The sequence below is a fragment of the Sciurus vulgaris genome, assembly GCF_902686455.1.
Source record: "Sciurus vulgaris genome assembly, chromosome: 1".
Taxonomy (NCBI): Eukaryota; Metazoa; Chordata; class Mammalia; order Rodentia; family Sciuridae; genus Sciurus; species Sciurus vulgaris.
This window is the reverse complement of record NC_136461.1, coordinates 161,544,712-161,616,488: the sequence shown is the minus strand read 5'-3', so window position 1 is coordinate 161,616,488 and position 71,777 is coordinate 161,544,712. Positions and strand designations below refer to the sequence as shown.

Sequence of the window (71,777 nt, the reverse complement as noted above, 5' to 3'; positions counted from 1 at the left end):
GAGTCCTGGCTACCTACCTCCATCTTTTACTTGGAAGTAAAAGATGGAGGCCACCATGTCTCCGTTACTGGGAGCAAGTCCTCTTCTTTTTCTCCTCGGAGTCATGGGACTACTTTCTTATCTGTTATTTCACAAGCTGGTTTCATTTACTCTTTATATTACAGTGACACATCTTGTCCTGAGATATTTTCTGTGGGGGTTAGAGAGCTCCATGAACGAATTGATGTGAGAAATGCATTTGACTGTATATTCCATCTTGGACTGTTAATGTGCATGTTTATATAATAAAGTCTCTGAGAAATCCTTCAGTAATTTAACTCTAACCCAGCATTTCCAAGTAATTGATTGGGCCATAGGTCTTTTCGTTTAGGTAATTAGCACCTTTAAAATATGAAGAAGTAGTATTCTTTGGAACATTATTTAGGAATTCTGATTTATAACACTGATTGTTTAAAAAGTGCCATAAAAGTCTTACTACTTTATAAATATTCAATTAATTTTTCAGTTGGATAAATTATATTTTTAAAGTTCCCAAGTATTTTAAAATTTAATAGTTAAAAAAAAATGTTCTCTTCTTCCCTCCAAATAGTTTCCATTAAAAAAATTTTTTTTCCCCCAATTTCAATGGCAGTGATCCCAAGACCTGTCTTGCTACAGTAGTATCTTGTATGGTAATTACATGAACTAATAATGGAAAATTCACCTGTGGGAATAATAAACAGCATTATTATGCTGAGAATGTTATTTCTAGGAGAAAATATGTACTAAGCAAAATCAAGTATTATAGGTACAGAGATCATTATTTTTTATTATAAGACTAGAAAAGTGTCACAGATGAAAGATTTGTAACCAGAATAGGTTTTATACTAATAAGTCTTAAAATCTCAGTATAGGAAAGAACCTCAGAGGTCATTTATGTCACATTAATGTCACACCAACTGTGCAAACAGGAAGGAATGCTTGACTTTTTGAGTCAGATCATTAAATTTTCAGCTTTTTCCAAGTATTAGAAATATCTATTTCTTTCTTTTTTTCAGGGCCAAGTACTGATCTCAGGGTCTTGCACGTGCTAGGCAAGCGCTCTGCCACTGAGCTGAATCTCCAACCCCAGAAATATCTGTTTCTTAGCAAAGTATAACATTTCCCTGGAACTCTAATTTACTAGTTCTATTCCTACAAGATATAGGTTGTTTTGGTTTGTTTTTAAAGATCTGGTTGGTCAAAGTCTCTTTAAAATTACTACAAAATGGCTTTAAAGTTTAACCTTACATTCGAGACTCTTCTTAATGATTTACATATCTGTTTCTCCATGTCAAAGAAGCTAGTTAAAATTAAGATTACTAAAAAGTGTTGTTTTGTCAACTATGAGTAAAAATTGATTGATAAATCTGGCTATATAAACTACTGAAAATTAAAATGAAAAGAATAATTTTGATGAAGTCAATCACAAATTTACAGAAGTAAATTCATAACCAGGTTATAATGTTAATATTTATTTGTATTATAACAGAATGACATACGGAAATAATTTCCCCCTTATTATCCCAAAACATATAACTGTAACTTAAAAGTATGGATCCATTACTTTTCCATTTTTTGTATTATTATCTTTTTATATTAGCAAAATCCCACAAATTTCTTTTTTTGTTGTCTGTGTGTCTTTTCTAGTTATTATTATTTGTGTTTTATTTCATGATTATAAGGAAACTATATATATATGGTCAAGAGGGAAAAAGGTAATAAAACAATGATCATTTCAGGGGTACAAAACTGATGCACCCCTGATGAAGTTTGTACTTCCAGAGGCAGGGAAAAAGTATTTTAGTCCTGATAGGGAGGGTAGTGGTACATTCCATTGATCACCAAACAGTGGAACTAAATATTCAGTGAGAAACGAAAATTTTTTTCAACTTTTTTTAAATTGGTGCATTATAGTTGTGCATAAGGATGGGATTTGTTGTTACATTTTCATACATACACACAATATGACAATATAATTTGGCCAATGTCATTCCCTAGTACTTCCCCCTTTCCTTCCCCTTCTCCCACCCCGTGATCCCTTTCCTCTACTGATCTCCCTTTGATTTTCATGAGACCCCCCAAACACTCTTCTTTTTTCCTCTCTAGCTTCCGTATATGAGAGAAAACACGACCCTTGACCTTCTGAGATTGACTTATTTTGCTTAACATAATGGTCTCAAGTTCCATACATGTTGCAAATGACATAATTTCATTATTCTTTATGGCTGAATAAAACTCATATATGTGTGTATATATGTGTGTGTGTGTGTGTGTGTGTGTGTTTAAATATCACATTTTCTTTATCCACACATTTGTTGATGGACACCTACTTTGGTTCCATAGTTTGGCTAATGTCAATTTTGCTGCTATGAATGAATGTTTAATTAAGTATAGAATATTTACACGATGGAATGTTGGTTAGTCATTTAAAATCATCTTAGATAAATTTTTGTCTTGGTAAAATAATGTTAGGCAAAATGCAATTTTGTATTATATGTACACAATAATGTCTTCAGTAAATAATACATAAATATGGAAAAGAATGGCATTCACATGTTTATAAAGTTATTTTTGTTAATGATTAGTTTTCCTTTTGCATGTTTTATAATATTATACTGAACATGTATTAATACTAAAATTTGAAAAACACCAGGCAGGTGTGGTATCAAGCATTTGTAATTCTAATGACTTGGGAGACTGAGATAAGTTTGAGGCCAGCCTTAGCAACTCAGTGAAACTGTCTCAAAATAAAATTTTTAAAAGACTGGGGATATAGCTCAGTGATAGAATGTTTCTGGATTCAATCCTCAGTACCAATACAATAAAATAAAAATAAAACAAAATTGGAAAAAACACATGTAAACTAAACATAACAAAAGAGTTGGTAAAACAATTTCTCTGCAGTAATAAGTCTACAATGCTTTCCTGCCTAAGCCTTTTCAAGCCAGGCAGATGTAAACGGACCTCCCTCTACTCCCCCCACCCCCTCTCTTTCTGTTTCTCTTCTTATTTTTGCTCTAGCTCTTGCTCTCACTCTTCCCTCTTTAACCTGGCGGTTGCATCATATCCCAGTTTTCCTGAAGGTAAAGGACTTGGTGGCCTATGAGTTTACCGTTTAAGTAGCCAATTTTGGCACTTTCTAAGTAATATCAGTGAATATGGCTATGAATCTCTACATACATTTTGGTTTAAATTTTAAATTTAAGTGTTTAAAGCTATGTTTTCAAATTGTGGTTTGTAGACAGTCCCAATGGATCTTAATTTGGGGAATGACATTCTAGAATTTGCATTTTAAACTAGCTCCCTGGGTTACTTTATACATGTTAAAATGTGAGAACTATTGATAATGGCTGAGATCAAGGGTAAGAAAAATAATAACACATATCTCCTGCTTCATGCTTTTAAACTCTGGATTTTAATTTTTTGACTCCTTGTTTGAGCTAGTTTCCTGGCAGGTGATTAGTCAACATTTTTAAGGCAAAAAAAAAAAAAAAAAAAAAGGCATAAATAAATGATGAAATTTTAATAACCTGAGTTTATTTTTCCCCCAGAAATTTACTACTTCATTAAAGTACTCCACATGTATTTCAGAACTGAAGTAAATAAACCAAGAAGCAATATCTTTAAAAATATATATAGCATTCCAGAAAGAGCACTTTAAATAATGGAAGGATAAAAATTTGGATTTAAACATTTTCTGGTATTCCCGAAGTCAAATGACACTTGACAATTTTGAACACCAGAGGAGCTGATAAAACAGTGAAGAGAATTAGGTCTTGAAGTCTTTCACAGTGGGCTTCGGCTGGGCCATGGTCCTCTCTTGGGGAGAAGGGCTGTGTCTTACATTCCGAAACTAATGTTAGAAAGAAACTGTGACCCCAATTTCAACCTACAGGAGATTTCTTCAAAATGCTGCACAGATAAAAATTGGTCATAGAATAACAGCAGGAAAGAAAAGAATCGGCAAGGGTGCAATTGATGGTGTTCTAAGAAGAGAAAGCAATTTCCCTGGAGAAAAAGATTTGTATGGGAATTAAAGATATCTGAGAAGTATCTTGTATAGTTTGTACAAATGCATAGAAACAAGTCTAACAAGATCCAAGGGTCTTCTTTTTCCTGTTAAGTTTTAAAAGTGTTGTTTGTGTTAAATATTTCAGTAGGGAAATAAAGGGCATGTTTCAGTAAATAGTTATGAAATGTTGATTTATTTCAAGTTAGAAATCAGTTCTGAAATGTTTATGAAAATTATGCAAAAATTCCTTGAATGAAAGTGAAGAGTTGGTTTTTGTTAAAATGCTCACTTGAAAATAGTTTGTTTAGATATCCAGATGTTGCTCTTTTGTTATAATAATGATATTGGACACTTGATATGTATGGCAGCCAAGAAAATTTTGTCATGCAAATATCCCGTGGTGAAAATAATTGATTGGAGGCCTCAGTGCCTGAGTTTTGAAATTTGTCCTTGAGTTAGTACCAAAGCCACCTGAACAGCTCTTCACCAGATGAATGAATGTGGTGGGGATGCTAAAGCAGAAATGCTCCTGAGAAACAGGGGGCTCTTATCTCACCTGACTTTGGCCCAAAGACTTTCTGCAACCTTATGGATGGTGCTCCAGGACACTCGGTCCCAGCGCTCTTCAAAGGTTCTCCTAGTCTTTTCCTATCTTTCTCCCTATTATCAGTGACATGGCATTTTTAACTAACAGAATTTGTGCACATTAGTCCTGTCTAGGTATTTGCATCTTGGAGGACCTGAGATAACACGACTTCTCTTTGTTAACTTCTTCCCTCAGAATTGTATTCTGATGGGAGGTTACACAGTTGAATTTGAAGTGCAGGAATAGAAATGTACTCTTTTTTTCCTCATAAAAGAAGGATATTGTTATGGTTTGGATATGTGGTGACCCACAAAAGCTCATGTGTGAGACAATGCAAGAACATTTAGAGGTGAAATGATCGGGTTATGAAAGCCTTAATTCAATCAGTGAATTCAACCCTGACAAGGATTGACAGAGTGGTAATTGAAAGCATATAGGGTGTGGCTGGAGGAGGTGGGTTATTGAGGGCATGGCTTTGGGGTGTATATTTTGTCGTGGTGAGGAGAACACTTTATCTCTGCTTCCTGATGGGATGTTCTGAGCTGCTTTTCTCCACCACATCCTTCCATTGCAATATTCTGCCTCACCTTGAACCCCAGACTTGTTTTGGACTGAGGCTCTGAAACCATGAGACCCCAAATAAACTTTTCCTTCTCTAATTGTTCTTGTCAGTTCTGTTGGTGGCAGCAGTTAAAAAGCCGACTAAAACAAATATGGAGCTAGAGTCTAGGCTGCAGTGATGGACAGTTTTAAAAAGTCCAACCATACTGAGACACTGGTATTTATTTATTTTTGTATTTGCAATCTCCCCTCATATCTTAGATGATTTGACCCTCTGTTCATTTTCATTTCTTAATCTCCTAGCAACTGCACACTTTTCTTGCATGGTATTTACTTGAAATCACATGGGTTAGTAGTAATCATAATCTTTTAAATGATTTATAAAAGAATGCAAGACAAGGACTATAAGGGCAACATCAAAGAATCTGATCACAAAGGTATAGATATAATGGAATTACATATAAATTCTTATTGATCATCTGATGATATTTTTAATCTCGTAAAGTTACAGCCTGGATCAATAAAGTTTAGAGTGATCTTCCATTGTTTTCAACACTTGGCTGGACTCAAAGGCCAGGTTCTCAAGAGCTCGCTTCCTTGTGGTGATTAGAGTTGTCCACATGAAAGAAAAAGTCAGGGAAGCCCAGCTTGAAAGAGATCTGAAAATCATTTACCCTAAATATCTTCTTCCTCAGCCAGGGCTGACATGACTCTGCTTGAACAGCTCTAGAAATAGAGAGCCTGAAACATTTTAGGTGTGTGTCCCTCCCTAGATCTATCTTTGACTTTCAGAATTCCTCTTATAATGGAATTTCACTCTTCAGTCCTAGTCCTAGTCTGGGGGAAGCCAACCTCCAAGATGGCTCCCCCAAACTCTCACCTCCTTGCGGTCACACCCCTGTGTAGTTCCTTCCCACACTGTGCCAGAATTGCTCCATGAGGCCAGTTTACAGGGCAAAAGTGATGGTATGCCATTTCTGAGGCAAAGGTAGAAAAGATGGAAGTGCCAATGTTGGATGCTCTCCTACTTGTTCTGCCTTGCATGAGGCTCCTGTGCCTTATGAGCTGTGGGGAGCCAGCTGACATGCAGCAAGAACACTAAGGCTGCCTGTGGAGAAGCCTACATGGTGAGGCATGGAGGCCATCTGCCAAGAGCCAGCAGAAAGCTGAGGCTTGCTAACACTTCATGCGTGAGTCTAGAAGGGGATTCCATTTCAATCCAGCCTGTGGTGAATGCAGCCTCCTCAGCTTGGCTTCAACCTTACTCCTGAGACCCTGATGCACACTCTTATATCCTTGATCTTTAGAAAATGAGAAAAAGTAAATATTTGGTGTTTTAAAGCTTTTAAATTTGGGGGAAATTTGTTATGCAGCAGTAGATAACTAATACAACACTGTAAAACAACCCATTTATATAAGGTAATACTTATTGAGCACTTATAATATTCCAGGTGCTATTTTAGGTGTTTCACATGAGTCAAGTTATTCATAAGAACACTATGACATTTGGGTTATTATAATTTTGGTTTTACAGATAACAAAATTAGTGTTATCTTAGCCAGAGAGGCTAAGAAAGATTCATAATATTAGAACACTGTTAAGTGTTGTTACTAGTACTTGAACCTAGGAAGTCTGCCTTCAAACCCAAGTTCCTGGGACAGGGCTGCAGTCATCTCAGTCCTCTACTAGGGTTGAGAATCTATTCTATGACTCACATAGTGGTCAGCATGCCTTAGTTCCTACTGTTTGTGGGCTGGAGGTCTCCATTCCTCACTGTAGGAATTTTTTTCATTAGTGGTTTTAAAAATGAGATCATGCTATCTAGATTTTTCTTTTTCAACCTGCAACATATTGCGAATATTTTTCTATGTAACTAAACATATTTCTAACTATCATATTTTTAAAGGTTTTAGATGCACATTGCCAACTTGAAAAGGCAAAGATCCTTAAGCAAATCAAGTAAAATACAGTAAAATGCTCTCTCACTTTATCTTTCTAAATTTATGCCCTAAAACTGGGAAACTTCATTTATCTCCATGACTGGTAGTGTCTTTTAAGTCAGTTTTATATGAAGCAATATATGTGTTTTTACTTAATAGTAGAGTTTTTTTTTTTTTTACTTGTAATTCATTACTATTTACTAATGTTTATCTTTTTTTGTAGTTATAAGATAAATAACTTGTAGAAGTTGAAATTGTTCAAAAGCTAATTTTCTTTTTTCTCTCCTTCCCTACTGCTCTTCCTCCTCTTCCTTCTTCTTTTTCTTCTCTCTCTCTCTTTTTTTTTTAATTGCAGTGTTGCAGTTTGATCAAACCCAGGCCGGGGGCCTCATGCATGCTAGGCAAATGCTCTACCACAAAGTGGCGCCTCCCAGCCCCAAATTCTCTTTCTTTCGTGCTAAATGTAAATATATGCAAATTAGCATGAGTTAATCACTATTGTAGTGAAGGAATGATATTTTCAGGAATTGAAAAACATTACTGACTTGACTAAATTACTAGGGCCATATTTTTGTGAAGTGTTGTGATAGTGAGTAACAGGCAGGCAAGGGTAGCAAGACAGCTCCTATCTCTGGGGGTCCCACAAAGACATCCTACTTGGAGGCTCATTATTATTTGTTTATGGGAAGGAAGTTCTGAGAGTGCTTTGCATTATGGGTTCCACACATCATGGGGTATGTGAAACGGGCTTACAAGAGCCCCATGCTAGTTGTCATTACAAACACAAATCCCACACCTTGGGGAAAGGAAGTCAATAAGCCGAACACCTTCAAACTGATGTTTAAAGGCAAGAGATCACTTTAGAGAAAATTAATTCCAGCAGGGGGGCTCTAAAGAGAGCTAAAACTTGAAAAACAACAAAATTGCAGCTATTCAAAAAAGAACTCATTCTAAATGAAGTGAATTTCTCATGTTGCCTGTTAAAACTGTCTTTCGGTTAAATCTTTTTAGTTTTAGGACATAAGAGAATATTGCATTGTAGATCTTTCGAATATATTGCTCCCTGGGATACTCCCTAATTACTTGTTTTGCTCTCTTTATTTTACTAAAGTATACTAAAGACTGAGAATAGAATATGATATATTTACATATTTTTTTCATGTTTTCCACCAATATTATTCATGAAAAAGAAAAATGAGTTTTCCCTGAATGATAGACTGACTTTAATGAGGTTTTGATTTGGCATAATTCCTTATTTCCTTATAGTGGAATATTCTTTCAGGGCTGGTTTATAACTTGTGGAGCCCATCTTTCACAAATCAAATTACGTAATTAAATAAGTTTGTGAAATGCAAGCCAGAGAGTTGTTCTACAAAGTTTTTACCATTCAGAATCTCCATTGTTCAAGACATAGTCTAGGGTCTAACTCTACATGCTTTCTAACTCTACTTTTTTTTCTGGTAGCACTGGGGATTGAAACCAGGGCCTTGTGTTTGTGAGGCAAGCACTCTATCAACTGAGTTGTATCCTCGGCCCTAACTCTGCTTTTTAAAACAGGGTATAGGATGGAAGGAACTGGGCACTGAATGGAACATATGTCCCATACGTGAGTGTCACACTTGACTCTCTTATAAGAATTCGACTTTTGGGCAATAAATAGCAGTTGAGAAAGATTTTTTTTTTTTTTTTTTTTTTTTTTTTTAGAAGCTGGAAGGTCAATCTGTTTAATTATTCTTTAATAAAACAACACTGGAACAGAGTTCATGAACCAAGGATTAAATACTATTTCCATTTATTTGGCTGTGATGTTTACACACTAAACAAACTGATGTAAAAATAAAAGGTCATTTAAAACTGACATAGCTAAAGCTCATTTTAACAACTTTATTACTTTAATTAAGTTAAAATACTTAATTTAAATAACTTGAATGCTATTATGAATAAATAGCATTTGGTTGCAAATCATGTTTACGCTGTCTGCCATATAACGAAACAATTATGCACAAGAAAGAAATGTAGGCAGGGGACACCATGTATTAGGATAGCATTCTACACACTACAAATTATTCTTTCTTAGAAGTTTGTTGATTTAAGTGAGTATACTTATGATTAGTTTGACATTTTAAATTGGTGGGGTCTGAGAATGTAGCTCATGGCAGAGTGCTTGTCTAGCTGCAGGAGGCCCTGGGTTAGATCCCTAACACTTAACTAAAATAAAACAAACAAAGCTTGGTGAAAGTCCTTGAAAGTACAAGTTTCAAATGCATAGGAAGTTAAGTTTTGTCTCTAGACCAGAATTATTTTATCAATAACACTTTCAGTTCCTGGTGCTTCACAAAAGAGAACTACTTAGTGGTTCCATCAATGTTTTCATTTTTAAATGTTTGGAATCAGTGACTGTACTAGCCAATTTTCAAGAAACATGGTTCAGGATTAGGGGGAGATTCTTCACAAAGTTTCCTTGCTATGTGGCTAGAACATGAGAGGATTTGTAGCTGATGACGCAGAAACATGTAGCTGGGAGAAACCAGACACATGGAAGGAATATCTGCCTCATGAAATTAGATTTCAAATTAACAGTGGATATTTCCTATTTGTTAGACCATACTTACCAAACAATCCTTATTCCCAGGGTCCCTGAGGCATGGCTACTGTTTTTTGAATGGCATTTTGATATTTAACCTCTTTCCTTTTCCTTCTTTTTTCCATTCTGCTTGTATAGCCTGTTTGCAAATTAGTTCAAAAGCTTGAGATCAAAAGCATAGTTGTTCACCTTCTTTTTCTTCTGTTTCCTCTTCTTATTTCTGTTGCAGCCCCAGGGATTGAACCCAGGGCCCGGTGTGTGCAGGCAAGCACTCTTTCCAATGAGCTAGCTACACTTTGAGTCCTAGTTACTTGCCATCTTGAAACCAACCTTCTCTTGTCTTCTGGCAGCTGGAAAATTCTGAGGGTTATTTGCTAAGAAAAGTCTTTTATTTGGTTCATTTGCAGGATGGGCTTATATTCTCTCAGCTATATCCAAGTCATCTTCAAAATACGATTCTTCCAGGAACTTGTGACTAATTGACCCATAATAGACATGACCTATTAAGCCAAACTAAAAATTAAGTCAACTAGAAAAGAAATAACACAATTGAAAGTGCAATGGACCAGAAATTGGGAGATTTGACCTTCGTCTTGGGTTCTTCAACTTGCCAGGAAAGTGATCTTGACTTGCTTGACCTCAACTGAATTCCACTGCCACATCTTTTATATATATATATATATATTTTTTTTTTACATGTATACAATATCTTTTATATATAACTATGAATGAACATATTGTATATATTACGTATATGCACATTCACATAGTACATGTATAGATATATAAGTGAATGAATGAAATGTATTAAAATGTGATTATAATATTTACACATAATTTAAAAAACATTTTATTTTTGCATTTGCCCTAGAATATCCATCCGGGTTCTAGATATCTATTGTTCTTCTGTCTCAGAAGGATTACCAAGAGGGTGAAGGTCATGTCTCTTCCAGCGGTAAGAGGGCTAGTGCAATGCCAGACACAGACCAGCCTCCACTGTCTGATTAATGTAATAGAGTATTGTGATTTTTTTTTTTTTTTTTTTTTGAGGGTGAGTGATATTGAGGATTGAATCTCAGGTCCACTCTACTACAGAGCAACATCTCCAGCGAATTTATTTATTTATTTAAAAAATATTTTTTTTAGTTGTAGATGGACATAATTCCTTTGTTTTATTTATTCATTTTTATGTGGTGCTGAGGATCGAACCCAGTGCCTCGCAGGCGCTAGGCAAGCTCATTACCACTGAGTCACAATCCCAGCCCCTATTTATTATTTTTTGAGACAGGGTTTCAAAAGTTTAGTTGCTGATGCTGGCCTTGAACCTGCGATCCTCCTACCTCAGCCAGCCGACTTGCTGGGACTCCAGGCATGCACCACCACGCCTGGAACGCCTGGCTGTGATAATGGGCATAGCGTCTGAATATGCGCTCAGCCACAGAAACATAAAAGTTCTTCAGAAGGACTGCATACTCCATGGAATTATATGATTTTATATGTTCACTTTCTTCACAATTTGGAGACCAGAAAATGGTGGCCCAGAGGGTTAAGCCCAGGCTCCTGCCTTCTAGACCACCTTGTTTTTACCTTGTTAAATTTTATTTGTAAGCAGTTGGTCAATGTTGATCAAGGCGCTGAGACCATCCGCGGGACATTTGAAGGGTATCCTCTTAACTGGGATCCCGCTGGGGGTCTCTTTTGCAGTCGCCCTGGGAGCTGGGGAGGGGTCCCGCCCCCTTCCAGCTGTCCTGAGGATAAGTGCGCAAGGCTGGGGCCGCTCCTTACTGAGCCCCCACCTTCCCCGGAGCGCTGTGGGACGCTTGTGGCCCGGGATGGGTTGCGGTGCCAGCAAGAAGGTGATCCCGGAGCCGCCCGCGCTGGCCGGGGTCAAGCCGGAGGGTCAAAACCGAGGCAGCGCGGGAGGTGTCGGGCCCAGGCTGGAGGGGGTGGCGCAGGCGGCTCAGAGCATGCAGGTGGCCCGCTTCCGAGCCAAGTTCGACTCCCGGGTCCTCGCCAGGTAAAACGCCCTGTGAAGCAGCAGGAGGGACTGGCCTGGGGCTGGGTTGAGAAAGATAAAGTATTGACTGAACTGCCTTAACTTTAGACAGGTTTATTCCAGATTGTAGGTCTTAAGTCTCCCTAAGTTCTTTCTCCTTTGAGAAAGGAACGTCTTTTTCAAGGGCCTCCAAACCATCCTTTGAATTGTCTTCCTCAAGGAAGATAGGGCCACTATCTCCCAGACTCTGTGGGAGGGTGGGAGCAACTTCAGCAAAAATCAGTTAGCAAGCACTGATGGCCATCATGCCCACAGCGACCCCCAGTATTTCTGCACCGGCTCATTGAAGCGCCTGAAACTTCTCTTGCTTTTTAAAAAAGAGCTTTGAGTTCACTCTCTCCTCTATTGCAGTCTTGATTCCTACTGAGATGGTCTGGAATAGAGGCTTCCCTGCTGTTTTTAGTAAGTGTCCAATACAAGTTCTTCTTGACATCTCTGAGCAAGGAGTGCAAAGAAGAGGAAAAAGATGGCAAGAGCAGACTCAAGAAGGGGGAGGGAATTCCTGTCCTTGAGGCTGGAAGGAGGAAGCCTCCCAAGTCCCACAAACTCCAAAGGGGAGAGTGCTGCCACTTGTATCCTGGGGCTGGGCCAGCAGGCTTGGTTTGCAAGTATCTTCTACTAATTCTATAAATAGGATTGTAGTTAGTGGAATAGGATGGGCCTTTGAGTCAGTCACACTTGAGATCCACTCCCATCTCTTCTATCATGTGCCATTTTAGATTGTTCCTTTGTCTTTCTTCTTTTTCCATTTCCTCCTCTGTAAAATGGGAATAATAATATCTATTGCATTGTTGTGAGGATAACTCAAATAATATGTATAAATCATGCTGCACAGTGCATGGCACAAGGCTTCATTTAGGTATTAGTGCAATGCTTATTTTATTTCTTTTTTAATTCTTGAGTTTAGGTATTCAACTCAGGACCTCCTACATGCTAAGGGATCACTCTACCTTTGAGCCAATGCTTATTTTTGTCTTCATGAAATACAATTAAGACCTAGCTGGTCCTATGCAGGAAATGAGCAGACTGCAGGTTGATTGGCCTCAAAACTAATTTCCTCAGAATGTTATGTTGGACATGTCAATCAAGGGAGTCACCGAATCCCCTTTTGCTCTGCAGTGTTTGGTGGGACACAGTAATGGGTAGACCAGTTGTCTTCTCCACACTTGTAGTCCTAGAATTTATGTGCTCAATTCATTAAGGTGGTCCACTCAGAATCCATGTAGAGCCATTCCCAGCTTCCCAGAGAGCTTTACAATGATGATTGGAGGATCAGTCCAGTAGCTGCTAAGAGAAGAGCCAAACTGGTAATGTGACTGAACTTGAATCTGAGTGGACATAGGCTCTTTTCAAGACTGAAATGGATAAATGACATCTTTGGTCATCTACTCTGCTGGGTCTACTCTTTATTTATTTCACTAATTCCCACCCTTTTGAGTGTAAAGGAGGTGTAACATTTTAAAGACTTCCAAGACTACCTGAGAGATCATCTTTAACTGATGAAGAGTTGAACCCCAGAAGATTAAGAAGCTTGTCCAAGATCGTGGCTGAATTGGGAACACAGTTCTCTTTCCTTCCCATTTTGATTCCATTTATCACTCTAGCAGAAAAGAGATGGTAGAATTTAAATCTGACTATATTTACTTTCTTTTAGGGAGTTCATTGTAATTGCTTCCACCAAACAGGCAGTGATATTATAGTATTATTATTTCCATGTTTTTGGAGTTTTTTTTTTTTTTTTTTTTTTTTTTTTTGAGTTGCTGGGGATTGAACCCAGGTCCTTGTGCATGTCAGGAAAGCCCTCTACCACTGAGCTGCATCCTTAACTCCTCCGTTTCATTTTTTAAAACCCATGTTCAAAAATTCTCTGCTGTAGCAGCTGAGGTTAAAGTAATATTTTCAACTTACACAATCTGGTTTGATGTGAAGTTGCACCATCTTACAAAAGTGATTTTGAAGCTGCTTTGTGGGAAATGGGAGTGGATGAGTGGAAGTGGAGGAAATGGAAAGACCTCATAAACGCATTTACCTTGCTCTATTCCATCCCCACTTAAAGTTCAAAATATATATAATGATTCAGGAAAAATATGTATTCTGGGAATGAGTCTCTCATTTGACATTTTGCTGCCCTTCTGTGTTATGCACTATACAAGGTCACAGTCCAAGGTGGTCAACATCTATGGCCAGCAGGGACTCCCAGGCAAGACTGAGGTTACAGGAATTTGTTATGGAACATGGCACAGGTTGTTAATCAATGTAAGAACATTTATTTCCACTGCTTTAAATCTTGGCTTGAAGCCTCCTGTTCCCTTCACTGCCAAATCACTAGCATTTTTCCCCCAAAATATTTTGTATTTAACAGTATTGAACAAAGCTCTTTTTATTTGAGCAAAATATTATAGTTCCTGAAAAATAGTATTTTGTTTGATAACTGATGATGAATTCTGTGAGCAAATAGTTTGCTTGCAATTTTGAGGGTATAGCGATAAATTAGTATTTGCAAAGTGCCTTCATCCATGTTAGAGGTAATGTAAAACTTGATTTGAAAAGCAATAGGATTTGAAATGCCTGTGATTATCTTCAAAATCACACAGAGAATACATGTGAATAAAAGAGCAGACTTGGACAGGGGAGAGGGGAAAATCTATTTAAGATTACTAAATTGCTATGTTTTGATAAGGTAATTGGCCAGAAAATTAAATGCACTATGTAGAACAAAAACTGCTTTCTGTAAGCTGGTACAGCCAAATGTCATTTTTATTCAGAAAGGAAAAAATAAATAGGCAAAAATAAAAATATAAGAATAAGCTCAGAAAAAGAAATAAGGTCACTTAAAGTACACTGATATTTGCATTTGAAATTTTGATATTGCGAATGTGATAAAAGAATTGCCTTCTTCCTGGGTACATTCCATCCTCTGACATCCTTCCTTGGGAGAGATTTTCAAAAAAGAGAATACTAAATTATGGTGCAAGAACATCTGGGTTCTAGTCCTAATTTAAGCAAAAAATTGACTAACTTGTTTTTCAGATTCCCTCATCTGTACAATGGGGAACTGGGTTAAATATGGTTTCTGCTGAAAAAATAAAGGATTTTAAGTCTAGCACTTTTTCAACATTTCTTCAGTAAAGGTTGAAGGCTATTGGATAGGATTCTTGAATTTAAGTAGAAGTTTATTCAGAAATATTAAAATGTAAGATCCTTAGTCTGAAATCTGAGCTGACTTCCCGGCCTTTTTGTGAGACAATTAATTGACATGTATCCTGTGTTAAAATTCTCTTTACTGCTGCTTAGAAATTGCAAATGCAGGAGTGTGGGAAAGAGGGTGGAATCTTGGAAAGCTGTGGCTTCAGGATGGGCCTAACACACTCCTACCAGACCTCTGAAACCTGCTGTTACAACAGCTCAGCCAAGTTTACTTTTTCTATATTAAGAACTACTGTGGATGAGGTATGCTTGGGACTGAACCCAAAGTCAGATAACCCAAAGAACATACTGTTTGCCCCCTATTATGGTATCCTCCCTCTTTTCAGAATTTACAAACAGGAGTGAGCTTCTTTTTTATTCCCTCCACCTGATTTGATTGTTAGTGGGGGAGAATGGTAGAAACAAATTTTGGAGGAAGGAAAGAAGAGTAGAGGGAGGCCCTAAAATTCTTTAAGGAAACTGAAGTGAAGACAACATTTGAAGAGGTTGAATTTGAATCCCATCAGTTCCAACTACCATCTGTGAGGCCTTGGAAAGTCCCTTACTCTTTTTTTTTTTTTTTTTTTTTAAAGCTTTAATTTCCTTATCGGAAAAAGGGGGCGATTATTATATCATCTACTAGAGTTGCCCTAGGGATGAAATTTAGAACAAAAATTCCTGACACACAATAAATGCATAATAAATGGTAGCTGTTGTTATTAAGATCTTTGTATCATTTGTTCCATTTCAACAAAGGATCTGGAGTAGCTTTCAAAAATAAATAAGAGCAGTAATAAACAAGGAAATCTGGTAGGGGGAATATAAGGATAGGAAAGATGTTAGCATAAAACCTGGACTTCAATGATTTTGAGACTCGTCACTTCAGAGGACAATGGCTTTGGATCTTCTTCCCAACAGATATGACATCAAGGCCATCATCGGGACAGGCAGTTTCAGCAAGGTTGTCAGGGTGGAGCGGAAGACCACCAAGAAACCTTTTGCCATTAAGGTAATGGAAACCAGAGTGAAAGAAGGTCGGGAAGCGTGTGAGGCTGAGCTCAGCGTCCTGAGGCGGGTTAGCCATCGTTACATTGTCCAGCTGGAGGAGATCTTCGAGACCCAGGATCGAGTTTACCTGGTGATGGAGCTGGCTACCGGAGGGGAGCTCTTTGATCGACTGGTTGCTCAGGGTTCATTTACAGAGCGGGATGCTGTCAGAATCCTCTGCATGCTTGCTGATGGGATTAGGTATTTGCACGCTTTGCGAATAACTCACAGGGACCTAAAGCCTGAAAACCTCTTGTACTATCATCCAGGTGCAGAGTCGAAAATTTTAATCACAGATTTTGGTTTAGCACACTCAGGGAACAAAAGTGGCGACTGGACGATGAGGACGCTCTGCGGGACCCCGGAGTACATGGCCCCGGAGATTTTGTTAAGGAAACCTTATACCAGTGCAGTGGACATGTGGGCTCTGGGCGTAATCACATACGTTTTACTTAGCGGATCCCTGCCTTTTGATGACGAAAGCCACACAAGACTTTACAGGAAGATTCTGAAAGGCAAATATAATTACACAGGAGAGGTAAGAGAGCATTACTGTATGCCTGTCGTGTGAGCCTAGAATAAAGTTTCTCAGACATTTAAGGCAGGATGATTCTCTATTGGAGGGGTGGGGGTGGGCTGGGGGATGGGTTGTCCTGTGCACCCATCTCTGGCCTCTACTCACTAAAACCAATAACTCAGCTTCCCCAGTTGTGACACTCAAGTGTCATTGTTAAACTGTTTCTTGTTTGGGCATAATTTTCCCTGATTGAGAGCCCTTGGTGTCAAGGAACCAAGGACTATGATGACTGAGCTCCGGGAATTGCTGGTATTGCAGACAGTGGAGTTAGTCTGAGGGTTTTTCCTTCCCTCGGTACTGGGGGCCTGATCTGGACAAACAGTATTGTATTACTTAGAAGCTAGGCATGGTGCTCGGATGTTTGGTGATGGATTTTCTGCCTCAACTCTAGATGATCCCAACCCATTTTGTGAAGTAGTGTTTACTCTGTGAAGTATTTATGCTCCCAGCTTTGGTAAAATATTTATCTATTGTTTAAACTCAGAACTCTCATTGCTCCTGAATGCTCACTTTTCGTTGCTCTGGGCAGGGAAGGAAAGTTGCTGAGGATTGTGTGTGGGAAACTAGACAAAATAGTAAATTTATTTTATCTAGGACAAGTGACCCAACTTCTATTACTTTGAATTCTTCATAGAGAAAAATACTGACAGCTTTGTTATACCCGCTTAAAAAATGTAATACCGACCTGTAATGCATTATCTTAAGTAAAATTAAATAATAGATTGAAAAATATTATTTTCATGTTCTAATGGAGCTATTATTATACATGTATGTGTTTTTAAGAACTCATACAAATTAGTGAATAAGAAGTAAAGCTTATGGTATGGAAGTAGTAAAGGACAGGAAGAATTCAAACAGTGAAATACTATTGATTATTAAAAAATCTTAAATGTCCAGCCTCACTAATGACCAAAGAAATGCAACTGAAAACAAAAATATCCTTCTTTTTGCCTTTTAGATTGAGAAAGTTACAAAACCTAATTCAAATTAATTCTGATCATTGCTTGCAATGTATTTAACTCTTTCATTCATTGCTGGTAGAGGGGGAATTGTCAGTTTTCCTGGAAAGTTGGTTGCATCTAGAACTTTAAAAAAAAAAATAGTACATATTTTGATTGGCAATTCCCCTTCTAAGACTCTGAGGAAGTAATCCCAGATGAAACAAAGGTTTCAGAATGCTCATCTGAGTTGTATTTACAAACATTATCCTAGGAGAATGTTTGAATAAATTATGGAATATCTGCATGATACAGTATTCTAGCCCCTGATTTATGCCCATTTAAAAATTTTAAGGACATTGGAAAATGTTCACAATATACTGCCAAATGGAGAAAAAGGAGCTAGTTTGGGGATTATGGATCATTTGTTTTCTTCTTTACATTTTAAATATTTTATATTCCTGTATTTGTTTTGTGTACAAGTAACATATATTTCTGTTTTGGTTATCAATCTTTGCAACAGTTGGTTACTCAATAATAGATAACCACAATGAGGGGCTTAAAGCAACACCCATTTTTTCATGCCTCATGATTCTGTGGTTTGATGGGGCTCATCTTAGGAAGATTTTTCCACCACATGCAATGGGGTAGGGATCAGTCATCCGGGGACTTGACTGGAATGGAACGTCCACTCAAATGTCTGACATCTTGGTGGGGATGGCTGAAAAGCCGGGTTCGTTCTCCTCTCTGGGTCTCTCAGGGTGTCTTTTTCTGCATGCTATTTCTCCAGCAGGGCAGCCAGACTTCTTATAGGGCAGTTTAAAGCTTCTAAAGTGGAGTACTCCAAGAGAGAGAGTGGAAGTTGGCAGTTATCTTTAAGGCTGGATGTGGAAAAGGCTCAGGATCACTTCTACCTCATTCCAAGTGAGAGGGAACCATGTGGAGTATGGTTACTGGATGGTGTCCTCCGTTGAGTGGCCATGTTTGACCAGATATCTGAATACGTTTCTTTTAGTGTGAAAAAATAATCGACAATATTCTGTTAAAAGTCTTTTTGTCAGGCTTAATTCATAAGGGTTTCTAAGTTTGGGTTTCTCAGAAACAATCCTGAGAAGAGGATTCATGTGCAAGTGATTTGCTATGGACAGACTCCCAGAGAGACAGAGCAGGTAGTGGGGGAAGCAGGACAGGGAAGCGCAGAGGCCCAGATCACAGTCATCTCATTCAGCAGAGAAGTTACTTCTCAGTGTTGTCTGGAGGCAGAGAGGTGGGTTTGCACACATACCTTTCTACTGCTCACATGGGGTTGTTGCTGGTGATAATTTCCCAGCTTTCTGGGGTTCAGGCAAAATAAAAGAGTCAAGTGTGCTGGGTATTAGAATCTAAGCACTTCAAAGGAGGGCTATGTGCCTGCATACAGAGAAGAGGGCCCAGAGTCCAGATGGAGCACTGATAACTTCTCCACAGTGGAAACCCCAAACACCTCTGTTTCTCTAGGAGATGCCTGTCTGTAGCCCCAGAGTACTGACAGTGGTGGGAGTGTAGAACTTACAGTAAGTTATTGCTTATATAGTCACTTGACTGTCTTCCTCATGTTGGCCCTGGCAACTCACATCCGTCATATTAACATTTTCTTATAATATTACCATAAATCTTAGTCGACTTAGGCCATCATAACAGAAATCACAGTCTGGGTGACATAAACAACAGACATTTACTTCTTACTGTTTTGGAGGCTGGGAAGTCAGGATCAAGGTGCTAGCAAGGTGGTTTCACTCTGAGGCCTCCTCTCCTAGCTTGTAGATGGCTGCTATCTTGCTGTAGGCTCACGTGGCCTAGTCTGGATGCTCACAGAGAGTAAGAATGAGCCTTTCGGTGTTTCTTCTTATAAACACTAATTCTCTCAGACCAGGGCCTCACCTTTAACCTAAGCTTAGTTACTTTTTTTCAACCTCAATTACTCCCTTAGAGGGAGTGTCTTTGAATATAGCCAAACTGGGGATCAGAGATTCAACACATGAATTTTGTGGGCACAGAAACATTTAGTCCATAACATCTCAGAGTCATGGTGATGGACCCCCAAAACTGTATCATCATAGTTTTTTGTCTGTCATCATATTATTATATACTTAGCACTTATTGACAAGCCTATTAATTCCTAATGCACAAATTTATTTAAGACTACCTAGTCTGAATACCTAGGTGTGGTAGAGACAGTAAAGGCCACCAAATCCTGTCCACATCGTAATACCCAGACTTGAGAATGCTGGCTTACATGACAAAAAGGGAATTTGCAGATGTGATTAAATTAAGGGTCTTGAGATGGGGAGTTCATCCTGGATTATTTGGGACCTTACAGTAGGTCAAATTTAGAGAGAGGAGAGATAGCCATGGAAACAGGTTAGAGTTATGTGCTTTGAAGATGGAGGAAGGGGACATGAGTCAAGGAATGATGGCAGTAATAAGAAAATGGAAAAGGACAGGAACAATTTCTCCCCAGAGACTCTTGAAGGAACACAGCTCTGGTAATACCTTCATTTCAGGTTGTAAAATCCATTTGAACTTTTGGTTTACAGATCTATAAGAAAGTTTACCTTTTAAAAAAAGTCTGTAAGTGTTGGGACTAATGACAAGTTAACTAACTCAGGCTGACTCTTTACTCCCTGGCGGAGTGAGCAAGATCAAGGCCTCAAAGGCGGTTTCAATGGTTAATGACGATAAATTGGACCACCGTCAGGGATTGGTTAACAACAGTTCCCGGAAGGTGATCAGCTCGTGTTTGCCATATAGTCCTATGGGGCTCTCACCTGCGTGAACCTCCCATGCCTTGCTGACCTTTAAGCTGATTGGTTCCTGCCTAGCCCCACCCTACATAAAAGCTATGTGACTTCCTCAATAAACAAGTTCCTGCTGTGACTGGTCTCCCTGATTGTCCTCTGCCCTGAGGTCTGGCAGCCTGCGGTCAGCTGGCCCTACCTACCTTTCGCGGTCTGGCCTTGTTGGGGAGTGTCCCCTTGCTGCTGGTCGAGAAGAGCAAGGGGCTTAAGACCCCGACATGTAAGTCTATAATAGAAATTTCAGGAATGACATATTGTATGAGTTGTGTCTTTTCTCTGGAATTCAGGTGGAAAAAGTGAATTAAATAGGATAAGAGCTTCCAGAAATCCATATGCTATATACGTCTTATGGTAAAGAGGAGAGATATGTTTAATATAAACACCCAACTTCTCTCTCTTTCTCTCTCTCTCTCTCTGGGGGCAGAGGTTCTAAGGATTGAACCCAGGTCCTTGAGCGTACTGGGCAAGTGCTCTATCACTAAACTATATGACAAAACTTCTGAACACCAAATATTTTGCTAGAAACCCAGCCAGTCCATGCATGAGGCCACCCACCTATGAGTAAAAATTAATACTACTGTTTTCTCTTTTGGATTTTAGTATTAAATGTATTCTATTTCATGAAGTCTCCATGCCCAGCTAGGCTTCACCTTTTAAAGATTCCACTATCTCCCAGCACTGCAACATTTGGGGACCAAACCTTTAATGCATAGCCCTTTGGGGGACACTTAAGATCCACCCTATAGCACTGTGGGAGCAATGGAAGAGAGACAATCACTGCTTCAGAGACTTGGATTAGATTCCACGAAGAAGGTGACATTTCTGCGGTATTGGAGGAAAGGTGAGAAGTTTCTCAAAGGAAGAAGATTAACACATTCCAAATAGAACAAAACATGGAAAAGCACATAAAAGGGAATAAATTGACTGTTGAAATGTAAGAATTTCTGAGCTTGTGTGTGTACTTATACATGTGTGTGTACATACATGATTGTTGATGTAAACACTTCGCAATGCGGTGCCATAGAAAGGTTAGGGACACAATCTGGAACAATACTGGCTGAATTCCATTATCAGCTCTGACATTTACTAACTCTGCAACTTTGGTCATTCTTTTTAACCTCTCTGTATCTCTGTTTCCACATTAAATAGGAGGAGAGCTTCCATTATTGTTTGTAAAACAGTAGGGTTGTTGCAAAGATTAAGTGAACTAACAGATGTAAGTGCTTAGAATAGTTTCATGTGTGGTCAAGAGTCAGGGCTATCTATGGGTTAGCTATTTCTGTTATTGTTACTATTAATATGGGAAACTGAGGTTGAAAGTTTGCATATTACTTAAGTAAGTTACTAGTTATGTATTTTTTAACAGTACAAGAATTATTTACCAGGTCTACCTTATCTTTTAAATGGAATAGTGAACAAAGCTTGGTGTTAGAATTTTAATACTAATGATATATTGTAAGCATTCTTGCCAATAAGTTGGCAACTATACATTCTTAATTCCCCTATATCACAATAAATTTTTTTTTGGTGGGAAATAATTTGATAATAAAACGAATCTTATAATCTTGTTAGCCAGGTGACAAGGATAAACAGTGATATTAAAAACGTGTATGTGTGTGTGTATTTTGTTTATTTAAAAACCTACATGGACATTGATTTAAAAATGATCCCCACCTGCTTAGGCTCACCTAGGATCCCTAGAGGAAAGTTGATTGATACACTCCCTTAGAAGTAACAAATTGATAGATAATGCTTATTTTCACCAGATACGACCCTAATTTCATTCTGTTCTGTTATCTCCAGGAACATCTCTTTATTTAGTCTTCATTCGGGTTGTTAAGCAGGGAAAAAAAAAAAAAAGGAGAGGAGAGTAGAAGATTCAGTGCTGTAATTCCATTTCCTCTTTCCACCACAGATAGAATTCTAGTAAAGATTAGGCCCTATTTCAGTTAGGACTGCTTAGCCATAATTCCTGCAATTTAGCTTTCATTCCCATGGTTTAGTTTATATACACACACACACACACACACACAACACACACATATATAGACAGAGAAAGAGAGAAAGATGCTCAGTAGTTTTTAATTATGTTTATTTAAAAATATACTTTAAGGAAAATTTTAATGGTTATAAAATCTCATAAAACACTCTATCACCTCCTTCATCTCTGCTCTGAGGACTTATCTTCAAGGGAACACATATAAATCATCTTCCATTAAACCCAATCACAGACAATGAGTGTTTTTCGGGACTGGAATTGGTGCTGCATTGTTTTGTCTGTGCTGATGTTACCTTTAGACGGGGATAAATGGAGTGAAAGAGAAGCCGGGTCATCTGCTCCTTTGGTTTTGCTGCACTTCTCCACTTTGATATCATCGGTGGAATTCTGGAGCTGAGGGGGAAAGTGTTATCTGTATAAAATTGATAGAGACTTGGAAGTATCTGGATTTCATATTGTGCTTATATCATTTATATTATGGCTTTTGAGGGCCATACTATAGGAACTAGTTCTAAAATGTATGTTGGGTATGGAAGAAAGAATCAGTTGCTGATTTGGAGTTCAAGAGGTAAGCTGTTTGTTTTGATGGCTCTTTTTAGGTTATTTTCTTGGAGAAGGTGGAGCACTTCTCTGATGCTTTGAAAAATGATAGGTGCTCAAAAAACTTAAACTACTCAATCCTTTTCAATTTCAGCATTATCTTGGCGGGTAAAGAAGTGGGATCCCTTCCCTATGGCAGAACCTCTTCACTCACAAAAGTAACCTCTTCATGAGCCTGGAATGGGGTTAATTTCCTCACCAGATTTAAGTTATATGTCACCTATAACCTATGAATGTGGATTCACTTTTTCCAGAGTTCACAAATGCCTGGGAAAATGGAGCATTTTAAATCTGATATAATTAGTCAAAGCTTTGTCTTGGAGCAGTTTCAGCTTTGGCAAAGGTAAAGCATAATTTAAAGTCTGCTTTATAGATGGGGAATAAAGAAAAATATTAAATATTGATGACATGAAGAAAATCTATGGAATCTCCTGCTGTGTGAGAAGAGGAAGAATACTTTTCCCCTAGTTTATTGCTAATATAGTCATGGGGAGTTAATCCATCCTTTTGGGCACGTTGCATAAAATTTGATTTTGAAGCCTTGAGTAAATCATACCAACACCAAACACTAATGTTAAGGAAGGAGAATGCAAGTTGAGGGTTGTCACCAGTAGAAATTTTTACTAAAATTACTATTTTTTTAGGGGATAAATGCTACATTGAGAAGTTTTTATGCAAGGATTTGAATGATACCTTCTTTTTCTTCTTCTTCTTCTTATTATTATTTTGGTGCTGGTGAATCAAACCCGTGGCCTCATGTATGCTAGGCAAGTGCTCTACTCCAGAGCTACAACCTCAACCTCCACAATTTGCTCTTTTAAAAAATAGATATTTGTAGACTTTTTGAAAACTATTTAACTCCATCCTCAATTACCATATTCTTCAACAAACTCTATATTTAGGAAACTGTAACATTAATTACAACCCTAAATTTCAAAGGTTTGCGTGCAGAATTTAAGAGACTGGTGTGGTGTGTGTGTGTGTGTGTGTGTGTGTGTGTGTGTGTGTGTGTGTTTGTAATGCCTGTCTCTTAAATAGGTATTTTTAATGATTCTCTGTGGGCATTTCTGCAAAAGAACTAAGAAATATGAAAACTTTGACTCGTCACAGGAATATTATTTGTTTTTAAAATCAGTTTCTTAGTTTTTATATGTTCATCAATCTTTTGCACAAACTTTAACCCTCCTAATAGGTGTTCATGAAAAGAATAAAATAAAAATGTGAATTCTCTTTTTGTTTTTTCTGTGCTGGAGATTGAACCCAGACCCTCACATAGGTGAGGTGAGTGCTCTATCATCCAGCTACATCTTCATCTCTAAAATGTGAGTCTTAAATGATTGGGTCTTTTGTCTTCTGCAGGGGACGCTGGGAATGTCCTTGGGGATTCTCAGGGCTCAGGTGAGAAGAAGGAAAGGGACTACACGAAGCTGTGTGTGACCCTTAGAAGCAGAAAATTTAATTTAAGAGCTGATACAGGAAATGAGAAGGAAGGAAGTAGGGCCTGGTTGTCGGATCAAGGATGAGGACAGAAAAGAAGAGAACAGGAGAGGACGGATGTGGAGTACAGAGCCAGAGAATGGAAAAGTTGGGAGATAGGCCAGAGTGGGAGGACCATGCTGAGAATAAGCTGGCAAGACCCTCACCAGGGTAGGATCAAGGTGTGTAGAGCTAAGAAAGCCAGAGTCTTATAAAGGGCCTGCACTAGGTAAGCACTAGGAGAAAACTGTTCAGCAAGAAATTGGAAAGCAATAAACGACAATCATTCCTTACTTTTCTGTTTGAAGGAAAGAGTCAAGACATAGAACATAAGATACCATCCCTCTAAATTTCTTTTACTGCTCTGAAGCTATAAGTAGTACAATTACTAGTATTAAATTTCAGTTTTATGCCTTTTTTTGTTATTGCTGTTCTATACAGTTCAGCCAATCTTTATTATAGGAAAAAAGAACAATAGGTGAAGAACCAGAATCAGATGAGAAAAGAAAATGAAAAAAAGGCCTGAATTATTTACAAATATTATCATTTACTTGCAGATAAATTAATCTATTAAACTATCTTTGCATGAAAAAGTTCTATCTTTATTTTCACATACTTCATTAACCCAGAACATTTTTTTGGGGGGATGCTGGGGATGAAGCCCAGGGCCTGACATATAGGTGAGTGCTCTACCCACTGGGCTTCACCCCCAGTCAACATTATTTTTTTGAAATAAAATATGGAACTGGTCTGGAAAGTACTGGATAAATTCATATTCCATTCCTCTAAATATCATCAGCCAATGTATCCACAAGAGCTAAGGAAGGACTTGTGAAGATGTAATAGTAACCCCCCCCAAAAATACAGTAATAAAAAACTACATAGTATTATATAGTTTGAAGATTATTTTTATATACTTGATTTGATCCTAGTAACCATCTTGTGAAAGTGGTGTGAGGAGCCCAATTTTTCTGAGGAGTAATTTTCAAGCTGAGGTTGCAAAGCTGAGTGTGGCTGGGCAGTCTGTCTAGTACAAGTCCACTGACCTCAATCTCTTGTTAGTTCCTCATTAAAGTGGATTAATAGGCTGTCCCAAGGCAGTGTCAACCTGAGATTGCTGAAAAAAGACTGACGAAGGTGAATTTTCGAGGCAGTGGGGATGGCTGAGCCTGGGAAGAGAAATTAGAAGGAAAGCTTCATTGAATGTAAAGTGAATGTAAATGTAGATGAAGGCCTTGAATGATGTCGCCAGGTGACAGCTGGTCCAGAGTAGGGATTTGATTTACAGTGCGGTCTCCTAATTGGATTTAGTCCTAAATCACTATTAGCTGAAAAAGTTTTGAGGATACTCACTCATTTGCTTTTCATTTGCAGAATATGTGCATGCATAGATATTAGTTTATTTTTTGCTTTATTAAACATAGACAAAAATTAAATTTGGAATAAGAAGATAAAAATGAAATAGAAGCTCATTTTCTTCCTGTATCTACCCTTTTCTCATATGCAATGTGAAACTGACTCATAGATACTGTCTGATCTTTATGGCTCAGGAATTGTGTAATTTATAACTTGTATTTGAATAATAAGCTTTGGCTGAAGAACTTTTTTTCCAGCACACCAGTTACCTTATTTTCTGAAATTGCTGTTTTAATGTTCATTCACTTAGGGTCATTTTAATGAGCTCTCCATAAACCTTGTAGCACATATTTTATATTCTTTCCAGAAAGATTCAGTTGCTTGTCCTAAAATGTTCCATTGGAGACATCTAATTTAACATTCATTTAAATAATTTTGAGCCCAGATAAATGTGTCTGGATCTAGGGCCAAACAGATGTCTAGCCAAAATCAGAGGGCGAGTCCCTGTGTCAGCCCCGGATGTGCTTTGTCTAGACTAGCAACGTGTACATTTTATTTTTCCCATATTTTGATATTTGAAAAATTTGTTCATTTACTTCATGGCTCCTATTTTGGGGATAAATATTTCTCATGTCTCATTTATCTAAATAAACTGAAGCAAAAAAGAAGTTCTTTCGCTGGCTTCTTGTTATTCAAATTTAGGTTAACAGACTACTAAGAGATTGGAGTATATGATGTCTACCAATGGATGTTGATTTTTCCTTACACAAAGGAAATGGCAATAGATTATAAAGATTCCCTTATATAATATAATAGATATAATTAAACACACACACACACACACACACACACACACACACACACACACACACACACCAAGCAGATATTATGTTTTAGATACAGAAAATGCGCAGTTTTTTCAACATTTCTTCCTTTGTGAAGGCTGGCTGATACAGAATTTAGTTTTTTCTAGGTATTTGCTATGTAGTTGGTAATTAGAGTTGTGTGTGTGTGTTGGGGATCAGATGCAGACATAACTAGGCAAGTGTGCCACCATCCAGCTACAGCTTCAGTCCTGTGTTGGTAGGTAACACAGAAAACAAGTTTAAATATAAAGCAGTAGCTCATTTGTCCCCTTCTTATAAATGTTGCTGTAACTGCTCCTGTTGTACTTAAGGTATGTGTGAATGTGGTACATATGGACAGAAAGAGTCTGAACCCTCAGGCAGCTGGTTGTGCATACCGCACTATGCTGTCCCTCTGCTACAGGCCGAATTCCATTTGTAGTCAACTGATTGGGAACAAAGAGAGCCCTGTGTGTTTGAGGAAATTCACCACAGGAGGATCTGTTGCTGAATTGCCCTTGCTGTTCTTCCCCTTCTCTCTCCAGGCTGCGGAAGCAGAGGCATCCTGAGTTTAGAGTAAGCTTTCAAAGGGAGAGGCAAATTGTTAATTCCTCAATCCACTCCGTTTTCCATTCTAGCTCATTCTTGGAGTCATGAGGACTCTGTGAGATGATCGCAGTGTGATAAACTCTAACCTATTGATGGGGCTTATCAAAATCAGCTTTGCCTGGTTCAGCTCCTATCAATGTGATGTGGGAACTTGAGCTGTGAATGGTAGCTTGCTAGACAGATTTCTGGAAAGAAATTCTCATTTGCTGGTCAGAGAGTTTAGAGGAGAATTTCTATGTTTGCTTTTTTTTTTTTTTTTTCTCTTTTTAATTTTGTTAAAGAAATTTATTGAGGGTTTCTCCCAAAAGTAACTTTTTAGATTCACTAATATGCTACAGTAACATAGTATTCAAATTGTTTACTTGAAAAAGTCATTTGGATTTGATAGACACTGGTCTGTTCAAGAATATGAATATCTTTGTGCAGGTTTTTATTTATTGTATTTTACTCATTTATTTTTCTTCTCAGCCTTGGCCAAATATTTCTCACTTGGCAAAGGACTTTATAGACAGACTACTGATTTTGGAGGCTAGTCATCGAATGTCAGCTAGCCAGGCCCTGGACCATCCCTGGGTGATCACCATGGCTGCAGGGGCTTCCATGAGCAATCTTCAGAGAGCCGTTACCTGGAACCTCACGCAGAGGACATCTCCCCAGTCTCAGAGTTCAGGATCTGCACAATCTTCTAAGTCACGTTATTCTCACAAGTCAAAACACATGTGGACCAAGAGAAGCATAAGAAGAGCAGAACCACCGTTATCTGCACTTTTGTAAGCAGATGATTCTAAAACCATTTTGTTCAATGTTAAGCCAGATTCATGAGCTCCATTAACAGCATTAGCTTAAGAGGGACCATTTCATCATGACTAGGACAGCTTAAAGCTCCAAGGACATGGGAGCATATGGTTATTATTGATAACATTGACCTTTATTTTTAGCATTTTTTTGGTCTATTATTCTTCCTATATCTATATTTATTTCCTGAAAATATACTTCTGCAAAAAGATATATTGTGTAGGAAAGCTGGGTGTGGTGGTGAGTGTCTGTAATCCCAGCTGCTGTAGTCTGGGGCAGGAGGATTGCAAGTTTTAAGTCCAGCCTGGCATCCCAGGAGGAACCTGTCTCAAAATAAAATGAAAAAAGGCTGAGGATGTAGATCAGTGGTATTTTCCTTGCCTAGTGTGTGAGGCCCTGAGATCAATCCCTAGCATGCACACACACACACACACACACACACACACACACACCCACAAAAGTGTTGATTTTTTTGACCTATTAGTGGCATTTCTAGAAATCTGTCCTACATGTATTGCATTCTTGCCAGAGTGTATAAAGTATTGCTATTTATACAAACAGAAACTACAAGTAAATGCCTTTCAAAAGGGCAGCTTGAAGTGTGTTACATCTTAGCACAGGGCTACCATTTATGCAGTTATTGAAAATGATGTGACAGACTTAATGTCATTTTGTAGGATATGTTATTGTGTTAAATGAAGGAACAAAATGTTGATGACTATTGCAGTCTGATCTTGGTGTGACAAAAATGTAGTCTGAAGCTCAAAAGATTGGTAGGAACTTGATCAAAATAGTTATTATTTCTGGGAAAGGAATAGGAAGTTTTGGGTGGGAGGGAAATGTTTACTTTTCATTTCACATGTATTCCTGCCTTCAAAAATTTTTAATTGATGTATTTGTTCTAAGTCTGTAGTAAAAAGGAAATCCAATTAAAAAATGCAAGTTGCAGGAGGGAAATCATTGAAAAGAGAAGAAGCTTGAATTAGCAGCCCTACAGGAATTGGTGAATGACTAGTCATATGTGAAAACTGGTTCTTATTAATTGGATATTTTATATATTTGTCACTTAAAATTTTCAGAATTAAAAAATAATCAAAATTTATAATATTAGTTATCTTCAGTGATTGCAAAAGTTTCAAAAAATTAAAAAATAAAGTTTTTTTAACATGTAGCTGTGTAATTTTATTCTAATATTTATTGAGCATTTACTCTGTGCCAAGTACCATGCTAAGATCTTTAACATACATTATTTTATTTGCTCCTTATAACACACCTATGATGTAAGTTTTATTCTTAACTTGGTTTTATATATTAAAGATTATATTATTCAAGATCACCCATAGGTAAATAACAGATCTGGAATCAGAAACTCAGAACTTGTTGTTTAACTTCTATGTTGGATCATTTCCAAGAAATAAGAATGCAAAGTGTAGGTCACAATGCCTTAGAGATTTTTTTTTTTTTAAATACTGCCAGAAAGAACCAATGGTGTACAACGTTGTGCAAAGTTATAGTGTAAATATTGGTAGTTTCCATGGATAACTGATTTTTCTGCCCTTTGCCAGTGTAAGTGGCCTTGAGGTGTTTTTCCATCAACAATGGTCTTTCACTTGCTTCCTCAAATCCAGAGGTAGGACTTGGTTATTTGCTGGGGCAACAGAGGCATGGCTAGGAGAGATGGGCCTGGGCTGGGGAGGTGGGTCAAGCTTCTCTGTAATGGCAGAGAGCTGGAAATTGAAGGAGGCTATCAGGAATAGAAGGGACCAGGAGAAATCTAGACCGGTGGTCAAGAAAAGGAGGGTCAGTGTTGTGATTTGGATCTGAAATGGTCCCCCAAAGTTCACGTGTTGTGGACTTGGTCCCCAGTGCAGCAATGTCCAGAGGTGGGGCTTTGGGGAAGTGATTGGATCATGAGGGCTCTGACTTCATCAGTAGATTCATCCATTTATAGCTGAATGGACTACAGGAAGTAGTGAAAACTGTAGGCAAGTGGGACAGAGTTGGAGGAAGGAGGTCACTGGGGGCATGCCCTTGGAGTCTAGACTTTATCCCTGGTTCCTTTCTCTCTTTCTCAGCTTCTTCACTGTCATGAGCTAAGCAGCTTTCTTCTGCCATGTACTTCCACCATGATGCCTCACCTCAGAGCCAAAGCAATGGAGCTGTTGGACCATGGACTGAAACCTCTGAAACTCTGAGCCAACCTTGTCTAGGTTGTTCACATTGGGTATTTTAGTCCTGAAGGTGAAAAGCTAACACTGAGAAACTCAGGTAGAAGGAGATAATGAAGTGTCAGAGCGTCCCCTTAGACTTGGAACTGAGCCAGGATCCTCTGAGTACCTGGTTACATGGTCATGGAAACCATTTCTGAGAGAGCCTGCAGGATGCAAGGACTGAGGTAGACAGCGGCTTCTGACTCAACCGCAGAGACCAGGCCTTACCTTTGAAAGCCCAGAACTTGGTAACCCACACGTAGCAGGCACACAGTGTTTGAAAATGACTTGAGGACTACTGTTTTCTGTGTTCCCTTTGCCTCACAGTCCCCTGCTCCGCAGCTTAAGTTCCCACTGAAGATTTTCTAAATGGCTTGACCTTTGTAGAGTTTGGGTAAGTGAGAGGGGAGAAGGCGTGTGATAATGGCAAAATCTGTGCTGGGAATTTTCATTAGTAGAAAAATAATCCTTCTGTTTCCTGTGGAGCACTTGCTGCACCCTCACTAATGGTCCCCTAATCTTGAAAGACTGGTTGAATAATTAGTTCTCGTCTCTCCAACATGTGTAAAGTTCTTACAAATCAACTCGCTTTGTTTTTAACAGTTTCTCTGATAAGTTTGTAGTTTTTTCACAGGCTTAGTTTCTTACCATGTTTATTTGATGTGACAGGGACCTTCCACGTCATAGTTTATGTTTCAGGGTGAAATTCTACCCACTTTCATTTCCCTACCCCAAACAAAATAAGACTAACATGAAAAGTCAACCATCCAATAAATCATACCATATTTCTAAGTTTTGTTTTTGAATAAAAATATTTTGACAATTCCACTTACATATTCCATTTACACATACACATCACTTGGTATTGTGAAATCCTGAGAAACACACACTAGCCTCTTCATGTTTTGACCCTATTCTGCCATCCTCTGGTGGAATTAGGTATTGCAATCAATCCCATTTCTATATATTTGGATATTATTTGTTTACACCAACAGATTAATATGAATAGGGTGAAAAGAACACCCAGACTATTTTATAATAAAAACATTCTCTCTCACATTTCTTTTCTCATTACTTTAAGGAAACCACTACTTTTTTTTTCTAGTAGAAAACACAAGTTTCTCCTGAGCAATATTAACTTGCCTTTTATCACAGTCTCATATTCATTTAGGTTTCGTCTTGTATTATTATTTGTCATTAGTTCTCTTATCTTAGTATTTTACTTCTCACCTATTTTTCCTGTCTCCTGGATTCTGTGGTAGCTCATTATCATCTTTGCTTGCCGTGTTTTAAAACTGTTTGTCCAAAAGATCTCATTTCCACGATGCATGAAGAATGTTGGTGACTGTATGCTGAGGAATTCCATGTTTGGCATAATCTAAATAACAGAAATCAAGTTCATATTAATTATATTTAGTCGTCTTTTCATATTAGCATGTATCATGCCACTGTTCATTAACCACACAACTATGGGAGGGGAACAGTCTTTGAAATGTGTAAAATTCTGTTAAAGTTAAATTGTTTAGGCTACAGCATTTATGTCTTCAATTTAATATGGCCAATAATTACTCTTTGCGTTTGGGATTTTTTTTTTAAGCCTGTCATAGAAGCTTTACACTTAAAAAGCCCCACTTTAAGTAAGCACAAGTTAAATTCACAGAGAAAGGTTCTAAAACTTAGAATGAGTCCATGAAAGCATGACTCTTGAGACCTAAGATAGTGTATTAGTTCCCAGAGCTGCTGTAACAAATTTCCTCAAACTGGGTGGCCACAAACAATAGAATTAAACTCTCTTGCAGTTCTGGTGGCACCACTACGGGTTCTTCAGGAGGCTCCCTCTGTCCTTCCTTCTGGGGGTTGCTGGCAAACCTTGCCATTCTGTGAGTTGTGACGCCACCCCCACCCCACCCCTGATTTCTGCCTCCTCTTTCACTTGACCTTTCCTCCGTGCGTCTATCTTTTCCTTTTCCATCTTTTCTAAGGATACACCCATCATTAGATTTAGGGCTTATCCTAATTCAGGATAATAACATCTCTTGATCCTTACCTTAATTACACTTGGGAAAAACCCTTATACCAAGTAAGGTCACAGACTGCTTGGACATATCTTTTAGGGATCACTGTGCAAACCATTACGGATGGCAATTAGCACCCGTGGTGGAGAGAATAGTTGATATCCTTCCTTAGAAATGGCTTTCCAAATCATTGTTTTTCCTGTTGCCTCTGGCCTGGGCTTTGGGCACCCTCTTTCAATATTTCATGGATTGTTGCTTTTGGTATTAACTATAGATTTGTTTGGAACAGTATTCTGTATAATTGTTTCAATTCTATAATGTTAAATATTCTTGCAGTTTCACTTCAGGAAAAGAGAAAATTTTATTTGTCTCAGAAATAATTAATTCAAAGAACCAGATATTACAGTCTTTATTCATTTTTTCATATAGTTTCCTATTTTAAAGGTTTTAGGTGGTTTTTTTCCTTTTACCTTTTTTTTAAAATTCATTTTTATTGTAAACAAATGGGATACATCTTGTTTCTCTGTTTGTACATGAAGTAGAGGCATACCATTTGTGTAATCATACATTTACCCAGGGTAATAGTTTTTGATTCATTCTGTTATTCCCCCCCCACTCCTCCCACCCCTCTTATCCGTCTATAGAGTCTCTCCTTCCTCCATTCTTGCCCCCTCTTACCTCCTATATGTGTCATCATCCGCTTATTAGTGAGATCATTCATCCTTTGTTTTTTTGAGATTGGCTTATCTCACTTAGCATGATATTCTCCAACTGCATCCATTTGCCTACAAATGCCATAATTTTATTATTCTTTATGGCTGAGTAATATTCCATGGGTGTGGTATATATATATATATATACATACCACAGTTTCTTTATCCATTCATCAATTGAGGGGCATCTAGGTTGGTTCCACAATCTGGCTATTGTGAATTGAGCAGCTATGAACATTGTTGTGGCTGTAACTCTGTAGTATGCTGATTTTAAGTCCTTTGGGTATAGGCCAAGGAGTGGGATAGCTGGGTCAAATGGTGGTTCCATTCCAAGTTTTCTAAGGAATCTCCACACTGCTTTCCAGAGAGGCTGCACTAATTTGCAGCCCCACCAGCAATGTATGAGTGTACCTTTTCCCCCACATCCTCGGTTTTAGGTATTTTATATAAGTAGAGATACAAAAATCAATTTTTTGGAATGAAATAGGAGCTCAGGAAAAAATATAATAAAAATATAAGGGATAGGAAACAGCTAGAAGGCAAGTTTATTATCTAGACAATCAAAATGAAAATTAAAAAAATTAAAAAACATAAGTTGTTGACAGTAAGTTGTTAAGGATAAGCTTCATATTTGACTTCCTGTTTTCTAGCAGATCATTCAGAGGTAAGTAGTACATGCTTTGAAGTATCCACAACACTAAAGCAAATTAATTTCAATTCGTTGTAAAGGATAGCTCACATGGCTTTCATGCAATCTTCCCAAAATACTCTTTCTTGCCATGTCTTGGTTTGTAGCACACAGTGGTGGTTCTAGGCTGTGTTGGTGACCAGTACCTTGAAGGTGGCTGCCCAGCAGTGTCAGCTCTGGGCATGACCATCTGCTTTAGCTGACACCAGTGAGGCTAGCTGACCGCCATGCTGAACAGAAGCTGCCTCCTCTTCATGCGGAGGTAGGGTGAGGGCACATCTTCGGAGGCTGCCAGGATTTTCTCCCGAAATTGGAGCCTGCTGCAGTGCCCCAAAGAAAGGCAAACAAGGTCACCCAGACTCCACAGTAAATGTCATGGATAACTTATATTTGAAAAAATCTTAAAGTGTCTGTGCCCAAATACTTGGGTTGCAAAAAAATAAAATATCAGCAGAATTTCACAGAACTGTTACAATGATTCTCCTTTCCTGTTGTGCCTTTTTCCTAAAATAAATGGGTATTACTATTTCTAGGGAAATGGAATAAATATCCATAGCACTAATATTTTTGTTAGTTGCAAATTGGAGGTCATCTGACAAAAATGGTAGCTTTGGTTTTAAAATAGATCACCAGCCCCACGGCAGGCATCAGATAGTAGGTCTATTTATCTATTGGAAACACACTTAGAGGCTGGGGCCAGAACTCGGTGGCAGAGCATGTGTGTAGCCTGTGTGAGGACCTGGGTAGGATTCCCCAGGACCCAAGGTGGGGAAGCAAACCTCGCTTGTGGCAGCAGAGCCTCGTGATACACACTTTAAAACAGTCACTCTCTATGACATTCTTTTACATGGAATTTCTTATCAGTTATTAACACATTTTCTTGATAAAATAAGTGATCTGGCTCCACAAAGGATCTCCTCTCATTGGCCAGGGAAAATTCTTGTTTTCATCCAAAGAGCAACGGAAGGTTTCCTTGGGCACCTTTGCTTCAGCCAGACCAGAGAAAAGCCAATTTCATTTGCTTCTCATGTAGTGGGAAGTTATGGGATGGGGGAAGGACGGTGATGTTGAATATTTGACCCTGCACATCTCCTGTCCCCTTCACCATTTAAAGTGGGCAGCCACAGCAGGAGGGGTGCTGACGGTGCGTGCTGTCCAGGGGATTAGCTGGCGGGTCAGTGGGGTGGTTCTCCTCTGGGTGGAGAGGCAAGAGTGCTGCTGTTCTTGTAAACCACGTGAAGTTAGATTCATGCCCCAGGCGATGCTCCTGGTTCCAGCCTGGTATGGCAGCTCTGACCCCAGTTTAGAGCCACTTCAGAAGAGCCCTGCTTCACTGGGTGCTGGCCAGTGAGACGCAGTGCTGGACACCTTGCATTAGCATCACTGGTGTGTTAAGAACATTCCCTGCGGTAATAAAGGCCATCTTGCTGTGCCTTGTGTCTGTTAGGGACAAGCGGAATAGTGAGAAGAGGGAAGATGGAGTGGGAGAGAGTGCTTCCTGGCCCTCTTGGGAGAGCCCTGTGTTGGCAAGAAAAAAGAGAAAACAGAAGCAGGAGGAGTCAGGACATGGCCACTTAGCATACACTCCACACATGACGGCAACCAAGGGACTCATCTTCCCCAGCAGGCGTTAGTCTGAAACACAGCCTCCTTCCAAAGTGGAGAAGCCCCCAGAGTGGTTTGTGAGTCACAGCTTGGGTTTGAGGGTTTCCCTGATCCAGGCTCCAGCCAGGACAGGGGACCCCGGACTGGCACCTTTCCAGGGGATGACGGTCTCCATGGGCAATTCAAGATGAAACCGGAGACAAGGTGACTGAGGAGACCGCACTCAAAAGCCAGCATAAAAGCCAGGGAGGACAGTCCCAGTTTGGAAATGTGACTGTGCACAAATGTTAGCTGCCAAGGGCTCTGGGTACAAAAGCCAACCACAGAAAACAGTCTTCTTAGTGGAAGAAAGTGCGGTGCCCTGGTGAGAAATGTCTTCCATGAAAGGTTAGTGTTTTGGAAACAAATGTTTCCATCTTCACTTATGGGATACTGACTATAAGGCCTTCTTCCTAAGAGGTATCAGTGGCTGCTGGATGGTCTTCAGAGTTCCTACCCACTCACCAGGTGTGGTGGTACATGCCTGTGATCCCAGCTACTTGGAGGCTGAGGCTGAAGAATTCCAAGGTGGAGTCCAGCCTCAGCAACTTAGCAGAACTTGTTTCAAAATAACATTTCACAAAAGGGCTGGAGATGAAGCTCAATGGTAGAGTAGTATGTGCCATTGAAATACACATACACACGTGTGTGAGGAATCATTTACAGCTTTGACGGTCATTAAAAACAGAGGAGGAATGAATCTATTTAGAAGCATCTTATCACAATGGTGCAAAGTATCATGCAAGATTTCCAATAATGATATAACTAATCATATTGGTCTTATTAAATACATATTTTAATGAAATAAAAATTTATTGTTAAATATTTTATCACTAATATAATTTAAGATTATTTTGAATCAGTTTTAAAAATTTAAAATAAAAATTATGTAAAAAGTAGTATTGATTTTCCCTTATGAAATTTCTAATTTAGCATTATTTTCCTAAATTATTTGTTAATATAGTGGCATATGTGTATAATTGTAAAGTATAACAAAATACAGAAATGTATTTACTGATAAGAATTAGAAAGTTTAGGTACCATTCATAAAAGCTATCGAAAGACTATTTTTAATCATCAGCACACTCAGGTAAATGTAAGTTATTGATGTTAGAAGTCCTGAGTTCTAGAGAGCCTGCCCAATGGGAGAAAATCTTTACTACCAGCACCTTGGAGCATTCATCTCCAGTATATACAAAGAACTCAAAAAACTTAGCACCAAAAACAAACAAAACAAAACACCAAATAATCCAATCAATAAATGGGCTAAGGAACTGAATAGTCACTTCACAGAAGAAGAAATATGAATGGTCAAAAAATGTGAAAAAATGTTCAACATCTCTAGCAATTAGAGAAATGCAAATCAAAACTACACTGAGCTTCCATCTCATCCAGTCACAATGGCAGTTATCAAGAATATAAGTAACAATAAATGTTGGTGAGGATGTGGGGAAAAGATTCACTTATACATTGAAGGTGGAACTGCAAATTGGTGCAATCGCTCTGGCAAGCAGTATAGAGATTCCTTAGAAAACTTGGAATGGAACTATCTATCATTATCTATCCCACTCCTCAGTTTATACCAGAAAGGAGTTAAAATCAACATACCACAGTGACACAGCCACTTTGATGTTTATAGCAACTCAATTCACAATAGCCAAGCCATGGAACCTACCTAGATGCCCCACCACAGATGAATGGATAAAGAAAATGTGGTATATATACATAATGGAATATTACTCTGCCATGAAGAAGAATAAAATTATGGCATTTGCTAGTAAATGTATGGAACTGGAGAGTATCATGCTAAGTGAAAAAGCCAGTCTCCCCAAAACAAAGGCAGAATGTTCTCTCTGATATGTGGATGCTCACCCACAACAAGGGAGGGGAAGATTAGAAGTTCATTGGACTAGATAAAGAGGAAAGAAGGAAAGAGAGGGAGATGGGAATAGACAAGACAGTAGAATGAATTGAACGTAACTTTCCTCTCTTTACATATGAATAAATGACCAATATAACTCCACATCATATGCAACCACAATAATTGAATCCTATTTGGAACAAGTTATACTTACTCTATGTATGTATAATGTGTGAAAATATACTCTATTGTTATGTATATCTAGAAAGAACAAATAAAAAAATTAAAGTCTGCTTTGAGCTCAGGAACATACCTTCAGCTGAGTCTTGTCCACAGAATAAAGCAGAAACAGGACAATCAAATTACAAAATAGACTGGTTAATCCTAACAGATCTACCCACAGGGTGCTTTGGAGCCTGCTTGTGGCCTGTAGTCCAGCTTGTATTTTATCCAGAAGAGGAAACAAAAAATGGCATCATTTCCTGCACAAAGTCTAATGAGCGAATGGTTCATAACTTCAGAAAAGAAAATATTTGCTCTTTTTAAAAAATAGGAAAGATCACATCTTGTTCCAGAGAGAAGGGATATAGTTACGCATCTTATGAAGGTAATCAGACCAGGTGGAAGCCTAAACAGTCCTAGGGGTAAAATGTCACACTGTTAGTCAAATCCTTAGTGATTTTTCAGTCTTCCCTAAATAAAAGTTACTATTATTTACAAAACTTTTCTAAAATTAACTTTAGTCTTTAAGAATAAAATAGCTGTCCTTACCCCAATTCTATTTTATCCTCAATGGATCATAGTAAATTTTCTAAGTAATGGTAAATATTATGCTTTCAGAAGTTATGTCAACTTTAAAATTTGCTTCAGTGAATGGTACCATCCTAAACATGCAAGAGGAGTTTGGGAAGCCAGATGCAGACTGCAGGAGTCAGTGACTAGGACACGTGGACGCTTTGCCTGCAGGACTGATTGCCCTTTTCCCGAGGGGCAGGTGTGACAGAGGTGTGACTCCTGGTCATGTGTGGCTCTCTGGGGGATCATGAGTAACTATCACTTCCACCCATCAGGTCTTTCTTCTGGTCCATCCGAGTCCCCCACCATGAATGCAAGATGAACTGAGGTTCCGGAAAGAGCCAAGGAGGTCTGCCTCACCTAGCCTAACTATAGCAGCAGCAGCAGCAACAATAAAACTATAATTATAAAAAATAAAAATGAAAACTTTTGTGGGGGCATGGTCCATACTTATATTCTAAAGCCAGTATTTAAAAAATATCCCCGTTTCAGATTACCCAGGCCAGCACCTACTGCAGAGGGGGCTGGACGTGCAGCAATGTCCTCCAAGGTTGGAAAGCGCTGCTGGTAGCTTCACCGAGTGAGGAGAGGAGGTGGCAGCTTGCAATGGTTCAGGAGAAGCAGACTGGTGGTCTTCAGTGTTTTTCCATCTGTGTAAACTGTGCTGATCGTGGCGTCCCCGTCTGGGCTGACTGTGTCCGTCATCACAGCATGAGCACTTGCCAATGTCCCCTCTCTCGCTTTGTCTCCATTGCCTCACCAACCCCTGCCCCATTGACTCCTCAATACCTCTTTAATCAATGTCCTTCTCGCCACTTCTGTTGTCCTAGACCTTCTTCAGGCCTTTTATTTTTATTTTTCTAAATTTTCAATGCTGCAGTTGCTTCCAGAATGGTAGCTCTGCCTTTAGTTTCTTTTTACTTCACTGTCCATCCCTCTCTCTCCCTCTCTCCCTCTTTCTCACACACGTGCGCGCGCACACACACACGCACTGTGCACACATTACACATTTTCTAAAGCACATATCTTGATATTGTGGCATCAGCACATTTAAAATCCTTGGGAAAAATGAAAGACTGACAGAATATATCCAAACTTCAACTCAAGTCCTTTCATGCCATCTTTCTAATCTTTGAGGCATTAAAAACCCTCTTTTTAGTTTCCTTACCCTTTCCCTACATGTACTACCTACTGCACGTGTGGTCATAGGGTAACCTGAAGTTCCAGAAACTGCAACTTGCTTCAGTGATCCCACTGTGGTCTTGGCACAGTCCAGTGGGGACTGTGCTCACCAGTCACCTACACACAAACTTCACACGTGTACCTTGCCTAATGCAGTCCTGCTGCAGGGCAGCACTAGCATAAATTGTTATGAAAGCAGAATCTGAAATGGACTTGAGTCATCTCATCACCTGGATCCTAAACAGTGCTGACACTTGGCTGGCCCCCGCTATGGTTGACAACTCGCAGTTACAGAGTCGTGATTATCTCAGGAGAACAATGGCGGTCTCTGTCTCCTCAATCAGTCTCATGACTATCCAACTCATGACTTTCTAATTTTTTATACATAACTTTTATTGTTTCTTTATTCTCAGATTATAACAGATGAACATGCTTTTTGTACCAATCTCTAAATCCGAAAGAGAAAATCAAATTATTCAGGATAATAACACTCAGAGCTCTCTGCTGCTCCCAGTGCCATACTTTGTAAACATGTACACGCTGTTTAGAATTGTTTTTGTTTTTATAGTGAAATTTTCTCTCTTTAACTATTCTTCTATAAGTATATTTTTATGACTACTTGGTGCTTCATCACATGGATATATCCTAACTGAGCAAGTCATTATCCTACTTTGAAGTATTTTTAAAATTTTGCTATTGTCAATAAGTGGTATAATGAAAATCCTTACAACATCATTATTTCTACATTTGTTCTTGGCATAAATTCCGAGAATGGAATTGCCAGATCCAAGAGCATGGTCATTTTACTCACTTGAAAGTTTGTATGAAATTACCCTTTCTTCATTTTTGCCAGTGTCTTAGGTATGGGTAGTTTAAAAAGAATCCACTTACTCAAGTGAAACAATATATCTTGATTTAATTTGGATTCCTTTGTTTTACAATTATAAATGATCTCAAAGTAAGTTGGAGGTTAGAAACTAGAGCTAAGGATATATGTGTGTAAGGACAGGTGTTTATTATTTTGACAAACTTTGTCTCCACCTTTTATTTTCTTGCCTGTCAAGAATAAAACAAAAACCCACTGGTTAAATACTTTGTTCTATAATTTATTGAAAAGTTACATAAAATAGCTTATGTTAATGAGGTGTTCTGGTAACCTCCTTTAAACCACCCCTGGAGCATCAGAGCCTAGTGAGTAGCAAGATCAAGGCTTGTCTGCTGTAGGCCTGAGGGATCATGGGCAGGTAACTTACAACCTTCAATCTGAGGCAGCAGTAGGAACAGACTGTCGTTTGCACCAACACTTGTGTAGGATAAAATGTTAATAAAAGGAGGGAAATTGCATTTATCTTGTCTCCATAGTACCTACAACTATTTTCACTGAAATCCTGTGGTTCTGACTGACAGCTGTCATACTTGCAGTGTATGCTGGTGTCTAACAGGCACTTTATTATCAAAGGAGTAGGAAACATAAAAACCCTGGCACCACTCACTGGAGACTTCTCAGAAGTGAAAATACCAACTTTTTATTCTGTTTTGTTGAAATATTTGAGATGGTTCAATGTACAATTAAGAAATCATGTCCCATTCTTGAAAAATTAATAAGAAGAAACTAGCAAATATGGTGGGTTGTTCCTCATCAGAACTGGGCAGGCTAATCCCAAGGATATTGACCAAGAAAGTTGAGCCTGCATATGCTTCTCATTAGGCACATGCTAACATTGCACGTTTGGAACCTCAGTTCCTCTGTCTCAAGTGTAAGACATTTTCTGTGAATAAGGACCCTTGAAAGCCACATAAGCAGGCCATTGAGATAGAAATGCCCACTGCCTCAGTTAAAGCAACTTACAGAAAAAATGATTGACTACTAGACATTTTTGTTATTCTTTGTAAAAGTACATGTGTATCTTATAATGCAATCATTTGGGGTATCAAATTTTCCTTGAAGGTAGTCTAATGCTACTAAATTATTGACATTTCTTCTCTCATCCATTCAGATTTACTTAGAACCTCTCTTATTCCAGGCAGTATGCACACAGTATGATGGCCACAAACATGAATGAAGGTGGGTTTCTACCAGTCCAGAAAAATGGAAATGGAAACACAAAACAAAACAAAACAAAACACATGGACTTGACAGTAATTACTTTTTTTCCCTCCACTGTTTTGTACCAGGAATTGAACCGTGTGGTCCTCTACCACTGAACTACATTCCCAGCCCTTTTTATTTTTTCTTTTGAGACAGGGTCTAACTAAGTTGCTGAAGGCCTCACTAAGATGTTGAGACTTGTCTTGAACTTGCCATCCTCCTGCTTCAACCTCCTGAGTGGCTAGGGTTATGGGCATGCACCACCTCACCTGGCAAAAATGATTGCTTTCAAATATGTACAGAGCAAGATATTAACAGAGAGGACTTCCAACTTCATATGCAGGCATTCACGGCTCATTCTTACCAATGTTTTGTGAAAGTTATGTACTATGATACAGATGCTTATTTCTAGCAAAGCAGGTTGTATTAATAACCATTTGACACTAGATGGTGCCATAAGACATTCATATGTTAATATTTTGGCAGATGAGTGATAGTTTAAGCTGAAGTCTGAGGTTGAAACACTGGGGAAAAAAATGCAGTTTATAAAGTCAATATGTTTTGCTTTCATAAAATCTTAATATATTTAAAAAAAACACATACCTTTTAGATTGTTATAGAATAGATTTTTCATTTAAAATTTATATATTGATATTGTTACCATGTAGCATATAGTTCCATTTTTTAAAAAAAATTTCAGGCCCAACCTTTATTAAACAGTTACTGTTTTCTATGTGAAGAAAAGTGGAGATGGAATTTCTCCTAGTAATGAAGAAAATGCATTCCAATGAGCCTCTTTATTTTCAGAAAACTGAGAAGAATAGATAACATTGGAGAGGAGAAATATTAGAGAACTAAGGTTATAATATGAAAAAAAAATCTGATAATTTAAACAAATTCTAATTTATGAATAAGCAACTAATGAGTCTTCCTGTGTATTACAACCTGGGTTAAATGCTTTTTAAATACAAATATCACAGGCGCTGGCGCTGTAGCTCAGTGGCTGAGCACTTCTTTGCACGTGCTAGGTACTGGGTTTGATTCTCAGCACCACATAAAAATAAATAAATAAAATAGAGGTATGGTGTCTATCTACAACTAAAAAAATTATAAAAATGCAAATATCCATATTGATGGTAGAGGAAACTAGTCTCATAAAAATTAACAATTTGCAATAAATCACAGTTAATAAGTGCCAGGATGATTAAACTAATGTTAGATTGTCAACGATCAAATGCATACCTTAATGTGAATTTTAACATTCAATTCTGAAAAGTTTTAAATTTATTCTTTAAATATCTTTTCTGTACTATCGATATTCACTCTTTCTGCTATTTCTATTAAACAAATGTTGGGGCTCCTTCATTTATCTTTCAGGTATTTCATTTTTCTTTCTTTTTTTTTTAATCCATGGCATGTTTTGGATAATTTCCCCAATTTTATCTTCTGATTTTTCAAATTCTTTCGACTCTGTTCAATCCGTTGCTCAATCTTCTTATGAGCCTTTTGTTCTTATAGTTGTCTGTTTTGTTTGTTCCTTTTCAGAAGATCTTGTCTTAGAGATTCTATTGGGGATGAAGTTTAGTGAAAGAAGTTAAATAAAGGGGAAGCTCTGACCCTATCATGCACCCTGATACCCCTGGTTACTAGCAGAGTACTCTTGGGGGGTTTGCATAACCTCTCTGGGCCTCAGTTTCCTCATTCATAAAGCTAGTAGTACCTACTCAGGGTTACATTGAGAAGTAAAAATCACCTGTGTGATGCAGTGGGCATAGCGCTTTGTATGGAAGTGCTCAGTAACTGCCATCTTTGTTAGTAAGCCTTTGTCTCTGATTGCTCCGTGATCAGAAGTTCTTGAGCAGCAACCTCTGTTATCTGATGCATCTGCTGGCGTTTCCAGGGCTGCTCATTCCTCTGGGCAGTTTGTGATTTTCAACGATGAACTTAAATTGCTTTCCGTGACATCATGCTGGTGCCCTGGTTGTGAAGTGTCCTCGTGGGGTGGGGCACATTTGCCTTTGCAGGTCTGGACCAGCTTCGATGATAATTTCTCAGTTCGTGTGGGGCCTGACGTAGGCAGTGCCACCTGCGTCCCACACTTATTTTGGGATGTTGGGACTGTTGTTCTGATCTCTTAGAATTGACTCTCTTTGCACCCAAGGTCCCCTCACACTGTGTCCCTGAGCCCAAAGGAGTGGGTGGGGCCCTTTCTAGCCTTAGTTCCAGAATTGATTGGCTTTTTAGGGCTGCCAGATTTAAATAGAAAAGACCCTCACTTTGGTGGCCCATCTCTGTCCATATATGGGCATCATCATCCTCTCAGAGGCTCAAATCTCAGTTCCAGCCCTGAGGCCTCTATTCAGCTCAAAGACTGATGGCCTGTCTGGTTTGGCTTCTTCTCACGGCTCTGGCACCCAATCTGATTTTGTTTAAAATGTACTTGTGAAGAGTATCTCCCTTTTGCACTTAGGCTTTCCACTCTTACCTGTTATCTAGAATTTTGGAGTTTGGAAAAAAGAATGTTTTCCTACTCATTCCGTCTACCATATGGACTGGAAGTCCACTTAAACCATTAGGAAGAAACCCTGCATTAAGAAAGACAAGATGAGGAAGGGTGCAGCAAGCAGTGGCTGTGCTCAGGTCCTGTGCCCAGCATCCCCCTCCCTTGGGGAATGACACCCTGAACTCTGCCAGCTGTGGAGATACCGGCCCATAGTCACTTCACTCTGGTCTTCCAGCTGAAGCAATCTGAGGCTCCTGGCTTTCTCACCCTACTTGTGGATGCGGATTGATGGAAGTCAGGTTTTGTGCCTCTCTCAGGGAGTCTCCCCCCTTGATTTTGCCTCTGATCCCTAGTGACATGACCAGTTTGGGCAGTGTTCTCTTTGTGATCCTTGCTGCTTCCAGATCTGCAAGAGGATCACATAGAATGTGCTTCAGATTGTGCCAATAACTTCTGCATCATTTCTACTCACCCTCATTTCAATAGTCCTGCCTCTCCTCCACCCAAATTCCCACCTCCCAGCATTCTGATCTTCTAAGTCCTGGCCTCCAAAAGCTATGAAACTGAGACAGAAATCGTCTTGGTGGCTGGGTGTGGTGGTATATTTCTGTAATCCCAGTAGCTTAGGAGGCTGAGGCAGGAGGATCATGAGTTCAAAGTCAGCCTCAGCAACAGTGGGTTGCTAAGCAACTCAGTAAGACCCTGTCTCTAAATAAAATACAAAATAGGACTGGGAATATGGCTCAGTGGTCAGGTGCCCCTGAATTCAATCCCCAGTACAAATGAAAAAAAAAAAAAATCAAAAAACAAAAAAGAAATTGTCTTGGCTAATTTAAAAGAAGACAAATCAGACTTTTATTCCTGGGTAGTTTGCTAATAGGGAAATCATTATAATGAAGATATCTTCCATCCAGTGATGTGAATATGTATTTAAAAGTTATTCCTTAGAAAAACACCACCTTTACTCCCCAGTTTACATAGGCATCTTATAGGATTGTACAGGCAGCATCAGACTGGCCTTGAGAACAGCTGAGAGCACTATTGATTCATTGGTGTGAAGTCATTCCGCTCTTTTGGCTGCTATCTCTCTTCCCATATTGCTCTTCTCTCTACGACCTTAATGGCATCAACACTTCCCAGTGTTTCAAGCCAAAAATCTCAGAGTCAGCTTCATTGTATTTTGTCCACTGTGTTCTTTGTTCAGATATTCACCAAGGCATATCAAATTCCACACAGGCGTCCCTTAACTTCTGTTTTATTGCCTTCTCTTTGTCTCAGGCTTCCCTGATCTCATCTGGGTTATTTAGCGTCTTTTCACTTGTCTCCTTGGCTTCAGCCTCTTCACCCTCAAATCCATTGATCATAGCCTGTCCTACTGTGACAGCTGCCCATAGCCTGGACTCTTATGTGTGACCACAAGGGCCTTCATAATCAGATAGCAGCCCATCTGCAATTCTTCCCCAGGGTCAGTCCTGTGCTTCTGACTATAGAATCAATCCTGGAAGTTTGACGGCACTTGGGGCTGCGGATTTCCTCACCTCAGCTGCCACACATGGACTTGGGGGACCGTTATTAGAAAGAACATCTTGAGGATGTGCTCAGAAGCAAACAGACAAACCTGGGCCTCAGTTCAGACAGACAATAAGAAATAGGCAACATGCAAAGCCAGAAGAAGCAGATACTGAAGGGAACTGACAAGCAGGGAGATGGAGAGGAGGGAAGGCAAATAAGCCCAGCATCGATATGTTGGAGGGGGTGGGTTGGCTCTTTTCACAGGGATGCTGGGAGTGTTTAAAGGACCTAGAAGGAGCCCCTTCCCCTCTCTCATCTTCTGCCCTGACTGCTGTTCTTAGGCACACAGGGGACTTTGCTCTGTGCATCTGCTCCTGCATCATCTCTGCTTAGGGCTCCTGTAGCCACCCCAGCTCCTCGCCTGCCTACCATCTGACTCCACTACCCAGTCCTCCACATATATTCTGAGAAATGGAGCTTTTTTATTGGCTCTTACTGACCTCATTGTGCTGAGACAATGAGAATCCCTGGTCTCAGTCTGTCACCCTCTATAGTCACTCCCTCCTGTTCCTTTCATTCTTACTACCCAGAACAGCTACTTAACTTGAATGATGATCAATTAAGGAGTGATTAAATGTAGTGAACATTGTCCTTAAATAAAAATAAAGAAGAGTTATGTTCTGGGTCTTTGAAAATAATTCTTTATATTTTAGTAGCCTTGTCTCTGTGCCAAACTGAATATGCATCTGGGGTGTATACACTTAGCATCTATGAGCAGCTGCTTGCTCTCTTATCCCAGAACACTCTCCCCACTCTTCTTCTAGCTAACTATTGCTTACTTTCCCTGTTCCAACTGAAATGTCATTTTTGGAGAGACACTTGGAAATGTCTAGTCCCTGCGGGTTTTGTGTTTCTTTTCTTTCTTTTTTTATTTTTTAGTGATATTGGGATTGAATTCAGGGCCTTGCACATACTTGACAAGTGCTCTACCACTGAGCTACATTCTCAGCTTTTTTATTTTGTTTTATTTTGCGACAGGGTCTCATTTGTTTTATTTTGTGACAGGGTCTCATGTTGGCCCAGGCTGGCCTCAAACTTGAGATCCTTCTGCCTCAGCCTCCTGAGTAGTGTGGATTATGTGTGTGCCACCATAATAGGCTCCCTGCAGTTTTTAAAATATTATTAAAGTATCTTTAACACTGCACTTATAAAACTGGAATCATATACTTATTTGAGTAAATGTTTATTAAACCTTTCTTTTCCTCTAGATGCTAAATTTTATGAAACTCTTGTTTCTCGGTATCTCACAGTGCTTTGTATGTAGCAGGTATTCTAAATACTTACATGAAGATGTTAATGAATCTTTCTCCTTTAAGGAACTGCTCTTAAAGCTAACAACTGAACGAAATTTTTTTGGAAGGGGCTAGAAGAATATTTGAAAATATATATATTTAGCTCCACTCAAACCCACATAACTCAGGAAAGATTTCTTTCTTGGACAAGAACATTGCTTTCTAGTTTCTAATTATTAAGTTACAAATAACCTGTCTAGTCACACAAGGTTGATGATGAACTTGAAGTTGAGAAATAAAGAAATAAATGGATTTTAAAAGGTTGGGTGGACCTGGGATGGTGGGGTGGGGAAGCACATATTGTCTTGTGGATCTAAGACTTTATATGTCACACGCATAAAAAATAGGCACGTGTTGGCAGAAGGAAATTGAAATTCAGGGAAGGAATAGCAGTTGTAATCGTGGTTTTCTGCTGTGGCGATTCCAATGTTGTCAGTAGTAAATGATAAGCTTTGTGGTTCACAACTGAAAAAATGGTTTTAGTAAAACAAATACTAACAATAATTGTGATAGCTGTGAAAATGTCCAGTGCAGAAGAGAGATGTGGAAGGCTGTAGAGAAGACGTGACATCAAATTTGGGGCTTGCCAGGTGACAGAAGGAAGGGAATTTCAAGGAAGAAGAAATTAGAGATAGGAAAAAGATTTTGGAGAACGTGGTTTTTCTGGAGATAGACGTTGGGAGTGGATGGGGAGAGGCAGGCGGTGGGCAGGTGGGACGCTGGAGGGTGACACCTTGCTGGACTGTGAAAAGCTGTCCATTCTCCATAACAAGGAACATTTAAGGTATCTGTTAGGAGAGCAATAGAAAAACAGTTTGCATTAAAAAAATAGCAAATAATTCACTACATCCTGTGAGAAATATGTCCTGGCTGGAATATCTCTGGTGAATTCTTCCCTCCTGAGGTTTTGACACTAGAAATTAAGGAAGAGAACAATCTAAATATGGCTGCATTTGTTACTTTGGCCATTGGGAGTGTTTCAAAATGCAGTAACAGATGTTCTGATTCCTAGCTAGAGTTCTAGGAAGAGGGACAGGAGCAGTACTATATAATAGTTCAGAGCAAAAATGTTTTGGCTTTGAACTGTCTGTTTGAATTCTAACTGCACCTTGAACAAGCTCCTTAATCCTACAAAGTCTCAGCTTCCTCCTCTATGACACGGGTAGAAAAATTACCTTAATCTCATGGAGTTGCTTAAGGATTGAGATAACTTCTGTGAAACACGTAGCTGGGTGTCTCCAGTACAATGGAAGTACTCAATATACATAAGCTCACAAGGGGTTCCACATCCAAGATGTGTTCAGCATGCCCTGGAACCCAATCTCTCATTCACTAACACTGAATTGGTCATTGTTCAACCTGAGAGCTACCTCATTGGCAGTCCCCTGACTTTGAAGTGTGTCTCATTTATTATGGGGCTGTAGTGAATAGTCTTTCTCATGGTCTATACAGAAATTCTAATGGGTGGTGAGCAACAGCCACTCTGCATATCTGTACATTATCATTAAGATAATCTGAGTGTAAGTAGTTGTTTTAATAACGAAGAGATCTGAAATCACATTTTTGGTTGTTGTAAAGGAAAAAGATGGGAGTTACTTTGAAATAGTCATTACTCTTGTTATCATGAAAGTGAAAGAATAAGTGAGACTGGGGTCACAGGGGTGCCCATCTGTAATCCCAGTGACTGAGGAGGCCAAGGCAGGAGGATCCCAAGTTCAAGGCCAGCCTGGGCAACTTAGCGACACCCTGTCTCAAAATAGAAACTAAAAAGAGTTGGGGATGTAACTCAGCGGTAGTGTGCCCTGGGTTCAATCCCCAGGACTGAAACAACAACAACAACAACAACAAAAAACAAACTAAGTGGAGAATCACGCACAAGTCCTCCTATTACATGATTTAGGAATTTCAAAGAAACATTGTGGTTAGCCAAGAAGGACAAGGAAAATAAAGACCATGGTAGAAGAATTTTCAAAAGATGGCTGGTAAAATAGTCATTCATCTTTTTTTTTTTTTTTTTCCTGCTCTCCTCTTCCTCAATCTGAAGGAGTTGGGAGGAATGGGTTAAATGCCTGGCTTATCATGGCCAAGCACAGTGATAACTTTCAGCAAAACAAAAACAAAACAAAAACCTTAGACATCTTGAATTCTTTTCCATATTTTTTATTGGTGCATTATAGTTATACAAAATGATGGGAATCGTTACATATTCACACATGCACCCAATGTTACAATATAATTTGGCCAATAGACATCTTGAATTTTTTACAAAGAAGAGAAAATAAAACAAAATATGCAAACCATTTCTTGGGAAAAAGCTGTGAGGGGCACCTCTTCACATTTTATCATGAAGAGGAAAAGCTTTTTCCTACAGCTCACTTCTGATCACTGCCATGGTGGACGAGGGTACAGACAAAGGAGGGAGGTAATTCTGTGCAGAATCCACCCTTCCTGAGAAGATAGGAGCCCAGACATGTAAAAACGTAGGTGGAAGATTGGAAGATTTCAAGAAAAAGAATGATGTTACCTTAGAAAATTGAGGCAAGTCAGAACGTTGATGGAACTCTGGGGATTATGAAAATGAATTTTTCTCATATATGATGATTGGATAAGGAATCTCAGTAAGCTTGTACTCCTATTTCTTAGGTCTGCTGAGGATTGCATTGTCTGACTACTCATTTTCTCAATCTCTTAATCCTCTGTTGAATAATTTTGGTTAATATTTCTGGGAGAAATTAACATTAAAGCAAAATCAGTGGATGACGAGATGCATGACAAGCATGTGTATAGCTGTTACCTACTTGATTTGAAAGTTAAGGGCAAGAAGCATCATGTTGTCTCCAGAACACCCTGCATTCACTGTGAACGTGACCTTGAGTGAACTATATAAGCTGTTTTGCATCACAGGTTTTATTAATTATAAGGTACAAATAGTGATTCCTACCTCATTTAGTTGCTTTGATAATATAATGAAATGATGTGGGTAAAGTGTATCTCATGGTGCTTGACATGAGCTCTATTTGCTGATATTTGCCCAGTTTGTGAATGCGTATACCTTCTCAGAGGGCTAGATTTCTTTAAAATTTTGTCATTTTATCCTACTTGCATGAGTTGCCTAGGACTAAACACAATGGAAATTTATTGTCTTAACCCAACAGAAATCTATTGTCTCCCGTTTGTTGTGGCTAGAAGTCCAAAATCAAGGTATCAACAGGTCCACAACTCCCTCTGAATCCTGGTCTGTTCTGCTGGTTTGCTGCCTCCATCCTCGGTATTTCTTGGCTTGCAGCTATAGTGCTTCAGTCTCTCAGCACATGTCCTTCTCCTATCTCCCTTTTTATAAAGACACCAGTCACATTGGATCAAGGACCCACCCTACTCTACTGTAACTTCTTTTAAAATAATAACATTTCCAATGACTCTACTTCCAAACAGTCACACTCAAAAGATTACTGGGGGTTCAGATTTCAATATATCATTTGGAGTATACCATTCAATTCATAACATGATTTCATTGTGTCTTCACTAACCCTACAACTACATGTGATTATCAAGTATTATTTCACAATCAAATAAACTGTGAAAAGAGAGATTGTTTAAACTACCCAAGATCATAGAAGATGAAAAGTTAAACTCTTTGCTTCACAGTTCTTTCTGTAATATGAAAACCCACTTTCAGTAATGGGATAACAGACAAACAATTAGCAAATGAAAGATCACCTTTTTTCCAGTAAGTGATTATTTGATTTGATATCTACATACACTTTGTGTGGTCAATAAAAATATTCAATATTAAAAATTTGAATCTTGCCTGACGCCGTGGCACACACCTATAATCCCAATGACTCGGGAGGCTGAGATAGGCGGATCTCGAGTTCAAAGCCAACCTCAGCAAAAATGAGGCACTAAGCAACTCAGTATGACCCTGTCTCAAAATGAAATACAAAATAGGGCTGGGGGTGTGGCTCAGTGGTCAAGTGCCCTGAGTTCAATCCCTGGGGAAAAAAAAAAAAATTGAATCTTGAACCAGTTACCCAGGCTCTGCTGAAACAATACGGAATGTAACCATATGGCCAGCAACCTGGAAATAGAGCAAATGGTCTGAACACACCTGGCACAAGTGAGGAGACAGATGTGAACTGAAGGCTTTTGCTATTAGTTTGTTTGTTCCTTTGTTCATTCAATCGAGGAGGAAAGATAATTTTCCAAGAAAAAGACTAGAGAGAACCCAAGAGAGGTCAGAGCTAAGTCAGAGTGTTCAAAGTTGAAAAAGCAGACATACGGGAGACCAATCTACATATCGGGCTTGCAAATGACCTGAACAGTACAAATGATCAAAGATGAGGTGACAGGTGCTCCTAGCACTCTTTCAGGAACCAGGAGGCAGGGCAGTTAGTGTGCTGGGCTTCAGAACCTTGCTCAACCTGCTGTCTCATGTAGTCTGTATGCGCATGACTGCAGGTCTCCTGTCTGGCCTCACTGCTGGTCTTCATGACAACCTCACAAAGATTTCTGGGTTCCAGGTCTTGTATCCAAGCCACTCAAATCCCACCTCCTGAGAGATGATGCCCCTGGTTAGTAGTTATTGTCATCTGCACCATCCTCAGTTTAGGGTCCCATCACACTGACTGTTTTAGTCAGCTTTTTTGCTGCTGTGACTAAAGGACCTGACCTGAATAACTGTAAAGGAGGAAAGGTTTATTTGGGGGCTCATGGTTTTAGAGGTCGTAGTCCATTGAAGACTGCTCCATTCCTCAGGGTTTGAGGTGAGGCTGGACATCATGGCGGAAGAGTGTGGCAGAGGGAAGCAGCTCTCATGGTGATCAGAAAGCAGAGAGAAAGAGTTTCTACTCTCCAGATATAAAATATATACCCCAAAGCCACGCCCCCAAGTCCCACCTCCTCCAGCCACACCCTACCACTTCAGTTACCACTCACTTAATCCCTATCAGGGGATTAAATCACTGATTGGGTCGAGAGTCTTATAACAAAATTGTCATAGTAAACAAAATGAGTTTAAATATTATCTTCGGTAAAACAAACAGGTTTGCAATAAGGTCTGCAGTTTCTAATGGAGGACAAAGAGGATGCAGAGGGATGTGGAATGTGGCTGTTAATGGGATAAGAAAAGAATATACAGAAGTTCTAGAAAATAGAAAGGGTGAGAGTGTAATCAGAAGAAATCGGACGTTAGCATGCAAAAAGGGAGAAAGAGACTCTGAGGGAACAGGCAAACAAAAGGAAAAGAGAGCAAGAAAAGTAAAGAAATAAAAACTTAAATTTTTTAAAAAGGAGAAAAAAGAAAATCTACTGTATAACAGTCATATAGTAATGAAACCTCCCAGTGTTCAGTAGCCTGATGCATGAGAGGTACCTGACAATGAGCTTCAAGCCTCCAGCAGGCGTCACAGGATGGGATTTGCCCCACCCGAAGATTGGAGCTACGGCTTCCAGGATTATCCAAGGTGGCCGCTCTGGCTTGGAAATGTGTTGGCAAACGGGGAGCTGCAGCTCAGGGGTGGACGTGGTCAGCTGGAGGTCCTGGAGACAGGATGCAGTTGGTCCGGCAGGGGTCCTGGAGGTCCGGTGTGTTTGGTGTGGTTGTGGGATCCTGGAGGCCGGGTGCAAGCAGTCGGTCTGGGGTCCCGGTGATAGGGTGCAGTCAGTTGGTCTGGGGGTCCTGTCAGCAGGGAGCAGTCAGTTGATGTGAGGGCCCCAGAGGCAGGGAGTGATCAGTTGGGCTCAGGTATCCTGGAGACAGGGCTCAGTCAGTCCGGCCAGGGGTCCTGCGGGGCCTGACTGTTGTCTCAAAATGATGGCAGCCACGTGTAATCAAACCTGCATGTACTGTAACAGTGAACTTCCAGGCGACAGCAGGCAGCTGGTGCTCCATTGGTGGTCCATGATCAGTTTGCTGACTGTTGTCGGATGATCGGGAGGCGAGCGTTGGGTGATGGATAGGTGTAAGGCAGGTGATGGACAGGGCAAGAAGCAGGCAAATGGCAGATGATAGACGCCTGACAGTGAGCAATCTGCACTCAAAAAAGGCGTCGATATGCTGGCAGACTGCAGGTCATCACAGCAGACAAATGGGGTAAACACCAGGGGATCAATAAGCAGCAAAAACTGCCTCACGGAGAAACAGATATCCTCTGCTTGAAACGGAAGTTACGGAGCGACAAGGAATGCAGCCTCCCTCTAGTCCGCCATCTTGGATCTGGGTCAAGAGTCTTATGACCCAATCATTTCTCCTCCAAATCTTCTTGCACTGTCTCACATGTAGGTTTTTGGGGGATACCTCACATTCAAACCATAACCCTGACTGAAGCATTCCTAATTTTGCTTGATCATATTTTCTAGAAGTGAAAATATTTCTATGTTGAATTTCTACTTGAAACTCAGCTCAAAAACTGACATAAAAGCCAAGGGAATTCTAACTATGAAACATCAAGTGAACAAAGTTTAGTTGAAGTCACTGAACTTGGTCCTTTTTACCCATCACTTTGATCCTCAGAACTCCAAGAAACAGAGCCATTATTAGTTCCTGTTTAGAGATTAGAAAACACATGGAGTGAGGCTGGTGCTTTGTCCAAGGCCTTCAGAAGGAGGCCGTTCAGTCTAGTGTGCTCTTAGCATCATTGTGGTTCTTAGTGCCTCTGTTCTCTTCTGGGTGCTGACGAAGCATAAGGCTCGTGCTGATCATGCTTTTTGTACATTGAAGGCCATCACTCTGGAATGTGCCTTAGCTAAAATAATAAAGCATATCTCAAGTGCAATTAAAGTGCCGGTTGCTCCCAAAGTCACATCTCACGGTGCTATGTGGCTCTTCCTGGGAAGCATCGCGTCTGCAGAGGTTCAGCTCCAGAGTGCACAGCGTCTGCCGTCATAAATCTCTGTATTTTCTAGCCACATACACACAAAAATCTTCCAAGGAAATACACAGTTTTTTTTTTTTGAAAAGCAAACATTTGTGCAAAAATGTTGCTTTCAGTTTTTTTGTGTTGTTGCCTGTGATTCTTTGGAAGGCAATTATTATACTGAGTGATTGTCAGCACAGAGCATCAGGGCCCTCATGATCTTATGCAGTCAGCACTTCTACTGAATTATAGATGCTGCATTCACATTCCCAAACCATTTTTGTCTTCCTGGCATTTGCTTGAACAAGAAAATTCCATTGCTCATTTTAATCATCTATCTCTCTATGACATATAATTATTCAGATCTTCCTTTATATAGAAAATGAGCAGTCCCTTCCTATGATGGATGGCTCAGCCATTTCTGACATTGAGGGAAGATGGTAGCATGTAGAAATTTAAGTGTGTGAGCTCTGGGGCCCCACAGAAAGGCAGAGTCCCTGTTTTGCTTCTTTACAGAAAAGTGTTTCCTCTTCTTGGGTCTTGGGTCACCTAATAGTAGAATAAGGAGGATAGTAATTACATGTTTCTTAGGGATTTAGTGAAGATTAAAGGAGCTTGTTTGTGGAGAAAAACTATTTTCCTCTTCTATTCTCTCACAGCACTTACGGTCACCAAAACTTATGGGGATTTCTCTCACACCAAGTGTTCTTAAAATTTCCGTAGATAATCAGTTCAATTCTGATGCTGCTTGGAGTTAGTGCTATCCTCCAGGTTAAGGGCTCAGTCCCATATGACTGCCCCTACTTAAATTCCAAGTAGTGTGTTCTCAGGTTACCCACATTTCTGATGTACCAGCTACAAACCAGAGGTTCTTGCAACCCTCTTCTTGAGTTTAATCAGTAGCTAAAGTGGCTCACAGAGCTCAGAAAGAGGTGACACACTGGAGGTAGTGTCTGGCTAGAAGCAGACCCCTCCTCCTCTCTCATCCAGTGCATTGCCCTTTCCCACCACATTTGCCTGACAAACACTTCTTGCCATTCCCCACTACCTCATGTCTTACTTCCGATGTTCGTCAACTCTGGCCTGGACTATTGCACTGGTCCTGGTGTTGTCTCCAGGCTTGTTCCTGTCCAGTGCATTGTCTAATAAAACATAAGTACAGACTTCAGAGAAGAAACTAATCACAGTGATTACTGCCAAGGTGGAGGGGATGGTGGTGGGCAAGGGACAGGGAGGAAGAGACTATTGTAGTAAGGAGAATACTCTCACCATGGATCTGCAAGCACCAAAAGTTTCTTTTAGTAGAAGGAATAAACAAGACTAGAGAGAGTTGGGTATGGGAAGGGAGATGAAAGGAGTGGACTGATTGGATAGTAGGCCAGAGGATATTTTATGCCAGCCTGGGTCACCTACTAGTGAAAAAAGGACGTCAGTAATTACATGTTTCTTAGGGCTTTAATGAAGATTCAAGGGGGCCTTAAATGGAGAGAAATTATTGATACTGATAAATATTTTGTTGTGATTGATCAATGTGAACATAAATTACATCTAAATTTTTATGAGACAAAGAATGGAACTTTCAAGGGCCTATGTCTGGCTTCGTCATAGGGAAATTCTAAGTCCTGTGGGGACTTGCTTCTTTGTATTCAGCCCTTTCCAGAAAACAAAGGATTCGCAAACCTTGCCATTTTCCAGGATCCCAGGGCTCACATAAGTTCAACAGTGTCACTAACTGCTAGAACTCTTTTTGAACGTAGATATCATCAAGCAATGATCATCCTGGCTTAACACAGCTCAGTGGTCTCAGCACAGTGTAAAGTCCTTGCTTACCTCTCCTGCCTCAGACTTGTTCGCCAGCAGCACAAACTGCCTGTTGCTTATACCTGATGCCCTAAGGTTCCGACCTCTACTTACTGTGCTGTTCCCTATGACTGCAGTGCCACCTCTCCCAGTACTTGATTAAACCTAACCTCCTAATTATCCTCAAAGTCCAGATGAACCAGGATCTTCAGGAGACCTCCCAGTCCTGTGCCGAAACTGGCCAATTTTTTTCTGTTTCATAGCAATTTGAATTTACAGCTCTTGCTGCATTTGGCTTGTTGGAATAATCATCTTTTTGTGTGTGTGTCTTTAGCATTGAGGACTACATCATAAGTTGTGCTAATTAACATTATTTTGTGTTTGTCTGATTCTTTGTTAAGTGCTATAAGTTCACTTAACCTCCCTTTTTCAGACAGGAAAACTGAGAGTAGAAAATAAGCAACTTGCCAATTATCATGCAGAGACTGCATTGAGTGGAATGAGCATGCTTATATTACGATTGTTTTAAAATAGAATCTTTAGCATCCTTTTATTATTTGCCCTAGTGGTGACTGCATGTTGGACCTTGGAGGGTTGGTGGTGTTCATTCAGCTCATTGCTGACAGTGTACGATTATTTAACCTTTAGGAGGCAGAAAACACAGAACTCATTGTACCTGAACAATAATGGGTGTTCTAGTTCCTGTTGAGGTTTTGGGATGTCAAATATGTATTTCTTTAGTAGTGTAACACTGCAGCTAACTAGTGTGTACTGTACACTGCAGTGTGTACAGTACATGCAGCTTTAGAAAGTTGATACCTTTATTTACAGTTCTGAGTAGTAGTCAGCAGCTGCTTCACTTTTGCTCCCAGAGAAAGTTTTCTAGTATCACAGGAACTCCTTGTTTATGGTAGACAAAGACCTACTGAAAAATCCAGTGGTCATATTGTCATTTCATTCATTCACTCATGGAATTAATTATTTAGATACCTGACCAGTATTTAAGAAGCACTTTGTTAACTTGTTCCCAGTACTATCCTACCTGGGATGAAGAGAAAAACAGGCAATGGTTCCTAGAATTTATAAACCTCTAGAAGAATTAATCAGGTAAACAAATTAGAAATAGAAAGATAACAGAAAGAATGCTGGGGAAAGATATAGGAATAGTGGAGCTGTGATTTCTCAAAGTATTATTTAGGGTAATTATGGTATTATGGCAAGACCGTGGGCTTCTTGATTATTATTATTATTTATTTTATTTTTTTGGTGCTGGGGATTGAACCCAGGGCCTTGTGAATGCGAGGCAAGCACTCTACCAACTGAGCTATATCCCCAGCCCCATCACTGATTATTCTTAGGCTTACAGAACTCATGTAATTCTAAGGATCAGAGTCAGATCACTAAGCAGATTCCACTGAGAGGCAACATGATTCCACTAAAACACTGTTACAGTTTTTTAAATTTAAGGGTGTGCATATGGCAGAAAATTATAAAAGTACACTTTGAATCATTAACAAAGCATGAGACCCTGGACTGGACAGAGCACATGGGTGCTCATCACTGAGTGTGTACAATGTAAACATCAGAGCATCAGCAATGAAATTGTCTGCAATACTTTCCTGATAAAAATACCATCATGGGAAGCAGAGGGTTTTGTTTTGTTTCTCTGTCTCTTACAGGTGGGTGACAAGATTATGTTCCTCATATTTGTTTTCTTTGTATCTGTGCTGCTGCATATTCTTGTTAGGGCTCTGTGCACCTAGTGCAACCTGCCTTATATCCAAGAGCACATAAAAAGATTTCCCTTTCTGGTAGAAGTCTGCTAGGGGCATATCAACTTACAAAGAAAATATCTTGTGAAAGAAAAGTACATGCAAATCCAGGAAACATCTCAAGTTGTTCTTATTCAAATGAAAACAAAAGGTGGAAACTTATTTCAACTCTTGGTGTTGCCTGTGGCATCATACTCTTTGCTGAGCTAGTGAATCTTTGCAGGACTTCTTTGGAGACCTGGCCAGGTTTCAACACCAGTTATCCAAGCCATTTTGTCTTCTGAAAGTGAGGACTGTCATAGTTTTCTTTCTTTGGGGAGATAAGTTTATATTTGCAAAGTTCTGTCACACTATAATGGCTCAATTTCAGGAAAATGAAAAATACATACAGTACGTTAATCAGCTTTTCATTGCTGTGATGAAATACCTGAGAAAAACCAACCTAAAGGAGAAAAGATTTATTTTGGTTCAGAGGTTTCAGTCTATGGTTGGCTGGCTGGCTCCATTGCTGTGGTGAGGGAGAGCATCATGGCGGAGAGGTATGGTGGAGCAGAACTGTTTATCTTAAGGCAGCCAGGAAGCAGAGAGAAGGGAAAGGAAAGGAACGGAAGGGAAGGGGACAAGATATACTTCTGAGGGGTGCACCCTCAGTAACCAACTTCCTTTAACTAGGCTCCACCACCTTAAGTTTCAGATCCCAATAATGCCATCATTAATGAATCTGTCAATGGATTAAACTATTGATGAGGTCAGAACACTCAAGATCCAATCACTTCCCCAAAGCCCAGCTTGTGAACATTGCTGCATTGGGAAACAATTCTTCAACACATGAGCTTTTGAAGGAAAATTCAGATCCAAAAGGTAACACAGTCTAATAAATACACAAAGTAAAGTAAAATGATGTCTCAAAGTAGACAAAGTAGACAAAGAGTTGATGGCTCTTGTATTTATTAGTTAACTGTCCTTCGGTTAATTTTGTACCTTTGTTTTCCTTTTTTTTAAAATTATTTATTTATTTTAATTAAAAATCATAAATTTACATAGGGCAATATTGTTGATCATTCTGTTATTTTTTTCCCTTCCCCCCCACTCCCCACCCCTCTTTTCCCTCTATACAGTCCTTCCTTCCTCCATTCTTACCACACTCCTTATCCCTAACCCTAAACCTAACCCTAACCCTAAAGCTAACCCCTCATAACCCCCTTATATGTCCTCATCCGCTTATCAGCGAGATCATTTGTCCTTTAGTTTTTTGAGATTGGCTTATTGCACTTAGCATGATATCCTCCAATTTCATCCATTTGCCTGCAAATGCCATAATTTTATCATTCTTCATGGTGGAGTAATATTCCATTGTATATATATGCCACAGTTTCTTTATCCATTCATCAACTGAAGGGCATCTAGGTTGGTTCCACAATCTGGCTATAGTGAATTGAGCAGCTATGAACATTGATGTGGCTGTATCTCTGTAGTATGCTGATTTTAAGTCCTTTGGGTATAGGCCAAGGAGTGGAATAGCTGGGTCAAATGGTGGTTCCATTCCAAGCTTTCTGAGGAATCTCCATACTGCTTTCCAGAGTGGCTGCACTAATTTGCAACCCCACCAGCAATGTATGAGTGTACCTTTTTCCCCACATCCTCACCAACACCTATTGTTGCTTGTGTTCTTGATAATCGCCATTCCAATTGGGGTGAGCTGAAATCTTAGGGTAGTTTTGATTTGCATTTCTCTTATTACTAGATATGTTGAACATTTTTTCACATATCTGTTGATTGCTTGTAGATCTTCTTCTGTGAAGTGTCTGTTCATTTCCTTAGCCCATTTGTTCATTGGATTATTTGTATTCTTGGTGTAGAGTTTTTTGAGTTCTTTATATATTCTGGAAATCAGCACTCTATCTGAAGTATGAGTGGCAAAGATATTCTCCCACTCTGTAGGCTCTCTCTTCACATTACTGATAGTTTCCTTTGCTGAAAGAAAGCTTTTTAGTTTGAATCTATCCCAGTGGTTGATTCTAGCTTTTATTTCTTGTGCTATGGGAGTCCTGTTAAGGAAGTCTGGTCCTAAGCTAACAAGTTGAAGGTTTGGACCTACTTTTTCTTCTATAAGATGCAGGGTGTCTGGTCTGATTCTGAGGTCCTTGATCCATTTTGAGTTGAGTTTTGTGCAGGGTGAGAGATAGGGATTTAATTTCATTCTGTTGCATATGGATTTCCAGTTTTCCCAGCACCATTTGTTGAAGAGGCTATCTTTTCTCCATTGCATATTTTTGGCACCTTTGTCTAGTATAAGAAAATTGTATTTATTTGGGTTTGTGTCCGTGTCTTCTATTCTGTACCATTGATCTACCTGTCTATTTTGGTACCAATACCATGCCGTTTTTGTTACTATTGCTTTGTAATAGAGTTGAAGATCTGGTGTTGCGATACCCCCTGCTTTGCTCTTTCTACTGAGGATTGCTTTAGCTATTCTGGGTTTCTTATTCTTCCAGATGAATTTCATAATTGCTTGCTCTATTTCTGTAAGGTACACCATTGGGATTTTAATTGGAATTACATTGAATCTGTATAGCACTTTTGGTAGTATGGCCATTTTGACAATATTTTTTTTTGTATCCCCTACTTTATTAAAAATTTTATTGCTTTATAATAGTTATACATACCATTAGGATTTTTACAAAAAAATTTTTTTTTTTTTTTAGGTGATGTATTTTTTTTTTTATTGTAAACAAATGGGATACATGTTGTTTCTCTGTTTGTACATGGCGCAAAGGCATACCATTTGTGTAATCATAAATTTACATAGAGTAATGTTGTTTGATTCATTCTGTTATTTTTTCCCTTCCCCCCACCCCTCCCACCCCTCTTTACCCTCTATACAGTACTTCCTTCCTCCATACTTGCCCCCCTCCCTAACCCTAACTCTAACCCTAACACTAACCCTTCCCTCCCCCCAATTATGTGTCATCCTCCACTTATTAGCGATATCATTTGTCCTTTGGCTTTTTGAGATTGGCTTATCTCACTTAGCATGATATTCTCCAATTTCATCCATTTGCCTGCAAATGCCATAATTTTATCATTCTTTATGACTGAGTAATATTCCATTTTATATATATACCACAGTTTCTTTATCCACTCATCAATTGAAGGGCATCTAGATTGGTTCCACAGTCTGGCAATTGTGAATTGAGCAGCTATGAACATTGATGTGGCTGTATCTCTGTAGTATGCAGATTTTAAGTCGTTTGGGTATAGGCCAAGGAGTGGGATAGCTGGGTCAAATGGAGGGTCCATTCCGAGTTTTCTAAGGAATCTCCACACTGCTTTCCAGAGTGGCTGCACTAATTTGCAGTCCCACCAGCAATGTATGAGTGTACCTTTCTCCCCACATCCTCGCCAACACCTGTTGTTGCTCGTATTCTTGATAATCTCCATTCTAATTGGGGTGAGATGGAATCTTAGGGTGGTTTTGATTTGCATTTCTCTTACTACTAGAGATGTTGAACATTTTTCCATATGTTTGTTGATTGCTTGTAGATCTTCTTCTGTGAAGTGTCTATTCATTTCCTTAGCCCATTTGTCCACTGGATTATTTGAATTCTTGGAGTAGAGTTTTTTGAGTTCTTTATAGATTCTGGAGATTAGCGCTGTATCTGAAGTATGATTGGCAAAGATATTTTCCCACTCTGTAGGCTCTTTCTTCGCATTGCTGATAGCTTCCTTTGCTGAGAGAAAGCTTTTTAGTTTGAATCTATCCCAGTTATTGATTCTTGCTTTTATTTCTTGTGCTATGGGAGTCCTGTTAAGGAAGTCTGATCCTAAGCCAACAAGGTGAAGATGTGGACCTACTTTTTCTTCTGTAAGATGCAGGGTCTCTGGTCTGATTTCAAGGTCCTTGATCCATTGTGAGTTGAGTTTTGTGCAGGGTGAGAGATAGGGTTTTATTTTCATTCTGTTGCATATGGATTTCCAGTTTTCCCAGCACCATTTGTTGAAGAGGCTATCTTTTCTCCATTGCATATTTTTGGCACCTTTGTCTAGTATGAAAAAATTGTATTTATTTGGGTTTGTGTCCATGTCCTCTATTCTGTACCATTGATCTACCTGTCTATTTTGGTGCCAATACCATGCTGTTTTTGTGACTATTGCTTTGTAGTATAGTTGAAGATCTGGTATTGCGATACCCCCTGCTTTGCTCTTTCTACTGAGGATTGCTTTAGCTATTCTGGGTTTCTTATTCTTCCAAATGAATTTCATGATTGCTTGCTCTATTTCTGTGAGGTACGTCATTGGGATTTTAATTGGAATTGCATTGAATCTGTATAGCACTTTTGGTAGTATGGCCATTTTGACAATATTAATTCTGCCTATCCAGAACATGGGAGATCTTTCCATCTTCTATGGTTTTCTTTAATTTCTTTCTTTAGTGTTCTGTAGTTCTCATTGTAGAGGTCTTTCACCTCTTTTGTGAGATTGATTCCCAAGTATTTTATTTTTTATGAAGCTATTGTGAATGGGGTAGTTTCCTAATTTTTCTTTCTGAAGATTCATCACTTATGTATAAAAAGGCATTGGATTTATGAGCATTGATCTTATATCCTGCTACTTTACTGAATTCATTTATGAGTTCTAAAAGTTTTCTGGTGGAATTTCCCGTTTCCTCTAAATATATAATCATATCATCAGCAAATAGGGATAGCTTGAGTTCTTCTTTTCCTATTCGTATCTCTTTAATTTCTTTGGTCTGTCTACTTGCTCTGACTAGAGTTTCAAGGATGATATAGAATAGAAGTGGTGAAAGGAGGCATCCCTGCCTTGTTCCAGTTTTAGGGGGAATGCTTTCAGTTTTTCACCATTTAGAATGATATTAGCCATGGGCTTAGCATAGATGGCCTTTACAATGTTAAGGAATGTTCCCACTATTCCTATTTTTTGTAGTGTTTTGAGCATGAAGGAGTGCTGTATTTTATCAAATGCTTTTTCTGCATCTATTGAAATAAAATCATGTGATTCTTGACTTTAAGTCTATTGATATGGTGAAATACATTTATTGATTTCCTGATGTTGAACCAACTTTGCATCCCTGGGATGAAACCCACTTGATCATGGTGCACTATCTTTTTAATATGTTTTTGTATGTGGTTTGCTAAAATTTTGTTCAGAATTTTTGTGTCAATGTTCGTTAAAGATATTGGTCTGAAATTTTCTTTCCTTGATGTGTCTCTGTCTGGTTTAGGTATCAGGGTGATATTGGCTTCAGGGAATGAGTTTGGGAGGGTTCCCTTCTCTTCTATTTTATGGAATACTTTGAGAAGTATTGGAATGAGCTCTTCTTTAAAGGTTTTGTAGAACTCGTCTGAGAACCCATCTGGTCCCGGACTTTTCTTTGTTGGTAGGCTTTTGATGACCTCTTCTATTTCATTGCTTGAAATTTATTTATTTAAGTTGTGTATGTCCTCCTCGTTCAGTTTAGGTAATTCATATGTCTCTAGAAACTTCGAGGTTTTCTGTTTTGTTGGAGTATAGATTTTCAAAATAGCTTCTAATTATGTTTTGTATTTCACTCGTGTCTGTTGTGATATTTCCTTGTTCATTCCATATTTTAGTAATCTGAGTTTTCTCCCTCTTTCTCTTTGTTAGTGTGGCTAAGGGTTTATCAATTTTGCTTATTTTTTCAAAGAACCAATTATTTATTTTGTTAATTTTTTCCGATTCTTTCTTTTGTTTCAATTTCATTGATTTCGGCTCTGATTTTAACTATTTCTTGTCTTCTACGACTTTTGGTGTTGGTCTGCTCTTCTTTTTCTAGGGCTTTGATCTGTAGTGTTAAGTCGTTTATTTGTTGATTTCTACATCTTTTGTTGAATGTGCCCCATGAAATAAATCTTCCTCTAAGTACTGCTTTCATAGTGTCCCAGAGATTTTGATATGATGTGTCTTTGTTCTCGTTTACTTCTAAAAATTTTTTTATTTCCCTCCTTATGTCTTCTGTTATCCATTCATCATATAATAGTGTATTATTTAATCTCCAAGTATTGGCGAAGTTTCTGTTTTTTATTCTGTCATTTATTTCTAATTTCAATCCATTATGATCTGATACAGTATAAGGTAGTATTTCTATCTTCTTGTATTTGCTAACAGTAGCTTTGTGGCATAAAACATGGTCTTTTTTTAGAGAAGGATCCATGTGCTGCTGAGATGAAAGTGTATTCATTCTTTGTTGGATGGTATATTCTATATAAGTCAGTTAAATCTAAATTGTTGATTGTGTTATTGAGATCTATGGTTTCTTTATTCAATTTTTGTTTGGACAATCTATCCAGCGGTGAGAGAGGTGTGTTAAAATCACCTAGTATTATTGTGTTGTGGTCTATTTGATTTCTGGAATTGAGGAGGATTTGTTTGACGTACATGGATGAGCCAATGTTTGGGGCATAGATATTTATGATTGTTATGTCTTGCTGATTTATGCTTCCCTTAAGCAGTATGTAATGTCCTTTCTTTATCCCTTCTGACTAGTTTTGGCTTGAAGTCCACATTATCTGAAATGAGGATGGCTACTCCAGCTTTTTTGCTGTGTCCATGTGCCTGGCATGTTTTTTTCCCATCCTTTCACCTTTAGTCTGTGGGTATCTCTATGAGATGAGTCGCTTGCAGGCAGCATATTGTTGGATTTTTCTTTTTAATCCAATCTGCCAGTCTATGTCTTTTGATTGATGAGTTCAGGCCATTAACATTCAGGGTTATTATTGTGATATGATTTGTATTCCCAGTCATTTGACTCATTTTTGTTTTTTGAGATGATTTGGTTTCCCAAATTATTTGGCTATTCCTTTAGGCTAGTTCCTCCCATTGCTGATTTGCATCATTGTTTTTCATCTCTTCCCCATGGAATATTTTGCAGAGAATATTCAGTAATGCCGGCTTTCTTTTTGTAAAATCCTTTAGCTTTTGTTTATCATGGAAGGATCTTATTTTGTCGTCAAATCTGAAAGTAAGTTTTGCTGGATTCTTGGTTGGCATCCATTTTCTTTCAGGGCTTGGTATATGTTGTTCCAGGCCCTTCTAGATTTTAGGGTCTGGATTGAAAAATCTGCTGATATTCTTATTGGTTTCCCCCTGAATGTAATTTGATTCTTTTCTCTCGCGGCCTTTAAAATTCTCTCTTTATTTTGTATGTTAGGTATTTTCATAATAATGTGCCTTGGTGTGGGTCTGTTGTAATTTTCTGTATTTGGAGTCCTATAAGCCTCTTGTCCTTGGTTTTCCATTTCATTCTTCAGATATTATTTCATTGAATAGATTGTTGAATCCTTTGGTTTGTTTCTCTAAGCCTTCCTCAATCCCAATAATTCTTAAATTTGGCCTTTTCATGATATCCCATAATTCTTATAGATTTTGTTCATGATTTCTTACCATCTTTTCTGTTTGTTCAACTTTGTTTTCAAGATTAAATATTTTGTCTTCAATATCTTAGGTTCTGTCTTCCAGGTGTTCTATCCTATTGGTTATGCTTTCTATGGAGTTTTTAACTTGGTTTATTATTTCCTTAATTTCAAGGATTTCTGTTTGTTTGTTTTTTTTTTTTCAATATCTCTAACTCTTTATTGAAATGATCTCTTGCTTCCCATATTTGCTCCTTTAACTGTTGATTGGTGCGATCATTTAATGCTTGCATTTGCTCTTTCATCTCCTCGTTTGCTTCCCTGATTGTTTTAATTATGTACATTGTGAACTCCCTTTCTGATATTTCTTCTGCTGTGCTCTCATTGGGTTTTATTGATATAGTATCTAGGTTTGTTTGGGACATTTTCTTCCCTTGTTTTCTCATATTGGTCTGATGTCAGTGGGACTTTGTGATATTGTAGAATTCTTCTATTGGTTTATAGTGTCCCTGTAGATTTCCAGTGTATCACCTTCCTGCCTTCAGTAGCCTGAAGTCTTGGAGTAACTTGATAATGCAGTGCTTCCAAGGAAAGCTGCCCCTAGCCCGCTACTGGTTCCAGGACTTGGAGCTGGCTCTGTGTGGAAAGGCTCTCACTGGGCGGTCTGCTCCGAGAAGCTAGCCTGGAAAGGCGCTTCCCGCCGGAGAGGGCCGGGCTGCGGGCTGCTTGGGGACGTCCCTGGCTGCCCTGTCCTGGTCCCTGAAGCAACCTGCGGGCAGGAACTCGCCGTCCTGGTTCAGGGACTTGAAGCTTGGTTCTGTGCAGAAAGGCTCTCACTGGGTGCCTGCTCCGAGATGCTGGACAATCTGGCCCTGTGGGAGGAGCCCACCACCAGAGTGCGCAGAGCTGCCTGGGGAAGACTCTAGCTGCCCTACTCTAATAGGCCACCCAAATCTGGGCCTGCCGCCTGGGCAGCACTTCACCGAGTGGGGGAGACTCACCCCGTGGCTCTATTTTAGTCCGAGTCTCTCAATGCCTCTCCTTCTTGAATTCTGGGTTCTGGAGTGACTGGAGATGCAGTCACCCAGAGTCTAGTCTGCCATCTTGGATCGCCCCGTGGAAATTTGTTTTCCTTTTATATGATGTAATACCTTTTAAATGTGTTTGAGGCCAAGAATGCTGCTAAGCCAACAAGTGCCAATAGCATATCCCCACCCCTAAGCTGTGACAATAAGAAATGATTCCAGACATTGCCTAGATGTCAGAATTATCCCAAGATGAGAACCATCACTAGAGAGAAGGGTGCCTTGAGCTCAGAGCAGGGAGAGTGAGATCTTTTGATCATTTCACTTATCAATTCTAAATGATTTTTTTTTTAACATTTAAAATGTAGGGGATAAACAAGAGAATCTTTAAGGTATCTCCTACCTCAATAAACTGTGATTCTAGTTAAATTAAAGGAGGAAATAAAGATATTTGATATTCTGGAAAGCATGGAGGGCAGGAAAATCTAAGAATTTTCAGGTAATTTCTTCATCTCTGAGCAGACAAACTGTGCATAACACAAATTAAACTGGATTGCTGACTAGAGATAACCATGCAGGGAAGAAAAGATCAGAAACTGAGTCATGGAATTGGGACTTCACATATAATATTGATGGTGATGGTGATGATAGTGATAGTGATGGTGGTGGCAATGTCAGAGCCACTAACATTTATTTAGCACCGAGTCAGGATCAGGCTTTTGGACTAGAGAGGGGGCAACAAAGTTGGTAGGTAGCCCAGGGTGGAAACCACAAAGAATAGCTGAAGAGCCAGACAGCACTCAGATTTGGGGTCAATCTCAGTCAAGAGAAAGTAAGAAATTTGGTGCTTTAGCATATGTTTTATAGAAGGAAAGAATGAGACAAAGTTAGTGGAGAGTGTACCTTTGCTGATGAAAGTATTAATATTTCATTATTAAAATCTTAGTGGAGTAATTTGCAGTGGCAACAGAAGAAAGGAAAAAAAAGCGTAAAGGTGCTAAGAAGCAGTAAAAGTGGTCGAACTGTAAATCAACCTCATTAGTGGAAATATTTCCAGTTCCTATCTCTCTTAGATACGTTTTGTTATTTATTGTATTTATTTTATTTTAAAATTGAATGGGTCAGGGAGATCTTGTTTTACATTTTAAGATTAACCTGTAGTTACTTGTCAGAAATCTCATATGATTATGGAGATGTATACACATTTCACATTGTCTTTTGTGAATCCAGTCCAGCTTTTCTTGAGTGTTTGTTAAGGAGCAAATTAATCTATTCTTAATTTTATGTTCATCACCCCCTTTTCTTGGCTTCCAGATGCCTGTGCAGCCACAGGCCCAAAGCAACAAGGTCAAGAGACCATGGAGTGAAACCTCCAAACCTATGAGCAAAAATAAACCCTTCCTCCTTATAAATTGCTTATTTTAGGTATTTTGTGATTATTTTGACAACTTAGTAATATGTCTATGTAAATATAGGGAGGGGGAAAACAAAAATTGAACAGGAAAAGTTAACAGTAATTTTTTTTTTCAGTAAGAGGAAAATTAGGATTCCCAAGAGCAATATAATTAATGGTGGCAAAGATACAAGTGGTAGCATAGCTAAGATACTAGTATTGTGTGGGGATAGACTAGAAATCAGTTTTGGGAAAATAATTAAAATTAAAATGAGCTAATAAGAATAACAACAAAAATATTAGTATTGATTTTTTCCTTGAGAAGAACATTGATGGTTTTTAGCGTTAGGATTCCTTCACATCTCTTATTCATATTTCCAGAATAATAAACAGGTGTATAATTTCCAGGTGTGAGTATGGCGAGAGTGATGGGGAAGATGGTATATCTCTGGCTACACGGGACTGATCAGTCTTTCTCTTTCTCTACCTATCATTTGTATTTATCAAAAGTCTTTAGATTTTATTTCTACTGTTATTTGTATTTTTTGTGGTATGGGGGATTGAACTCAAGGCCTCCTGCATGCTTCGCAAGTTCCTTACCTCTGAACTACATCCCCGTCCAGTCTATTTTTAAATGATGACAATTTCTTTGTAGAAGATAAAGAATTTACAAGCAATTTTATTATCAGATGTAAGAAAAAATTTTGGATAAAAATTTGTAATGGGGCATCATTCCCCCATAATACGGTTAATGTAATTAGTTGAAGCTTACTACATGTGTTTTTATGTCTTTTCATGATTGCACATTAACTTGTGCAGAGATAAGAGTTTTATTACAAATTTTAGCTAGGTGTGCTTGAAATCCTAACCTACTAGTACTACTTTCCTAGAGTGATAAAGAATAACGTGTTATAATATTATAATATTATTAATATAATAATGTTGAACAGTAGAGAAGAAAAACCTATCACAAATAAAGGTGTTCCTAAACATAAGCAAATAGGAAATATTTGCTTACTTTTTTTTTTTTTTTTTATTGCATTGCTGGCAAGGGCCCTACCACGGGGCTGCATCCCGTGGATATGAAAAAAATTGGCATTCTCATAGAAATATTTAGATAACTCAGTGGTGGGTCTACACTAGCCTTGAAAATTATCTTGTTTTACTATAATATTTATCCTCAAGGAAATTCACTAAATTAGTACTTTCACGTGTCAAATATAGGCTACAAGTATCATTTCAAATAAAAAGAGGAAAAGAGCATTTTCCTCAGCTTGGTAAAATGGTGAGACTTGAAAATCAGTTTTCAATCCATTGAATGATGAAGTGAGCCTTTCAAAGTATTCCACACTTTGCTTCAGCCCCGTTTTTCTGGTCATTACTCCGGAAATGGCCTCCATCTATATTTTTTGGTTTTATCTTCCATTTTCTCATTATGCCCATCATACTGTAGCCAAGTTAAAGAGTTTTCTTAACCTCTGTCTCTCTGCTAGTGCATTCTCTCTTAGAATTTCAATTCCTTCACCTCCATTGGAGGAATTCTTCATAGACATGAGTACCACATCCACTGTAGCATCCTCTTTGAGCTCTCTCATGATCCCTTTTATTGGGGGACGTGTTTTCTCTCTTTACTGAGCAAGCAAAACTCCTGTCATTTCTTACATAATGCCTAGTGCAGAATGCTGTATCCTATATGAGCGCATTAAACATTGATTGAATGTATTGTGTGTGGAATGATTGTAGCAGAGGGCAGCAGAGATTTTTTTCTTTTCACATTCACAGAGCATATATATACCCTTGTGGGAAAACATGGGAAGAAAATGAATAAATCTGTCCTGGTCCAGAGGAACAGTCAGAATAAAGTGTAGGCTGCTGAATCAAAGAGATCTGAGCATGCCACACACAGCAGCTTCAGGAGGTGAGACTTACAACAGTATCTTATCAAGACTGTGGACAGCTCTGTTTGATATGGTCATTCAGGGACACAGGTTGTTTCCATCATTTTCTCTGTCTCTTGAGTGGAAGGCATGTCTGTGTCTATAACAGAGAATTAGAAGCTTCCTTTGCTTAAACACCAACTCTTCATTTGGGCCTGCAGATGTCCAATGGGTTAACAAAAAGCAGTACGGAGTTTGGCGTCCCTGACTTCATTTTGGCTCTGTCTTCAGATTCCTGCTCAGCTCTGTACACAGGTAAGGTAATCATTTAAGGAGTGTACATCAAAACTGGTAATGCAAGGTTTCTTAACTCTGAATATACCTAACCTATTTCATTCTCCTTCAAAACTGAGGACACCGAAATGAGAATAGCAGAGGTATTTTCAAGACGGGCAGGGATGTTTAACTTCCAGAGTTTCAGACTTCAGGCGTGGTGCTTTGAAGACTCTAATCATTGTTCTATACCTTCCAGGAACAGGGAGTCTTACTGACAGATCACTCTCTGATGAGACTACCCCCCTAAACCAGAGTAATAATGTCATGGGAACCAGATTGCCCCCTTCCGGGGTCACAGGTCTAATGAACATCCTAGGCAGCAAATGGAGATTATTCCTTCAAGTGATCAGTACTTTTTCTGGAACTGCCTTGCAGAATCAGAACTGAGATAATGATCACCCAGACCACAGTTTGACTATGACTGCTTAATTATGCGCACCTTGTGTGCCCTGCTCCAATTCTTTCTCTATTTAAACCTAAAGCTCATGTCAGTATCCCAAGGACAGGACTTGATCTCACTTTGCCTTTGCAATATGACCATCTTGGTTAAAATTCCTTTCCTGCTTTTCACCATTACTTTTCCAGTTTTTGAGTTGGGGAGTGAGCTGTTGGAACTGTTTTATTGGCTGCCCCCCAACAGATTCCCTACCTCCAGAGTGCAGCCTCTGGCCTAGGATTCTGATAACAGGTCTAATTACCACAAAGGGGTAATGGAGCAAGTCAGGGAAAATACTTTCTTGTTAAATAGGTGAAGCAGAAGTCACATCCATCATTTATGATTATTTTCATTGGTGAATAATTTAGTTATTTGACCACCATCAGTTGCAAGGGGGGTGTGACATTTAGTTTCTAGGTTATGCTTGAGAAGAAGAGGAGAATGGATTTATTGAAGAGGACACTATCAATCTGCCTCAGTTAGTAACTCCAGCCCAGAGAAGATCTGATTGTAATTCTGTGGGTCTATGCTCACCCATAACCTCATTTCCACCCCATCAGAACTTCCTGAAAGAGTAAATCCCACAAATAAATGTTTAAATTTAGTTTAAAAAGGAGAAAAACATTAAAACAATAATGTCAATAGTTATAATAACGCAAAACTGAAGTTGTCATTGTAAGGGGAAAAATGGTGAGAACATGAGGTTAAGAGAATAATTCTATAAAATGAGCCCACTGTATTAACTCCCCACATGATTTGTTTGTGAAAAAGCAATCTAACTGCAACCCTGCCTGACTGGAGGGGACAGGAAATGTCACATTCCTCAACAGACTGAGGCAGGGGGCAAAAGGCCTGGTGGTCAATGTAGGTGATGGCTAGCTATTAAAGAAAAGACAAAGGGTTGCTAACACCTCTGGAATCACACTTCCTAGGGTTGCTAACACTAACCCCTATGTGGCATCTATAAAAGAGCAAGACACACCTAGTTCTGGGCCCTCTTCTGTCCTCTGGGTCCTCTTCTCTCCAGAGAAATCTGCTACCTCTGTTTTTTCTCTTAAATAAAACTTGCTTTCTACGCTTGCCTCAACACCAGGGGAATGAGCACCTGTTCCTGATCTCCAAGACTGGCATCACCATGATGAGACATTCTTTATTTGGAGGTGAGAATGGAGAAAGACCAAGAACAAGAGCAATGAGGACCAACTGAATTTCTTTTACCACAGGTCCAAAGTGGAGCCACTTTCCCAAGGCCAAAGATTGATAGGCAGCCCTTTACTGTATCGCTGGCCTGATGAAGTGAAACTAACACTGGTCCATGAAAACTGCTGATGTGGAGAGAGAGCAAGACCAGTTGCTATTTTTTTCTGTATTTTTATTGGTGTATTACGATCACCCATAATACTGGGATTATTGTTACATATTCATGCAGGCGGATGTTATAACAATATAATGTGGTCAATATCATTCCACAGTATTACTCCTTTCCCTCCTATCCTCTTGGTCCTTTTCCTCTACTTTACTGGTCTTTTCATTTTCATGAGAAACCCCATGCACCCCTTTCTTTTTCTTTTTCCTCTCTAGTGTGCACATATGAGAGAAAACATATGCCCCTTGCCCCTTAACTATGAGTTTGGTTTATTATGCTTAACATAATGTTCTCAAGTTCCATCCATTTTACTGCCAATGGCATAATTTCATTCTTCTCAGTTCCTATTTTTTTGAGAGCCATACAAAGATTTAAAATGTTAAAATTCTAGAGACTTAAACAGACCATAGCAGTAATAGAACAATTTAAAACACTGTGAAGGAACATGAGAAGCCAAATTAACCAGTGACAACCCATTTGGAAGTGACATTTACACTGAATGAGTTAGGATCTGCAAAGAAGCCAACAGAAAACTCCCCCAGGGTCACTGATTGCCTGTGGTGGAAGGTGTGAGCATTTCAGAATACCATTTTACTAACCTTTTTATAAATTGCAAAAGCAATCTGGAGAATGTTAAGAGCTTTATTCTTTTTCCTATGGACAATAATAAAGTCTGTAATAGCTTTTCCTAAATGCTGGCAACTCGGAGAACTCTGTTACTGTGTCTGAAGGAAACCAAAGAAGAACAGGTATCCATGGGGGGAATTTGAAAGAGAAATTGTATAACAAATACAGTGCATTAAAGTTATAAATAATTTACTTATCCTAAAAACCACAAACATGGGACAGAAATTCTTAGAGACTAAAATGATGAGAAATATTCATAATAAAAATTGAATTGAGATTTAGTTTAAACTAAACAAATGCATTATTTTAAT

At 39.0% G+C, this 71,777-nt stretch overlaps 1 protein-coding gene across 2 annotated transcripts; it reads left to right on the top strand.

Annotated features, from left to right (window-relative positions):
- The first annotated feature begins 11,483 nt into the window (after positions 1–11,483).
- Positions 11,484–30,209, top strand: PSKH2 (protein serine kinase H2). 2 transcript variants are annotated; one of them, XM_079138524.1, is made up of 4 exons: positions 11,484–11,721; positions 15,865–16,531; positions 27,699–28,000; positions 30,101–30,209. In XM_079138524.1, the coding sequence occupies exons 1-4, from the start codon at positions 11,537–11,539 to the stop codon at positions 30,120–30,122; spliced, it is 1,176 nt and encodes a 391-aa protein (XP_078994650.1). In that variant the 5' UTR covers positions 11,484–11,536; the 3' UTR covers positions 30,123–30,209. The 2 variants fall into 2 exon arrangements, with proteins under 2 accessions (XP_078994650.1, XP_078994651.1); XM_079138525.1 differs by lacking the exon at positions 30,101–30,209 and having other exon boundaries at positions 11,489–11,721; positions 27,699–29,108.
- The last annotated feature ends 41,568 nt before the right edge of the window (positions 30,210–71,777 follow it).

What these genes read in the sequence shown, in the direction of transcription:
- PSKH2 (XM_079138524.1), top strand. Translation starts at nt 11,537, where the DNA reads ATGGGTTGCGGTGCCAGCAAGAAGGTGATCCCGGAGCCGCCCGCGCTG. An exon ending in GACTCCCGGGTCCTCGCCAG is followed by an intron (nt 11,722 to 15,864) that starts GTAAAACGCCCT and finishes TCTTCCCAACAG; the next exon opens with ATATGACATCAAGGCCATCA. An exon ending in CCACCGTTATCTGCACTTTT is followed by an intron (nt 28,001 to 30,100) that starts GTAAGCAGATGA and finishes TCTCTTTCTCAG; the next exon opens with CTTCTTCACTGTCATGAGCT.